The sequence below is a fragment of the Leuciscus leuciscus genome, assembly GCF_965113295.1.
Source record: "Leuciscus leuciscus genome assembly, chromosome: 23".
In the NCBI taxonomy this organism is placed as follows: domain Eukaryota; kingdom Metazoa; phylum Chordata; class Actinopteri; order Cypriniformes; family Leuciscidae; genus Leuciscus; species Leuciscus leuciscus.
In genome coordinates this window covers 11,081,634-11,152,579 of record NC_138747.1, presented here as the reverse complement: position 1 = coordinate 11,152,579, position 70,946 = coordinate 11,081,634, and the positions used below count along the sequence as shown (strand labels likewise).

The 70,946-nt window shown below is 37.0% G+C and overlaps 1 protein-coding gene across 2 annotated transcripts; it reads left to right on the top strand.

Annotated features, from left to right (window-relative positions):
* The first annotated feature begins 17,581 nt into the window (after positions 1–17,581).
* Positions 17,582–66,826, top strand: fbln2 (fibulin 2). Of its 2 annotated transcripts, XM_082154995.1 has the most exons (18): positions 17,582–17,722; positions 19,872–21,830; positions 37,133–37,235; positions 38,278–38,404; positions 38,970–39,159; positions 43,622–43,828; positions 45,087–45,197; positions 47,528–47,629; positions 49,886–50,026; positions 53,008–53,142; positions 56,408–56,545; positions 56,683–56,826; positions 57,810–57,938; positions 58,987–59,112; positions 61,271–61,387; positions 61,985–62,113; positions 63,777–63,900; positions 65,408–66,826. In XM_082154995.1, the coding sequence occupies exons 2-18, from the start codon at positions 19,991–19,993 to the stop codon at positions 65,763–65,765; spliced, it is 4,221 nt and encodes a 1,406-aa protein (XP_082011121.1). In that variant the 5' UTR covers positions 17,582–17,722; positions 19,872–19,990; the 3' UTR covers positions 65,766–66,826. The 2 variants fall into 2 exon arrangements, with proteins under 2 accessions (XP_082011121.1, XP_082011122.1); XM_082154996.1 differs by lacking the exon at positions 49,886–50,026.
* The last annotated feature ends 4,120 nt before the right edge of the window (positions 66,827–70,946 follow it).

Below are 70,946 nucleotides of genomic sequence, written 5' to 3'. Positions count from 1 at the left end.
CTAGGTGAAAAGTGACAGTTATGAGTGCTGTGTTTTACCCAAAGTTGAACGTTACTCAACTCTCGGCGACCGGTAAAAAAAACGCATAGCACTCAGCGTGACAAAGACGCTCAGTGCCTCGTTACGCTCCTTGCGTTTTAAAAACATGGCGCTCCCATTGAAAACAATTGGAAAAATACGCTAGCCGCAGGAAAAAATGCTTTGGTTGACACACAGTCTTAAGGTTCAAACATTAACCTGAATTATTCTATGCAAATTCAATTGCATGTGTCTTTGTGGGACGAAAGGTGGTTTTCTGGACTTAGATGGCTTTCAGAATAGTTCTTAATAGTCAGGCCAGGTCAGTGTAGCTTGATGGCTTTAAATGGGTTTTGGACACTTTTTAGTTGACAAGAAACGAGATGAACACCAGGTTAGCCATGCTGGGAGACCAAAAAACCAACCTACAGTATAGGCTGGTTTAAACTACTCTACTCTGCAGGGTAGAGTAGCGAGCAATGGCAGAATGGTATATTATGCCTCCGTTTATTAATTCAAAGAGGGATGGCAAAAGCAGCAGATCAGAGAGATCCTCTTGAAAGGAAACTCTGGTCCCTGTTTCTCAACGCCATCGGAGTGCTTTCCAGCAGTGACCATTTCCATTAGCAAGACGATGATGGTGAGATCTAACTCTGCTTCTGTCTTCATCCTGTCTCTTTCTCTCTCTTAAGCTCTGTATGTATCAACTTAGCTCTCAAAAAGTGAAGGGAATAGAACTGGCAAAGGAGAAAATCAGGATCAATTCATCATGTCACACATACACTCCTTTTTTTCTTTTTCTTTTTTTTTAAGCTTTAAGTCCCTGGCCTGCTCAGAATTGTAACTGGTGATTTGCATTCATGAGGCATAAGCAGCTACTGGAAAATGCCAAGGACTCCTGAAATTTCATTGCAACATTTTTTTTGTCAAGAGAAGCAGCACAATGTATTTACCCTTTGTGTGAGTGTGTAAATATGTGTGTGTCTTTCATAAACTAGTTCTAAATTATAAAAATAGTGTTTAAGTAAAATATGACTAGACCATGGAGGTCTATATTACAGTTAACATTCCAACCATTCATCTCAATAGCAGTTGCCCTTCTGGCGCAGGACCCTGTAAGATCTGAAATCTGCCATCTTCACTCAAAATGGGATGATACAGCTGTATTTTTACAGTGTACAGTATCAGTTTACTTGTTTTGCCTGTTTTGTTATTGTAGTTAGTTGTCTCCAGATGGACATGAATTATTCATCAGGACTGCAATATGAACAACGGAGCAGCAGGTGGCTGTAGGAGGCGTGTGTGTACTGTATGTGGACCACAGTCCCACACAGCACATGCTTCTGTGAGCAGTTCCTCCACACTGGCAGATTCAAGATCAGTTTATCTCCTCAGGCCAGTAATGCACTTGGAGGAGGACAGAGCTGAGGGACTCTTCTGAGACCAGAAATCACTTGCGTCATGGACATGAATGTGTTTATATGATGATATAAAAGATATGTGCGGAATTTCTGTAGATGTGGAACAGAGTTGGAAGCCGAGAAGCATTAAAAACTACCGGAACTGAATGTCAACCGAAGTTTGACATTTCAATAGTATTTACTTATTGTGACATATTTACTGTAAGTGAAACAGCTCCTCGAACAAGAAACAAATAGGGTGGGACTTGATTTTGTACATTGGGAATTGTGGTTTGCTATTGCTGTGATCTCATATGAGGGACAGGTCATCCCACCTTTGCACCAAAAAGACAAGTCATAAAAGAAGAAGGGGTGTGGGTTTTACGCTAAAAAACGTAAAGTTTTTACTTTGCATTTTTTGTGTACAGACAACTTTTTGAAAACGATCCCTATTCACACGAATCCGCGAAAACGATTTAAAATGCTGTATTATGCATGCCAGGCCAGTAGTTGGCGATGTCACTTTGTGAAGAAAAAATGTGAAAGAGAGTGTGCCTATAGACTGAACATGTAATACGCATGTGCATGACATCACCTTTTCCACAAATTCGTGTTTTTGTTGTAAACATGGAGAAAATAACTATCATTTTCAGACTTCCACTTTGAAGTCCCCCAAAATCGCTCTCTATCCCGGCTGTTTGTCAGCTCTCTAGGTTTTTAAAGAGTTGTGTTGTTTGAATGATGAACTCGCTCAATGAAAACAACAACTAGGCTCTCTCTGTCCTGGACTGCAATCCAAGTTATGACAGCAATCTTTGCAATTGCTCATGTGTCTTTGCAGCCAAATTTTTGCTTGCATCAGAGAGGGTTGTTCAGCTGTCAAATCACAGTGCAGTGTTGTATTATCAGCCTGAAAATTCACAATAACCCACTGTTTCCAACCTCTCAATGTTTCTTCTTCCCTGTATGGGGTCCGTTCACTGCATCCCAAAGGAGTACTACGGTAACATTGCCTCACAACTCACTGTGTATTCAGCATGTCATTGTGCATCTGGAGCTCAAATGACTATGTTCTTCTTTCCAGCTGCAGAAGAGGCGTTGGCTGTAGGATATTAGAGTGGCAGAATTCCACGGAGAAATATCTGAATGTTCCGTGATCTCCTATTGTGATGGTTGGCTCAGCTCGAGAGAGCTGCCTTTCTTTTTTGCCAGATAAACAAGCTCCACCATCACTATAAATTAATGAAAGGAGCCATTCCTGACGAAGACATTGAGTCTGTTTGGTCTGTGAACGCACCAAAGTCTGACATATTGTACATTGTTTTTGTTGCAGTCTGCCCCATTGGGTGGAGACGGCTTTCAGCGCCCCTTTTTGTAGCTGAAAAATACGATACTTCCAAAATGAAGGTATGACTGCGATGGAAAAAGCAACAGAGACTGCCGCGCTGCAGGCTCACAGACTCAGACTCACTGACCTTCAGACAGCTTTCATCATTAAAGACCCATCAGAGCTTGTGAAAGGCCCTTACCTCTGGATAAAACCCAAATAATAATCAATCAAAAGGCTGACCGGCCAAGACACACAAACACAAAGCTGCTGTTTTCCCACAGAGAGCGGAGAACTCGTGCCTTGAATGTATACAGCATGAAACCTCTATGAAACTGGCAATTATGTTTTACTTATTGTTCTCAGGCCCATTTTTGTTGTTTTTTGACAGAAAGATGTTTTAATTATATTTATAATCTGTCTACCTTTCATCAACATTTCAGCCTTTTTAGTGCAACTGTTGTGCATAGCAACTGTTTTAATGAAAGTTAATGAAAAGGTGAGAGAATGTGATGGATGATAGAGGTCAATTACTCAATCCGTTAAGACCTCCACCTGTTTGCTTCCACGAATAGACATCTAGACGACACAAAGGCCTCAACTTAAGCTCTGTGCAATGAGGTAGGTGTATAGTATTTTTATTCACTCCACCCTAAACCAGGGCTGGAGAATATACAGTTGTGAGCACACTGCACACAGTAAAATAGCCCACAATGCAGTGCACTAGACTTGTAGTGTGATGAGTGAAATGTGAGTAATATTGGCCAGCATCCTTTCAAAAACATTTTGATTTGTTTTTGAAAGTCTCTTATGTTCTCCAAGGCTGCATTTATTTGATCAAAAATACAGTCATATTTTGACAAAACTATTTCAAAAGTTTTCTATTTTATTGTATTTTTATTCCTCGCTGTAAATAAAGTTGCTGGCTTAAATTTTTAAGGACAATCAACTTGGATGTTTAAGTCATTTCAACTTAAATTACATTAAACTGACTTTAAAAAAAAGTTGAATCTTGTATAACTTATTAAAAAAAGATGAAAATTGCTTAACATTTTGATGAGTTAAAGCAATGTAAAATAGAAAGGTCACAGGAAGAACAGCATTTATTTGAAATATATTTTGTAACATTTTTATTGTTGAATAAAAGGTTACTGTATAAATAATTTTAAAGCCGTATGGACCCCAAACTTTTGAATGGTAGTGACCTCTTTCAAAAGTATTGTGTTCTCCAAAGAAACTTTGTGTTCACTCACAAAAACATTGAAATATAGTTTTTATTCCCATCTTATATTATTTCCATAACACACATTTTGCAACATTGCAACATTGTCACTAGCATACCACAATTTACAATGCTGTGCTTGTGCACTAGAAAAGTTACATCTATGCAGCACACATTTATTTGGTTACCAGTAATGTGCAGTTCATTATAGGAAGAGGAACAAATATCCTATATAAGTATAACATTCATGTATATCCTTTGCCTCAATAATGGCAGGATATAAAAGCAAGCCAAATGCATCCAGATGTTGGATGTTGGGAGGAATCAGGGCTTCACTTTGGGATCGTCTGAGTCCTCTTGTTTTTCTGCAGCTCCTCTAGTCTGTGGAGGAATTCCTGGCAAGACAAGACAGAAATCGAAACCTGCCGCTCGATGAATTGAAGGTATGTCAGGAATTATAAATGGACTGAACGGGGCTTGTGTGCATTGCAACATGTTTAATATTAAAGTTTGCATGTTAATTTAGGAAAATTAATTTAAAATAAAAGTACTCAAACACATTTACAATTATACACTAATTCACACATACACAAATGGATGAGATATAATTTTCATAAACTCTTTTTGACTTAAATGTGAAAAATATCAAAATATTTTCTTTTATCTTCCACAGAAGAAAGAAAGTCTTAGAGATTTGGAATGACATAATGGTGGGTAAACGATAGACAGAATCTGCATTTTTGATGAATTATATTCTCTTTACTGACAGTTATTGAAAATGCTTTTTGTTTAATTTTGATAATTATAATATTTATAATTGTAAAATGGATTGCTGTGGACTGTGATAAGCTTATGTTCACTGATGCAAAATAATACATTGACTTATAAAGACACATTTTGTATTATATATTCAATGCTTTATCATCTGCCACAATAATGTAATGTCTTTGAATCATCTTCATTTTCATAACTGCAATTAATTTAAATTAAAAAGCTTATTGTATAATTAGATTAAATATGCACATGCACAAACAACTCAATGTATTGTGCTTTCATGTGTAAAATGTGAAGATATGACTATAAAAAAGATGTTATACTTTGTCTCTCTGATTGATGACCTCCTTCAACCTGTTAAAGTATATTCCGGAAATTATAGCAAGAAAAATATCAGGCTTCAAATTTACATTTCTTTTTCATAAAGCCTAGCAATACACTGCATTGTTGTAGTGTAATCAAAATGAAAAATATGTTTACCTGGAACCTTTAAATTATAACTTGTTTTGTGTGCACAGTTGTGAGAGCATGTAAAGCTGTTTTTATTAGTTGAAAATACAGAGGAAGATAATCCCTCCAGACACACACAGCTCCCACTCGCGCAATATCTGGCAAAAGCAGGCGCAGTGAACAGATAGTCCTCCCGTCTAATGAAGGCAAGAGAGAAAAACACCTTCAGTGTCCAGATGGGAGTCTAACATCATTTTCCATCAAGACATTCATTCAGTTCATAATAACCATCGAAAATGTCTCCACAACAGTTTGATTACCTCACACAGATGCTGGATATTTCTTGGGGGGTTTAATGAGATCAAATCAAATTGCCCTTCAGTGCCTTTGAATAAAAGGCTATTTCAGGTCATGGTTTGTTTAAAATTATCTTAATGTGCAGCATTTAGTGAAGTGCTTGAGCTTGATCTTGAGCTTGAGATCAAGCAAATAAAGGATTTTCCACAGATTTGATAGTCTTACCTTGATTCTGAATCCTGGGAATTCATTTTAGGGGGCAAATTTGCCCTCTCACGGTACAAAATATCCTACAAAACTGTCCCATGCCAGAATTTCACATTCAGAATTACAGTTCATAAAGTATTGTATCATAAAACAACTTACTTGAACTATTAATATCTATGTTTTAATGTTTTCAAAATGTCTTCTTTTGTGGTTTGCAGAAGAAAGAATTCAGGTTTGGAACACATGAATGATGACAGAATTTTTATTTTTGGGTGAATCACTTTAATGAAGGAAAAAGTCTCATATATTGAAAATGACGGCACATCCATGATTTGTTCTATATTTAAACTCTGTTTGTCTGCACACATCAAATGGCACATTTTTATGTGGAGATTTTGTACTCTTTGGCCCAAAGACAAAACATCAGTGCCACATTAATGGAGTCGACCATTAGCCTCCTAGTGGCAGGCCTGATAACATCGGAAATGATTGCAACAATATTACGGTTAGAAATTATCCAGGGCTTGGGGCAAAAATGCCACAGAGTGATAAAATGCCCCAAATATTTCAGATATGGGAGCAAAAGTTCCATGGTTTGATATATTTCTTGCCATGGGTTAAGCAACCGAGTGTCTGTTTGAATTAACAGATTCAATTGAAGTGTTTGACATAAATCATTCAAAAGTTACAGGTCAGTATGTTTTTATTAAAGGAATTAATATTGTACTCCTATTAATCGGGATGCATTACATTAGGTCAAAAGTGAAGATTTCTGTTTAAAAAAAATGCTGTTCTTTTGAACTTTCTGTTCATCAAAGAACCCTGAAAAAAGAGACTTCTTTCAAAAACGTTAACAAATCTGACCACAAACTTTTGAAAGGTAGTGTATATGGATGACATGCTGAGTGTCACATAAAGGTAAAAGGAAAAAAAAACGATTTCAGCACCCTAAAATCGGCACGTCCATTTCTGACACTGTTTAATATATTCAGGATGACATCATTGCAGAGTATCACAAAAAATAAACCACAATAATGTTCTGAATTCATTGTAGCACAACAGATTCAGGAAAGCTGTTTCGGCTGATTGGAGCTTTCTGAAGCTCATCCAACTCCTTGATTTCATTTTCATTCTATTCTCAGAGGTTCAATATATAGAAATAAACAAGAACCCTTAATGGTTTGCCATCCCAAATTTTGCAAAAATTGTCTGAGCACAAAACTCCAGTGGAGTGTCAACATAAAGAGCTGGAGAATGAAAGAGGCAGGCAGAGCAACAGCCTCAAGCTATGTTCACTCCCACTGCTGCCCTTATGGCCAGAGAAATGCTTGTTCATTTCTCAGCAAACATATCTTCCCTTCTGTGTTTTAGATGCATACTGATCCTAAGCTTTTCCTGAGGCCTTTGTATGTGATTTTGGACCTATACTTATTCTTATACTTATCTTTATGTACAGTATTCAGTGTGTTGCCCCTTTTAAAGGTAACTTTAAATATTAAAATGTCACATCATAGTGTGTGCTGTTGACTGCATTATTATGGGAGAATTTTTGTTTATGTCTGTCATGATGTCAGTAATAGATCATATGTTGTGAGGAAGGAAACTCTGGCCTCTGGATTTGACATTTTAAACTATGGAAAGTTCTCCTGTTATGTTCTTTGTTATTTAGCAGGCACTTTCTTCTATCAGAATGATTATTTAGTTGGTACAGTTATAGTCAAAACAGCAGCTTTAGAAGAGAAACCTTTGAACTCTTCATAGCAATAAATAAATATGATATTTAAAGTTCTACCTGAACCATACCTTTTAAGATATACCTTTTGAAACTGATTTTGCGAAATTGGTTTGCACATGGATCTTTTCACTCACAGTTTAGACTGAAAGAATCCATGCATGAGATTGTATGGAGCAGCTGGGAAGAGAATTACCCCAGTGCAGAGTAGCCTATATGAAGCGTCACAGCAGAAAATGCATTACTTTAAGAAGAGCGAGCAGCTGTTGTCAAATAGAAACATATGAGAAAATATAAGATGATCATATGTGCTTAATCACAGGATGTTCATCAGGTTTCATAATTCAACTATAAAACCATAGCCAGAAGCATTCTTGGACTGTCTTTAATTAATGTTTTAATGCTTTATGCAAATGTTTAATTTCATTTTTGATTCATATTTTTTTATATGTTTTATTTTTATTTATAAAAGATAATATACCTGTATTATATTTATATTATTTCAAATTTTTTTTTTTTTTTTTTTTTTTTAAATACACTTATGGCTGACAAATTTTGTCACATTACGGTGGATTATTAGTCAGGAAGACACATTCTTCTTTGTATTGTGAATGAATCTGAAGTTCAAACTCGAGCAGATGGGATTTGCCTGTCGTTAGGGTAGTGATGGCAGGTTATCCTGACGCTGGATCTGAATGTTACTTGCTTTTATTAATTACTATTAGGAAACTTATATACATCGTTCAGTCATGAAACTCTTCCGAGTAGTTGATTGCTCTTAAAGCCGGCTACTTTGGCCAATTTATAGTTTTGTTCTTTCTACCTATTTTTATTTCCGTCCTGAACCCGCTCAATTCAGTTCAGCACGCCATGGGACTTGTCCTAGCCCCCCACCTTCCCCAGCACCACCTGCCTAGATCTGCTAGGGTTCTCCCTACTTTCCTCGCAGCAACTCGTATCCTATTATTTCTGTGCATGTTTTAGCAGAAGCCTTTACTCAAGCCTATGTACCATTCTTATCAATAAAAGTCAGTTTAATTCTATTCCGAGAGTTGTCATGATTGAAATTATTCTGAATTATTTTTTTCTTTTATTTATATATATATATATATTTATTTATTTATTTATATATTGGTAAATTAATACAAAGTCACATAAAACACGCAAAATCCAATCAGAGGAGTCATACACTTCATTTAGACTGTCAGTTCAAAATTTCATGTGATTTTTTTGCCATGCACTCTTGCTGAATCTGATTGGATTTCAATCGGATATGCACAAAAATCGGATTTGGACTGACAATCTGAATGTAGCCTTAGAGTTGTGTGTGTTAATATTATTCCAATTACTTTAAAGAACAAGAGTTTTATGTATACAACATAACATAAACAACAAACAATTAATATGCCTGACAAGCTGTCACTACAGTTTTTGGACGAAAAATCCCAACAATGGTAACATACCTTACAGCGAAATCTTTTACTACAGTACCATATGAATACTTCCTTAAAACTGTTTCCCACACTATAGCCCTAATTAGATCAAACTTGCCCTCAGCTGCAAAGCATGCTGGGTAACCAGCAGTGCCTCAATTCAATATGGTGTTGAATCAGATGCAAGGTACTACTGACACCGCATTGATTCATGGACAACAGACATTCCAACATGTCATCTGACATCACTCCCATGTTCTGGAGCACAAGAGAAGCTTACTTCAAGCCTTATATGATTTATACATGCCGTCTACATCTCACACCACTCTTCAACACACAGATCCAAAACAAAACAATTTGTGTGCTGAAAGCCCACAGGTAGAACATGAATATTTCATGAAATCAGGACTTGATTAAGTAGGGGCCACAACATTCCTACTAAGGAACCATTCCTCAGAAGCAAAAGTGGAATCTGTCCTTGCGAAATTTAGTCAAAACACGAACGAAAGATGTGACATTTGCTTCAGCCTGATGATCCATATGGCTTGCTGGTGTTAAAAACTGCACTTATTGTAATTATGATTCTTAAACCACCTCTGACTGTCATTGCAACATACCAGCATGTTTCATAGCTGCATTTAGAATGTGTTTCATAGCTGCACACATTATGGAAGTTAGGGGACTGCAGTGATAAGGTAACTTTATCAGGAGGAAATTAATGAGCTGTCATCTAGCCTAAAAGCAACAAACATCAAGATTTGCTAAATCATTTAAGAAACTGATCGTGTGGATACCGTAGCTCAATGTAGCTGCTTTTTGTCACTTAATTATTCAACCTCATTTGTCTTCAGTGAGTGAGAGAAAAACACATGCGCTAATGTTAAAAACAAAGGTGAAGTAGTTTCTTTGTCGGATAAAATAAGAAACTCTTGCTTGGTGAAAATTTTCATCTCAAAATGGCTGGAGGCAACAGTGTTTGCTTTTATATTTCGAGCACATTCCTGTCACTCGAGGTCAATGTAGGAGGGAACGTTCTTACGAAGACGTCAAAACCCCAAAACACATTTTGTGCACTCATGTGTAGTCACTGTTATTATGGAGGAAACACCAGAAGCTTATTGAAACATCTCTCCTGAGATTCTGACCCTCAGCTTGTAATGCCATTAACAGAGCAGAATGTGTAGTTTAATGAAGTTCCAGCAGTGAGTTGGACATGCTAGCTAACCAGTCTTACCCCTGATAATTATGAGGTTCTAGACATGAAATCAACATGAAATGAAAATTTGGGTTCTTAAAGGACAATTCCGGTATTTACAGTAACACTTTGAGTCTATTTTGTAGTTTGTTTTGGATGAACAAGAGTTGCGTAGCGAAATACAGTTTCTGTCGTGTTTTATTTGCCATTTTGTAAAATCCCATTGATTTCCGTTGGAGGACTCATTGCTCGTTGATATTACTGTGCTACCGGAGACGGAAAGGGGGCTGTTTACATTTGGTTGTAGTCTTTTAGGTCTTTTCGCTCGGTTCTCTGACTCTCAGAAGGCTAGCGTGAGCAGAGCAACGGAAGTTGCCGAAGAGCGGAAGTTTATACGCGGTTGTGAGGTATCTGAAAAACTAGTTGCACTATAGAAAAATAAACGGATTGAAATCATACATTGCGCCGATATATTTGTTTTTAATCATCAACGAACACCACTAACCACTCGGTGAGTTGAACAGTTTTGAAAACGAACGTTAAGGGTTGTTTTAAGGACATGTCTGTGCATGGCCATAGACTCCCATTCTAAAGCGGTCATGGGCAATTCTAAAATAGTAAAAAAGTCGAGACAGGAACCATTGTCAAAATTTCTTTGTCCGCCACTCTTGTTCATCCAAAACAAGCTACAAAATAGACTCAAAGGGCCCTATCTTGCACCCAGCGCAAGTGACTTTGTACACCGACGCATGTATCATTCCTATTTTGCACCCGCGCAAAGCGGACTTTTCCCTCCACAGAAGCACGTCGGTTAACTAAGAAATACACTTGCGCTCCCGGGGGCGGTTCAGCGCAAAGAGGAGGCGTGTTCCGGCGCAAACGTTCCTTCTTGCTATTTTGCAGGTTTAGAAAACAATTGTGCCACTAACCAGGAAAAAATAGTTTAAAGTCAGTGGCGCGTTGCGCATGTTATTCATATGCTATTTTAAGGGCGCATGCTTGGCCATAATCAATGTAGCGTGTGCACAACGCGCACTTTGATTCTCTCATCTACACAGAAGCAGCAGTTTTCATTTTTGCAAATCATACATTATTACGATAGATAGATAGATAGATAGATAGATAGATAGATAGATAGATAGATAGATAGATAGATAGATAGATGATAGATAGATAGATAGATAGATAGATAGATAGATAGATAGATAGATAGATAGATAGATAGATAGATAGATAGATAGATAGATAGATAGATAGATAGATAGATAGATAGATAGATAGATAGATAAACAATTTATTATAAAAGCATACATCTAGCTTACACATTTACTCCATTTCAATGTAGGTTTCTCCATTTCAATGTAACTTCTCTCTTTTACGGCCGTGACGAGAGCGTTGCTCTCCTTGGCTGTGAACCGCTGCTGGCGCGCGCCTGGCAAATCCGCCGTTACAATAGCAATCCGCTATGGAAAAAGCGCATCTGCTCTTAAAGGGAATGTGAGATGACGCTCTGATTGGTTTATTTCACGTTACGCCCAAACCACACCTATGAATAATGAAGCTACTTCAGACCAACCCATTTTAGATTTGCGCCTGGCGCAAGAGTCATTTATCCCGCCGGGAAAATAGCAACAGCGCCGAGACCCGCCCACAAAGTTACTTGCGCTTTGCGCTTTGACACTTGCGTTTCAGATCGTTAAAATAGGGCCCATTGTGTTAAATACCGGAATTGTCCTTTAACACACTTTTCTGGCCTTGTTCGTTGTCCTTTTTACAGTAATCCAAATGCAATGACTTTTTCTGCCTCCAACAATTTCTGACGGATATCAAGGGCTCAGGGTTTGGCTACTTGGTCGATGCCGTAAGTAACAACATCCTCTGTGATCACTGACTACCAAATTTAGCAGTGTATTCTGATCTGATTATGTACATTTCAAATATTTAATTAATATTTAATGGAAGATATTACATTTATTTTTCTACTTCCAAGGACTTCTTCCAGCTGAGCCAATGAGATGGGAATTCTTACAGATGACTTTCTTCAGGTATTTTAGTCATACTCAAAAGCCACAAAGCCTTGATTTTTCAACACCTTCATAGACAAAAGTGGATTGTCTATAGACTCTTCATGATCTAATCATTGGCTAAAATGAAGTACCGCCCTATATTTTTATTCTTCTGTTGAATATGCTGTTATATATACTGTATATATACGTATTTCAAATGAACATCTTTTTTTTTTTTTTTTTTAACAATGTGAAAGTCTTTACTTTCACTTTCGATCAATTTAATTCTAACTAAATAAAACGCTAAATAAAACGTAATACGTTTTCTGTATGGATGTATGGATGGATGCATGGATTGGATGGATGGATGGATGGATGGATGGATGGATGGATGGATGGATGGATGGATGGATGGATGGATGGATGGATGGATGGATGGATGGATGGAAGATAGATAGATAGATAGATAGATAGATAGATAGATAGATAGATAGATAGATAGATAGATAGATAGATAGATAGATAGATAGGCCACCTCATTGCATAGCTGTGTAGAAATCAAATAGTTGGACTGATTTGTACTGATTCCTGATTTTGTCCCGTGCTTTCTGTGTTTCTGAAAGACATAAAAGACTTATTAGCTCATTTGATCAAATCATCATAATTAGGAGCAAGAAGATCAGAGGTCTGGCTTGAATCCGCTCGACCCCATGAACATGCTGTACGTTCAACTCTGCAACCCAGTGTTGGCACGACAGGTGAGTTTTCTAAATTTGTCCTTCTTTCTTTTAGGTCTCTTTCTCCCTCTTTCATCATGTTTTGTCAAGCTGTGCTGCCCACCCAGGTCTCCCCCACCACTATGTTGACAGATGCCTAGCTGGAACAAGAAACTGGCTTCAAAGAACCTCAGAAGTAGGTTAATAATGCACTGCTTATTAGGCATGTACGAAGCTATTCAATTCTGCGGTATAGTGTTCAAATCACTCAACACACTTAATCAGAATACATTTCTGTTTATCAGGGGGTGGGGATAGTTGTGACATGTTTTGGTATTTGCTTATTTATTGTTCAGTCTGAAACATTTAGCCTCAAAAACATTTTCAGCAATTATTTGACATTATCATGCTAACATTTATTTAGCATTACATGTTAATGAATCATGGAATCTTCATGCAAGGAATTCACTATTTTCCCCAAGTTAAATGAGATTTAGTAAATGAGATAGGCATTATGCACTTGCAGTATATTGAATTTGTGTTTAAATATTTCATGAAATGGGATAAGTTACCAAACTTTCCACGTTTGCTAAAGTGTGCGGTTTCACAGGATGTCAGAGCCTACTTAATATCTTCCATAGTCATAATCGGCGAAGCATGTGCATGTGTGGAACATTTTTTATGCTTGTCTGAGCGGTTCCTGTCAATCTGTGTGCTTCAAACACAGGATATGTTTTCATGTTATTTTTACCCATCACCCCTGCTGTTGCTGTACATTGGGTTGCTTTTGTCAGGGCCATGGTTACCTGTCACATTGCTAAGAGAAGCACTCCAAAACACAGTGTTCGGGACAGATGGAGTATGCATGGCGCTGATGAAGATTCCAGAACCTCCTGCTACACCCACTTCCTTTCTCTCCCCCTTTCTATTTCTCTCTGGGCTTTCTCATTTTTCCCACAATTTACAAGCCCTTTAACACTAATGCATCACAAAGATAACCCACTTATTAGGCCACACCAACATGTTCGTCACTGCACTGGGTGGTCCCTTATATTATGGGACCTTTGGGTGACACTGCGTTTTTCCTGCAGGTTTTCATTAAAGAGATAAAGGGATTAATGAGAGATCAGATTGTTTAGGGCGGCAACATAAAACTTAACATTTATAATAAGTGTACAATATTTCATCTCTCTGCATTGAAAACAGGAATTATAAACGAAGAATTAAGCAAGGTCACCTTTATCCACTGATTGTCTCCCTTATAATTTAAATATTTTATTTGATATGCAGTAGGATCCAAACGTCTTGTATTAAAAATTTGGGATTTAACATACAGTAGAAATAAAGAGAAAGTTGTATTATTATTATTTTAATATTTTTGCAGCTTGGGTACGTGAGTTTTCATTGCAAAATGGGGACGTTGCAAATACTAGACAAGGCTAATTCATATTTCCAGTGCAAGCTTTGCAAAAATGCAAACTAGAAACATTTTGTTTGTTCTCCATTACTTGCAAAACTGCCATCCTACAGAATGGTATGATTGATTCTGTATCTGCAACCCATCCACTATAGGCTACTCACTAGGCTATATGAATATTCTTTCATTTATCAGGCTATAATAATATCAAAATAATGATAACTTGCGTGAGTCCGAAGTTGATTCAGTAGGCCTAACTGCTCTGATGGATAGTGGATTCACGTGATATATGACTATTATTTTCGGCATGAATAATTGTGATTCAATAATCGACTTAAAACAGTTGTTATTGAATCAGACTACACTATCTAGTAGCCTAGCCTAAGTTTTTGATTCACTAAAGAAACGCTGGTCATAAAAGTAGCCTAATAAGTTGTTGAATCGGACTCCACTGCATGGCTTTGTAGGACTATGCTTGTTTTCGCGTTCAGGCTGCGAGGGGGACAACTCAACAGAAAGATGTTTCTTTGGATAAAATATATTTTTTTTCATATATATATATATATATATATATATATATATATATATATATATATATATATATATTAAACACCGTACGTAGGCCTTTCAATACTAAATTTGTAACCTTTATTGTAAATATAGCCTACAAAAAATTATTTCTATTACAGTGGCTGCAGAATTGATTTGAGAACACTGTTTTGTTAATCCTCTTGTCTTCGGAGTTTTATGATCTGAAGAATAATTGAATAAATGGATAAATTCAGACTCAGAAGTATAGTTTACAGCAGCCCTAGTAGCCCTAGTAAAGAACAATTGGCTTTTATGCACACAATGCACATTGGAACGGCCCACCATATTCTGAACAGTTGTAAACGGCGCTGAAAGTTGTTTTTTTTCTTATTATTTTTTTAAAAAGTCAAGGAGACCGCATGATTCACATTCATCTCATATGGTCCTACTTCTAATGAAAGTACCATGTGACTCAGATTTACAGAAGCTCTCCATTTTCCAGCGGAACAAGTATGGTATATAACCCCCCCTAGGGTCATGCTATCTCTTCTTGTTGACTTGTCAAATGTGTGTCTGATCAATTTATTCTTGAGATCAAACCAACAAAACTCACTACTCCTGTAAGCAAGTCAGTTCTGTATCTCTTTCCTTCTTTTAACCATTATCAAAAAAAAAAAGAAAAAAGAAAAGAAATCTGAGTTCAGATTTATGCAACAGAAAAACAAACTTGCAAAATTTTTGATAAATGTCATTGCACTGAATGCCTCGAATTAACTGGCACACATTGACTTTGTGGATGTTCATTAGTGCTTTGGATTCTGGCACATTTTCTTCAAGAATTAATCCTGCGTTAATGCGCATTTAACGGTGGACCTTTTTTGCTCCAGTTGAGCAAATCAAAACAGAGCATCTAAATGCATTTGAAAGCGTGTTAATTTCACTGTCTCATCCGCCTGCTAGAGGAGTGTATAGTCCTGGAAAGAGAAGTATCAATTACAAGGATCAGAGTAAAACTCATTTATCTTTGCAGCAGACAGCCTGCATTGCTCTCCTAAAGCCTGGTCATTAGAGGGGCCTCATTTGAGCCCTGGGTCAGAATCCTGATCAGGTCAATGCCTGAGCAACATCATTTAGACCCATTAAAAGACAAAAACTCCACCGCTGAAATTCCTACCAAGTGACAAATTTATGATACCCTGCAGATAAAGGACGTGGCTGTTTGAGTTAACATTGAAGAAAATGCTTTACTTGGCCTCGGACAGTGGAAATAATTGTTTAAAAAAGTGTTTCCCAGACTTCCTATGTCTTGTGTACATCCCGAGAGTCTAGAGAAACACATCTAGATCACAAAGTTCTCCTGAGGAATTTTTAATCACTGAATAATTTCACATTACCCTTTTGATGATGTCATGCGATCTGATTGTTTTGGAAAGGTCTCAAATGAGTGCAATATACGCCAACTGAGTGACCTGATGAGGAGACAACTAATGGGAGTGTAGACAGTTGAATAAATCATTGGAGGTTGCTAGGTTTGCGCTGTGGTTTCTTCTCAACGGTTTCATCCAACTATATCACGTGGCAAATCACTGTCTTCAATTTCATTGGTTGTTTTCACATAGCATTACTGCTCAGTTGCAGAAAGATCTTCTCAACTATGTTGCATTGCTGTCTCTCATGTCATTGGAAATCCCAACTCCTTTTTGATAATGAATGACTTCAGATGGCTTTGTTGCTGCAAATTGCTGTCTGAGTGAATGCACCACTGATCAAACACACTGAATTAAAGACATGCATGGTGAGGGAATAATGCATGGTGTGCATGGTGAAAGAGCCTTTACATTAGCCAAAAATATTATTATAATTTATTTTTTTTGGCTATTAAAAATCAAGCAATCCCAGCCCAGCTGAGAAAAGGTAACACAAAAGTTTCCATAAAAAGTAATGCAATTAGTTATTTTTTTTAGAGAGCAATGCAATATTGTAATGCATTACTTTTAAAAGTAACGTTCCATTTTAACATTTAAGTAACATCCAAGTAACATTTTAAATGTAAATTAATCAAATTAGCAGGTGGAAGACACAAACTTGAGTGACGATGTAGGCACAATGTCTTTGTTTGAACAAGGATGACCCTTGCTCCTAAGAGGTACATGTAAGGTCCTTTAAAACAGCGTCGTAGACGTCTGACAAGCTCGTCATGGTGTTGATTTCCAGAAGCCCAAAGCATGCTCTGCTTTGAAGGGGGAAAACCTGAGTGCAAAAGCCACAATTTAACAAGGTAAACAAAACCAACTCCTATATGTAGTTAAGAAGTGAGTTAGGTTTGTTTGTTGTAAGGAATTTCACACAACACAAGTGTTTGGGAAACCCAGCTGAGCTTAACAGACGTGCCTACAGTTGAACGTGTGTCTTTTATCTAAGATTAGCTTGAGCTGCAGCCTGTATTTACTGTATTTAAGAGTAAAACTAAAATTGCACGTGCCTACTCTTTACTTAGACATAAAATAAAATGAAATTTTATTAATAATATATATATTTTTAAAAGACAAGATTATATAATGTCAAACTTTCTCAATAATTTGATTATTTATGAAGAATAATTATGAAGGAATTAATTTTTTGTTTACATTATCATTTGTTTTTATTTATTCACTTGCTTGTCTTTTTGTATTTTGGGAGTACATCATGCAAGGTACGGAAAATTAAATTCTCAAGATATGCATTATATAATTGACTAATGTATTTTCAAGCTAAATACTGTGGTGTTTTAAAAATACTAGCATCTGATTGCAAACACCGGGAATTGTTCTTATGCTAAGGTTGTAGCCAACTGTATGAATGGGCTGCTTCATAAAGTCACCGTACATATGGAGTTCTCCAACTTTGTCCCTCCCCTTTACAATTCTCAACGCACACTATGCTGCACTGTGTCAAAGGCAAGTTAGTTGGCTGTAACTTCTAACCTGTGGACGCACGGAACAACATGATTCCCGCAAGGTAATTTTTTTTAACCCTTTTTTCAGGAACGTCAACAAAAGAGCGCTCACTTGTGGTCTATTATAATAAAAGAAAAGAAATCGATGCTCTGAATAATAACCAAAAACAAGTTTTATGTTCCAATAGCAGGTTTGTAAAGTTAGACTATTGACAACTTTGGCTGCACATTGTTTTTAATGTTTTGACCTTTTTAGCAAATGAAAAGTTGAACTGAAGCAGAACTCGCACTGCTTCTGGTGCTTGAGCGCGCTTGAAGTGTCTATGCATTTGTTACTGACAGCTCTTACCATATGATATTGTGCTCACCGATTTTGCCGAAATAGACTAGCAGATAGTGATTGTTACTAAATAAAATGCTAATAGTTTAATATGGAAAGTATTTAAAACATTCAAAATATTCCTGTCAAGTCATTTTTATTATTTTGATGACAGTGTTGCGGCTATTGTTACCACTTTTTATCGAGTTTTGGCGGAAACTGTGGTTATAGTCATTTTTATAAGAGGCACATGCAGTCTTCTTTGTAGTTTTAATTCAATTTAATTTGCCCCATTCCATTTTTATATGCTTAAATTGACGCTTTAATGTTTAAAGTGCATGCATAATTGAAATGAATAGCTTTTGTTTTGATTTTTTATTGATATTTAAAGGATAGTTTACCCAAAAATAAAAATTCTGTCATCATTTATTCACCTACATGTTGTTCCAAACCTGACTTTCTTTTTACCTGTAGAACATAGAAGTTTTGAAGACTAAAATATACACTGTAAAGATTCAAAGTAGTCCAACTGTGCAATTTGGGTTAAATACAGACCATAATTTAAGTAGGTATTCATTCATCTTTCCATCCAATAAGCAGCTAACCACAGCATTGCAACAATAGTGAAATGACCTTGAGAACTGGATCAATCTGATTCGTAAACAAATCAGTCAGATTGGTTTGGTGAATTGGATTTATTTAAAAAGATTCAGACTCAAATCACCGATTCATGAATCAGACATCGCTAGCCAACTTCTCTAAATGTGATAAACAGCTATTAGATACCAAACTTTCATAAAGCTACCATATGCCTTCACAACACTTGGTATATAGCCTTGTGTAGTGTACAGACCACTGTAATTGGAGCTTTGCATTGAAATTGTCATCTTTTTTAAAGTCTCATTCATTGACATTCTTCAATATTTCACCTTTTGTGGTCTGCATAAGAAAGAAAGTCAAACAGATTTTAAAACAACCTGAGGCTGAGTAAATAAGGACTGAATAAATTTTTGGATGAACTGTCTCTTTAACGCTTCATACAGGTTATATACCCAGACCAGTTGTTTTAAATCATGTTGGCATGTGGCAGAGACAAATGTTTTGCCCAGACTTTTAGATATTAAGGTTAATTGTGCTTTTTGGCAACAATTAAAGCAGTTACTTTCATCTGCCATGAAATCTAAACGTTCAGGGCCTCGGGACTCCAAGGGTTTTCCAAAGTAAACAGAATGTGTTTCTCAGCCGTTGAATAGAAAGCAATTCAATACAAATGGCTTGCAATGCTAGAAACAAGTCTTGTACTGCTGTAGTCTGCTGTAGTCATCGCTACTACAGAAAAACACAGCTTTGCTGAATTATTTTAAATCCCCTCTATATGTTTAACCCACAAAACACCTCATCAAAAATGGCTTTGTGTCTGCACTGAATGCCTCAAATTGAGTCCTTTTAGTTGGCTTTGCCATTTGCAAATGAGAGTTTAGTATGACTTCCTTCATTATAGATCTGCACTAACTGAAGCAAATCACAGTTGTCCCATAAATGTCAAACAAATCAGAAAAAGCAATCAAAAATAATAGAGAAATCATATGGTGTGGTGTAGCTTTTAAGATCCCATCAAATGGAATATTACAAAATCTAATGTCCCTGAATACGCCATTCGTGTGGCGGCCCCATAATGGTAATGAGCTTGAATGCTGGTGCTTCATGATTAAGGGGAAATCATGAGATCAGGCTTGGACAACCCTGTGATTTTAAAATGTGGGATGGTCTTATAAGGGTGAGCTCAACTGTGAAGCCAGATGTTGGCTTTAACACACTGACTGGCTGGAAGAACTCCACAGGAAATTTTCAGAGTTCTCTCTAACTTACATCTCTCTCTCTCTTTGTTCAAGGTTTCTCTGACAGCTTACAGTTCACAAGAGGAGAGCTGACTGTTTGGGCTCTGGAGAGATTGGAGTGTACTGGACTGGAGACATTTATCAGCTGTTGACACACCAGGTACAAAGTCAAAATGGCCCGTGGCCTCTTGAACTTGGTGTTTTTATTGAGTATAAGCGGCGGCCTTTGTCAAAGGGATTGCACTGGTGTGGATTGCCCTGAATTGCACAACTGCATTGAAGAAGTCTTGGACACCGGAGCATGTTGCGCGACCTGCGTGCAAACGGGCTGCATGTGCGAGGGGTACCAGTATTATGACTGCATCAGCGCTGGCTTCAGAAACGGCAAGGTTAAAGAAGGCGAGTCGTACTTTGTGGACTTTGGGAGTACTGAATGCTCCTGTCCGCAAGGAGGTGGACGGATCAGCTGCCATTTTATTCCATGCCCTGAGATTCCGGCTAACTGCATTGAATTGTCGGAACCGGCGGACGGGTGCATTCAGTGCGAACGAGTTGGATGCATTCACTTGGAGCAGAAGTATGAAGCTGGACACACATTCCAGATTGACCCTTGCCAAGTATGCCACTGCCCGAAAGAAGGTGGGAACCTAATGTGCTATCCAATTCCAAACTGTGACCCGAGGAGTGCTTCAAATCCCATGCTAACCACAACAACTGAGGAAAGCACACCAGAGAGACACTACAGAGACCCTATACAACACATTTTTAACCATCAAGGATCTAGAGGTCCCTTTAACAAACACATTCCCTTGCACAGTGATAGCAATCGTCCTTTTAAGCTGCGTATGAGACACGCAGACGAGAAGGAAGAGGATGAAGAAGACTATGATTATCCACCCACTGATTCCTTAGCTTCATCTCTGCGTGATTTTGAAGCTCCTACGGAGTCATCCATCATCTCGGTATCTCGTTCAGATAATTTTACCCCCCGCCAGGGTGTGCAAAGGGGAGCCAAGCAAGAGCTGAGAGAGATGTTTGGTATTCATAAGTTGACAACAGATAGGCCACAGTTTCCTTTCTATAAGGACAGTACAGATAGAATGAGAGTCAGTTTTCATAATGACAAACCAAAAAATGAGCTATTCAGCCCTCTGAAATATAAAACAGACCGGGAACAATTCATCCTTCCTGTGGAAACTACAAACAGAGTGGGATTCTCCACTCACAAAGATACCACAGAGATCCAGAGCTTTAGTCTTTATAAAGACAACACCAATCAAGAGGACCTAACAGATGATGAACAGCTTGAATTTCCTGTAGAAACTACTTTTGGGGATACATATACCTCACAGGAGGACACCACATACAGCGAGATGGTTACTGACTCTCCGTTGACTATTGAGCAAACTACATCTCCGCTTTGGGAAACTGCAACTTCATTGCAGACGGCTTGGGAAGGCATATCAGATAGTCAGATTCATTCACTTCTCCCCAATTACGTGGAAACAGATGGCTCCAAACATGATGAAACTATCACAAGAGAGTCTCGTAAGGAAAAAGCAGCTGTATTGAATGAAACGACTAGCCTTGATGGCATTCAATCAGCTGTTGGTAATCAGAATGAACATATCCTGAGCAGTCCAGGTCCCGTTAAGCAAAGTGTGACCACCTCTACCGAAACTATACCAGAACATGGAAAATCAGAAGCAGAACTTAAAGAAGAACATGAAAGGCTTTCAGTGGACCCCAGAGAACCTTCTGTAGACCACAAACAACATCGTGATGAACGCATAAAACCCCTTGAGCACCAAAACCCAAGAGCAGAACATGTGCAAACCTTGGGAGAGCACAACACAGAGCTTGAGAGGAAACATCAGTGGCAGTTGTTCTCTCCAGTTAAGTTCAGTCCAACCAGCCCACCTTCAAACAAACAGTCCCACAGTCTGTTTAACTACAGAGAGGAGGAGGAAGATGCAGACAACACCCTCAGAACTCATTCTGGGATGGAAGAAGGTGAGTTAACAAGCAACTGCTTGTCATTTATTCAGTGTTTCAAGTGCTGAACTGTTATGCTGAAGAGTTTTAGTGCATAATTAATGCTAATGTGATTTATAATTGACATTCACCTGGTACCATAAACTCTCATTCTGAGTGCTTGGCAACTTGCCATAGACAATCACAGCTGTGTAAAGATGACGGTAATACATTACCGGGGAATACACCGGTCCTTGCACCCCGTGGTACGACAAGACAAAACAAACAGGCCTCTCTCGAGATGTCTACGGTGACTTGTTTTCACAGATTACATGGCAGGTTACCAATTAAAGTATTTCTGGTATCACACAGCGCTTAGGAAAACTGTTTGCTGTCATGTTTGATTTCGACATGTAAATGGTAAGGACTCTCACTAGTCCTAGGAATTGTGAGCTGGAGCATAAATATTCAACTCAGGGGGGCCGTCTGGATCGCAAAGTAAAACACTGCACCCGCTGGGAACATCCTCCTCGCTCAGTCATCATATCCACTCACACACCACCTAACACCCTTGTGTCGTTTAGCACGCTCCAAGCTTCAATTAGTGAAAAACATTGCTAGCTATAAACACACCATTGACTGGAAAATGGCTTGTGACTTTGAACCAAAAGGTGTTTATAGGTTTTGTCTGCATAATTCATCTTGACTTGCACTAGAACTGAAATATTTAATTGGGCTTTTGAATGAGGCACCAACGTAACTCAATACGTTCCCAGTGCCTACTAAATATCTCGTGACGAAATCACTGACTTCAGATATTTTATAAGTTCAGATGGCGAGGTTAGACTGTAATAGTCAACAGATTGAAATAAACTCAACAGTAAAACATCTGGAAACATTACAGAAATGTCATGAAAATAATGTCAGAATGCAAACAATCTTAATAACGGGCTTTATTTTCTTTAGGTAAAATTATTTATTTTATTTGATTGTGGAGTGAAATATGACCTAGACAGGATTTAATGAGATTCATCACTCATATAAAGGTTTCAGTTTTGTTCCAGAGGTTTAAAGAAATGACAGATCGTTCTTTTGCCAAATGTAAAACTGTTGTTTGCATAACATTCATAGATGTAATCTTTTGAATAGCATAGAATAACTCAATCCGTTATCATTTCTCATTGTTTAGTTTTGATTTGTCTTGTCTAGCTTTCATTGTTTAGGCACGGTCAGTATACAACTTAAGATTAGTGAACTGCTATTTTTGTTTTGCTATTTTTGACCAAGACAAGACAAGATACCCTAAAACAGTGCTGGTAAAGCTTACCCTCTCAGTCAAGTGGATTCCCTGAAAATAGTAAAGAGTTAAATCTCAGGCTGGAAGGGTCAGCTCAGATCATTGTGACAGAATACTTCAACCAAAAGGCAACATTGCACAATTAGTTAGATAAGGAGAGGAATTAGTTATCTTGCAGGATGCCAGTTGGCCATTGCTCAAAATAAGCAGCTCTCACCGGATAGAAACACTTGGAGCTCTCAACAGTTTGCATCTCTGTATTGCATGAGTATGATAATCAGGGAAAGTAGAGGCATACTGCACTGATAATATGTTTGGCAGGAAAGCAGTTTATCGTTTTGCACATACCGGCATTACCAACATGTGCATTGAATTAAAAGTCAAAGGTAGCAGCCTAGACTGTTTGTGTTGCATGATTCATCTCACCCACCGATCATGAATATCTGTAATGGAGATATGCAATGTCCTATGGGAAACTTGTTATTTGAAATCAAATGAGGACATGTTTTTTGTGACCAAAAAAAGATGGAAAAAAACTGATTTAGTCCCATAAAGCCTAGGCAAAATCCAGGGTATGGCTATATAGGAGTTTTTAAAGGATGGGGTAGTTAAACTCATGGACTGTCTATCGTGAAGTTTTATTGATCAGTTTCTCCTTGAACCAAGGAAGTTATCAAAGGTATGTGATGTAATTCCAGCTATAAAATGTGAACCATTTTTATTTTGAAAGTTCTCCAAGTGCTCTACGATTGAGCTCCATTATAAGCATAAAATGTTAATTATGTGAATACACCATTTTAAATAGACTATTAGCAGGTAACATGGAGGAAATCAGGAATATGCGTCAAAAACAACCTACATTTGGTCTCCTATTTGCTTGGGATGAAAAGGTGCTTGTGCTAATATGTATGTATGTGCATGTGGTGTCTTGCTTTAGTGGGAACCTTAGCACTTTGTTGATATCCTCTTTTACGTCTGAATGTTTACTGCCAGCAGTAATGCAGCGATTTGTGATCCTGTCTTCCCCTATTTCAAATGCATCTAGGCTCTGTTCGCATTTAAGAATTAAAGAGACTCAGAGCCATACAGAGATAATGATATAGACAGGGCTCTGGAGATTAATTTTTTCCCTTAAGGCTAACACTTACTGCAGGAAGTCGGGTTTAAATTTAAGTTTGTATTCAGATTTGTTAGTTCCTGTAACTGATTCTCATAAGGAAATGTCACTTTAGTGCCTTTTATCCTGCTCCACCAAAATTTCACTCATGTTCTGCATTTGAAACATCACCATGGTACCATATTCAGCTTGTTTAGGAGGAATTGATTACTTTAACATAATTTTCAATAACACAAGGAACATATTTTTGAATGAATAAATATTAATAATATGTGTAGCCTCAAAATCCTATCACTCTCTAACTTTTCATCAGTTTATGCCTGAAGGAATCTGGTTTATGATTTGCTGAGTTCCATACTTATTTGGTCTTTTAAAGTGTCTAATAAAGTCAAGATGAATTTCTTTGCCGTGAGATTTATAAATATAATGCACATGCACAAACTGCTAATGTGGTGTGATGCCTCAAATGCCCATATGGCAACACAATGTAACTCATCACCACTAATAATGTATTACTTTAGAATTCAAATTCGTGTAATTGGATTTTATCAAATCAGGCCAGTTTAATCTAAAAAGATGGATACTTCATTTTAATCATGTTGGCAGCTTTTTCCAAGAGCTGATGCCAGAAAGATTTTGTGGAGATACAGAGTATGTGTGAGACGTCAGTAGATTTGAATTCTGAGATGAATTGCCCCTGTGTCCAAAACATATGGTATCAAACAAACAGATCATTGTGGCTAATGTATGCTCTCAGCATACTTGAAAATATGAGTTTGTGCTATGATAAATCCTCATGCATAGTGGATATGGTGTTAAAATGCACATTCATTTGAATCTTGCCTGTCAGCCTCAAAGTCTGTATTCTGCCCAATGAAAACTGCTGATGATTGACTTTTACACTCATTCATGAATAAGATATCTACTGTTTGTTTTTTCTGTCCATAATACATTAAGATTCAGATTCAGAATATGATAAGTCTTCATAATATAAAAGATATTTCAGCAATTTTGTGTTTTGCGGCCAAAGTTTTTGAGTACAAGAATGTGCACGAAGCAACATAAGCAAATTACATTTCATTCATGATTTGAGGATCATGTGACACTGAAGGCTGGAGTAAAGGCTGCTGATAAAAGCTTTGCCATAAAAGGAATAAATTACATTTTAAAATCTATTAAAATAGAAAATATTAAATTGTAATAATATGGCACATGACTGTTTTTACTATAATAAATGCAGCCTTGGTGAGAATAAAAGACTTTTGAATACATTGAAAAATCTATCGACCCCAAACTTTTGCTCTCCGTTGGGAAAGCATATCTTCCTTATATTTTAACATCTACAGTAAGTAACAATGCTCCTACCATGTTGCTGAATACTGAGCCTTACTCTTACTCTTAACTGTGACACCTTATGAATGACCCATGTTTGCATCTTAGTTTCCATGGAAAAACCATAGAAATTCATGTTTTTATCAGCTTACAGCGCTGTGCTGTTTGATGCATATCCATAGCTGAGGTAAACAGTATGTCCACAGACAATCATGTGTCTGTGATCAATCATCTTACATCAGAGAAACACACAAGGCCGTATACAGGCAGTGTTGTCTGTCCAAAAGGCTCTGATGGAGGAGAGCTTGGAGATTAAATGTCCAACAGAGACTCCAACAGCATCATTTGAAACACCAGCACAGCCCAAAATCACGCAAAAGAAATCACTGCGAGAGTCTGGATGTCAGTCACAGGTTTAGTGTGATCACACTTTCTCGTTTGTGATAAATATTACAGGAGTGTCAGAGTCTGTTGTGGAGTAGGTTTCTCTCTCTCTGGGTTTTTTTTTTATGTGAAAGATTGAACTGAATATGAGCTTGCTTCTTGATTCTTGTATTTTTTGTTCATGTTGGATAGGACTGGGACCAGATTGGCATGCGTGTTACAGCTGAAAGAGCTGAATTATACAATTTGATCAAGGGTGTGTCACGTCCCCTGACTAAGTCTGTGTTCTTGACAGTGTATCAGTACATAAGAAAGAGTTGGGACATATGGATTTGAATTTGCACTTCCCGGATCTGTTTTGTTCGTTCACATGTTACAATGTATTTTACTTGACTTCTGGGAGAATGCACTGTTAAAAACATTAAAAACTTAGAAATTTAAAGGCATCATGACAGGCAAAGTTTGCTTTCCTTTGTTTAAAAGGGTTCATCACTGTTTTTTAAGCTGATAGTTGTTAGTTTACGTCACAGCACTTGTATTGCTAGTCGAAGTCAAGTGGTTTTAGTGGGAGGGACATTCTAGAGAGCATTTGTTTGGGGGGAATTTTTTTTTTTATTTGACAGGATGCAGAGAGAGTCATCAATATTGTTCGCATATTTTGACAGAAGAGAACGACTGTCAATTTCACAAGTTTGGGGTTGGTAAAATTTTTCAATGTTTTTGAAACTAGACTTTTATGCTCACAAGGCTGCATTTATTTGTTCAAAAATACAGTAAAAACTGTAATATTGTGAAATATTTAAATAAACTTTTCTATTTTTATATATTTTAATTTAAAATGTAATTTATTCCTGTGATGGCAAAGCTGAATTTTCAGCATCATGCGTCACATGATCCTTCAGAAATTCTAATATGATGATTTCTTATTATTATCAATGTTGAAAACAGTTGCGCTACTTAAATTCACAATGAAATCAAAATTGAAGTCACTATGTGAATGTGAAGTGACACGTGACGGCCAAGTATGGTAACCCATACTTCGAATTTGACCTCTGCATTTAACCCATCCAAGTTAATGCACACACATTAGGAGCAGAGTAGTGAGTAGTTAACAAACACACACACTGCAAACGTGGATACACACACCCAGAGCAGCGGGCAGCCTTTGTGTGGCGCCCGGGGAGCGATCAGGGGTTAGGTGCCTTGCTCAAGGGCACATCAGTCATTTCCCACCGGTTCTGGAAACGAACCAGCAACCTTTGGGTTACCAGTTCAACTCCCTAACCACTAGGCCATGACTGCCCCCTTGAGAATGTGCCATATGAGATATCATGTGCCATATCCCCATATGAGAATGTGCCATTCTCATATGGGGATAGGGAACAATTCAGACAGTGTAAATACGGTATGCTTATGGGGTGAATGAAGACTGGTTTCATGTAAGTGTCACTGGAACTGCCGCAGCACACACACAGTCCGGTCCAGAGACACAATAGCACAGAGCGGATCATGCGCGAGTTGGCACAGACCACAAAACGTATCAGACCAATTTGAATTCTGCACTGAATGCTATATTTTAAAGCGATATGGAGGAGATTAGGAGGAGAAACGGTTAGATATTAGGAGGAAACTGCGGCTTTACCGAGTTCAGCGGCTCTGGCCGAGCTCTAAACTAAACGCTATTGGCTTTTTTTTTTTTAAAGGGGAGGGGCTGTTCGATATGTCTTCCTGTTTCAGTGGAAAATACGTTAACGTTAATTACGTTGAATGATGCTGCGCAATTCAAGGCACTTCAGTGGGCCTTTAATATTTTTGTGTAAACTGTGATGCCCTTTTTTCAGGAATCTTTGATGAATGGAGTTCAAAAGAACGGCATCTATTTGAAATAGAAATCTTTTCTAGCGTTATAAATGTCTTGACTTTCACTTTTGATCAATTTCATGCATCCTTGCTGAATAAAAGTATTAATTTAGTTTTAATAAAACTTACTTTTGAATGATTTTGTATATCTGCTAAAAGTTAATTTTGTCAAGTACACAATTGCATATAGCCTCAATGCTACCAGACATGAACTAAAAGCCACAAAACTCAATTTGAAGCCATTGGAAAACTGTCTGGCATGCAGGAATCAGCGAATGACATTACAGCACATAGATTTTATCACACCAGACAATTACAAGCTGCATAGTCTTTGTAATTGGCATGGATTTTCTATATCAGTATGGTATGAAATGAAGAAAACCGAAAGTTCAGGCCCTTTTGAGTTAGGAGAAATATGAGTCGCCCTATTAAACTCTGTCCTTATGCCTAGCGTGACAGGATGATTTGAAGTCACCGTGAGAATACATCATTTCACAGAACGGTTGAAAAGGTCCAGTTATTGCCTCTTGGAGCCAGGCGACTGGGTGCTGCTCTCAGCAGAAGTGATTTCTCAATTCCCATAGGCCCACAATGCTGCAGAAAAAACTGCAATTACCAAGGACCTTCTCGTTTCAAATCCACGCTCATGCACCAGCATAAGAAAACTGACCAATCGTGTTCTTCAGCTCATATAGCCCTTACTATAGGAAATATGAGTAGGCCTATGCGTTTGGGCTTTTGCCAATGTGTCTTACTGTTTTACTGTCCTTGAGAAATTGCCCTGTATTCTGACTGCACCTCTGGTTCTTTTAGTTCCCCCTGAAATATGTGAGTTGGAGCAGTAATTCTCTATTCTGAGCTGTCAGACAGTGTAGAAAAGCTACCATGACTCTTTCTGAAAGAAAAATATTCAACAAAGTCTCTGAAGCAGGGCATTTAAAATACGAACCCCATATGAGATTTTGGGGAGGAGGGGCAGTCACATTTTTCTGATGTCAATTTCACGCACATTCACACTAAAGTTTGACTTGTTGGTCAGTGCCGCCAAATAATAACAAAAAATACCCCGCTTTATTGAAGTTTTTTTTGGCTTATCTGGGAATGCAGTTGGACAACCAGGAATGCTTGGGGCTTTCCTTCTTTTGTTTGTTTCTTTTTTTCTTTTTTAGACCTGCATTATTTGTTCTATTTCACCTTATGCCTGTTGTGCATATTGCTCGTAAAAAAACAGTGCATCATGCGTATACAATGTAAAAAATATATATTTCAAAGTTTCAAATGAAGATAATTTTTACAAGAAAAACTGTTAATTTTTCTTAGTTTCTTTGTAATTTTTGGTAAAAATGTAGGGCCCATTTACACAACACACCGTTTTCAACTTAAAACGGAAAACTTTTTTATGCATTTTGGCCATTCATTTACACAACAATATTGTGGGCCATATGGGGGCCTATTAACGCAAACTTTTGAAAACGGGTTTCGATGTGCAAGTTTTTGAAAACAATACTGTTATCGTCCCCGTGCAAACTACAAAAACGCAAATTTGTGAAAACGGTAACATCATGCACATGCGCTTTACAAAGTGACATCGCCAACTACTGGCCTGGCATGAGTAATACATCGTTATTAGTTGTTTTCACGGATCCGTGTGAACGGGGATCATTTTAACAATATTGTCGTCTGTACTCAAAGCGGAAAGGAAAAACGTTTCTGTTTTTAGTACATTGTTTTTTAGTGTACTGTATTAGTGAGTGAAAGGTCTGTTTTGGAAAATCACTCATCAGCTGCTTTAAATGCCATAAGAATTCAACGTAGGGAGTTGATTGTATTGTGAAGAGCAATTAAGATTGGGATCTCTCTCAACAATGTGGAACAATGGCGCTCTTAGCAAGGACTTATCTTCCACAATCAACAAACTAACAAAGGGTTTATAAGAGTTTAGACAAAAGTGGTTGATATTATGGCCTCAACATCTCAAAATAATGATGGAGTCACTAGTTCTTTACAAGTAGCTAGTCTGCCCTAGAAAATAAGAACAGTAAGCCAACACTACACTCAAAAAGGGGATTTCCAAAAGAGGGTTTTCACAGTGATGCCATAGAAGAACCATTTTTGGTTCCCCAAATAACCTTTCAGTCAGCAGTTCCTAAAAGAACCATTTGTTTCTTAGTGTAAAGACCATTGTAATAATCTGAAGTATTTTTCCACTAAAAACAACAACTTTATTTGAGTGTAGACCAAAGAAAAACTTTTTTTCTGTTACATTTTTCTTTGTTTATGTCTATGAGAAGAACTAATTTTGGTATTTTTTTATTTTCACAAAAGTTACTGACACAATGCAATGGTAGTGCAGATTTTTTGGGGGAGGTTTCATGGTTCTGAAATTATTTAGGCTGGTGATTTGTCCAGATCCAATCATTTTATAGGATGTTACATCTGTGACAGGTGCATCCCTGTGGCAGACAGTAATCATTCCCAGGAAATGAAGAGATTATTGGTTAAAGATTCTGATTATGACAGTAATGTTAATCCATCTGCAGAGTCATACCAATGGTGTTGATGAGTTTCTCTGCTGTTATTATGAAACTCATTTTGGCTGCTACTTTCTATTATGTGCTTACATTTTTAAAATGTATATTACATATTAATATTTTAAATAATATCTATTATATTTTTAAATTATTTATTAAATAAAAATTACAATTACATATATAATTTATAATAACATTTATAAAATTGTTATGAATATAAATAATAATTATATATTTATTTTATTTTATTATATAATTATTTTATTATTATGTTATTATTTTATTACCTGACAATAAAAAACTAAAATAGGTGAAACATTCTTTGTTTATGTTTTAAATTATATGTAATGACTTTTTTATACTATGTTATTATATATTTAAATGATTTTTTTATCTTACTTTGAAGGGGGACCCTTCAGGGATTTTTTTACTTTGACCAGTAAGACTTGGTTGGACCGGCAAAGCTCACAAAATTATCAGCAGTTCTGTATTAGGGTTTTATATCTTGAATTTTTGTCATTCTTTAAATCATTTCGTGTGATGTTAGCAATGACATCGGTTAGCAGAAAAGGAAATTACTTGACCTGGAATGCAAGTGTTGGAATGCAGGACTCCAGACTAATTCCTCTTTGTGCTACTTCATATTAGCAGAAACGCACAATTCACTGACACATGCCGGCTACGCCTCAGCTTCTTTCCTGGATGTTCCTTTGTATGCAAAAGTGTGTTGACGTGTTCCTGAAAGTGATAGATTACCAGACGCGAACAATTTGATGGAGTACGGAAGGCCGGATGGGGATGCAGGTCACTGCAAGAGATTAGACTCATTAAACAAAGAGACTTTATGTAGAGTTGAAACAACAAAGCCTGGGAGTTCATTGTCCTGGGAAATGCATTATGCATCTGAAGGCTTTTCGTACAGTTATCAAAGGAAGTCTTGAGTATTGTGTCAGTTACAGAATAATGACAGGAGGAGGAGATGCTGAATGCAATAATGCTGATTCCTGTTTAACATAAGTGTACACATAGGAGTGAACATGAACAAATGGCTAATGATGCTCATGTAATAAGTTGAAGAAAATAATGCTTTTGATTGCATAAAAAGTACTTGATTTAATAACTGATGAATTAGGTTGAATTATTTTAGTGGTAACACTACAATAAGGTCTTATTTGTTTACATTAGTTAATGCAGTTTACATTAAGTTATTATGAGCAATGCATGTTAGTTAATAAAAATACAATTGTTTATTGTTTGGTCATACAGTTCACAGTGCATTAACTAATGTTAACAAACACAACTCTTGATTTTAATAATGTATTAAATGTAGAAATTAATCTATCTAAGATGAATTAATGCTGTAGAAGTATTGTTTATTGTTAGTTCATATTAACTATGTAGTTAACTTAAGTTTCCAAATGAAGACTTATTGTAAAGTTACCCTCTCTCTCTCTCTCTCTCTCTCTCTCTCTCTCTCTATATATATATATATATATATATATATATATATATATATATGTATGTGTGTGTGTGTGTTTAACAGATTTTAAATTTTTTATGCTTAGAGAGCAATTTAGATTGGGAATATTGCTTTTCATATGATAGCATAATGAGAACAACAAGGAATTAGAGAGTTAGAGAGTGGCTCAGAGGTAAGATAAAGAATGAAGCGTGCACCAATTATTATAATGATGGCGAAGAAAGGGATGTCCAGAAAATGTCAGGGTTTTGGTTTTGCATTATGTCCATGTCAAATTTCCATGGCAAGCCATTCCTTGTCACTGTTATTTTTTTCACATAAACCTATTTGTGTAGCACTTTTTACATTAGTAAAAAAAAAAAAAAAAATGGAGACCACTCAACAGGGGTAATGTGAAAATAAGTCTACTAATTTAGAAGAAATCGACTTTCATTCATGAGCGGAGCGTGCTCGGTATGCTCACTTAAAATTGAAAAGCTTCAGGCACTTGTTCTAAGCGCTGACTTTGTAGATATTGTTTATTAAAAAGCGACTTTGATGTTGCACATTTAGAAGTACATTGGACAATATACATTTGGGGCGCTGAAATGCAGCCAGAAATAAAAAACAATGTTTAACGCCCCTCCAGTGCTCATGTCAAGTAGATGTACTTTGCAAGCTAGTGGCCCTACGCCATTGTTTGAGTGTATTTGTCACTGTTAAAACTGTCTGAGATGTTGCAACAACGCAGAGTGCTCCGATTTTAAATTGTGTCACCTGTGTGAAGTGACATTTACCATAAATCTAAGAGTATGCAGTGAATCATTTTGAATAGCCATCATTATTAGGAAGTATAAGGAAGTCCTCAGATTGTATATGCATCCCCTATTGGTTTGTTTATTAAATATATTGGCAAATATATTTAATTTATTTTACCCTCTTTAAATTCATTCCACAAAACCTCCACCAATTTCCCTTAAAAGCATCTGCAGATTGCATCTGGTTCCAGTTAGAAGTGTTTAGTTCCACAATATCTTGTTTAAAGTCCAAACTACAGGAACAATGTCCATTTTCTCAAAACACCGTCTTGCTGATGATACAGTCTTTGTTTGTATATGGAATATATCACAATGATGCATGCACAGTGTTTATGTTTCTTCCGTATTTTGTCCTTTCTAATTAACATAGACGTTCACATCAAACTTCCTGATTCAAACTGGGAAGGAAGGATTCGATTTGTGCCGTTCGATAAAACAGTTTAAAACAAAACATAATAAATATTTTGGTTGTTTAACATCTGTTTTTCTGTGGGAATGAACAATGGATCTCTCATTGTCTGCTTTGGGAGTAAATAACCAAAGTCAAGAGCTCTTCAACGTGGTTGCCCAGAAAGATCAGACAATTGCCGCTTTGAGGTCAAAATGTGACTTTATGACTAGTGAAAGGGGTGTATGGTTAACTGAAGTTCAACTTATGAACTCAAGTTCGTCATCACAGATATGTCAATGAACGCCAATGGGCCATGAACGCTTTTAAGAAGATTAAAAATGAGATCATTAGAGTGACTGAATCTGCAGTTTGTGGCTGATTATGGCATTTGTGTGACCCAACAGAGCTGTTCAGTCTTGACGTCAATTTGTAGGTCGACCTAGGCTAATTTGCCATGAGTTCTCTTGGGAAACTTGAATGGATTTTTTTTAGAACAGCAGTTTTGAATTTGAGTAACATGCGGTGTGTGGTTGACATTACTCGAAGAGCCGCTGTTCAACAAATGTGAACAAAATGTAGAGCAAAAGATTAAAGTCTCTTCAAATCATGTTAACCACATACTTTGTTTTACTTATAAATATAAAAAGCTGCTATTCCAAGCCAAATCGCTCTAAAAATGGCAACATTTTAAATGTTTCTTCTGGATTTACAAACCGAACAGCTCTATTTCATAAATGTTGGTTGCTATACCTTTCATTTACTTTCCAGAAAACTGATGAAGCAGACATTTTTCTTTATGTTACTGTATTTTCTGGTTAGTTGTTACCGACATGCTGTTCACTGATTCAATCCATGCTTTCACAAATCTCCCTGGTTTTGATCCTGCAGATGTTCTGTTACTAAATCTGTCGAGCTCGGAGAGGACCTGTTTTGAAGAGCGCTTTGTATTGTAACCATCTGCTTTACAGATGACCTAATGATGATCTAACAGAGCAATGGCAACAGCCTTCATTTTAGCGCCCACCCCTTCGTGTGAATCTATGGGATGTTTTACAGACCTCAACAACAATGTGATCAATACTGCAATTTAACAGGCTCTTAATATACAGGCCTTTGTAAGCACATTGAAGAAAATCCTTGAGAAGTCAAAGCCTAAACATTAGCTTTGCTTAACTCAATGCGCAAGGCCTTCATTGCGAAATAAGTCTGGGCTTAATGAAAGACTCATGCTACATATTCTGAGCTTTTATCAAAAAGTACATTTACAGATTTCATCATTAATTACGAGATACCGTACATAGTCCTAACAGTTGTTGCACTTGAGCAAAATGAGCAGAAACTCAAAGCCATTATGAATCATCGCTTGAGCTTTCCTGCTTTCACGGTGTCATAAAAATGACATGCACTGAATAACGTGAACACAACATATGCCCTTGTACAAATAAACAAACCCCAATACAATTCAAGGCTCAAAAAATGGGCATCACTCATGTTTTATGGCTGTGAAAGTTAAACAGGAAAGCGGAGAAGTTTTTTTTAGCTGATTGCTAAGCGACTGTTGTTTTGTCTTGCGGTCAGTTTTTGTGTTCTTTAATAGAGTACCGGTCACTCTTCGTCTCTGGAGACACTTTGCTAATGAGTTTTTCCTCTGCTGTATTTGAAAGATTATATTTATAGACAAACCTTAAACTCTTTTAAGCATTACAGAACGTTTTAATAAAAATTGTAGTATATAAACCAGGTGCGGCATGACAAGATTCCAGCGCCACACCATTTTTTTTTGTCTACAATGTCTACATGAAAGTTAAATGCACTGAACTTCGCTGCACTCGCAACACAAAGAAAACTAAGAACACATGGTGCTTCCACATCCTTTTTCTGGTTTTACTTGCGGAACTTGAGGGATTTGTCATAGCATCCTATATCTCTCAACTTCTATAATCAATCTCTTCCCAATCATGCTGTTTAAGAGGAGCGGGATTTTGGTTCAATGCATTTTCTGAGACATTAGTGCAAAACAATGGAAACCAAACAACCAACACCATGGAAGAGATAACTTTTCCCCCCTTGTCGTTGGGTTTTGGAAACCGTGTTAATTTTTTGTTGTTGTTGATTATGCCTTGACTTAATCAGAACAATGAGTATTAGAGATGTTTAATCAATTCCAGAACTTCTGCTGTTTACATGTATGTCACATGAAGTAAGTGAAATCCCAGGCAAAATCTGCAGACTTTTTTTTTATATTTTATTTTTTTAGATAAAATTAAAATGTATTATGCGGTTATTGGCAGCTACGATCATAATCGAATTAGCCCAAATATTTAATAAACGAACACTCAAGGGGTGTGAAGAACTGTGAATGACAAGCGTTCCAGTTCTGCAAGCTTTTTTTCTTTGAGTTCAGCAAGAACAGATTCGAAATTTGACTGAATTAGTGTGTTTTAGTTGTTGCATGAAAGCCAATAAGACGTTCCACTCTGTTTACTTCTATGTCTGTCCACTGATTAGCTATAAATAGCTTAGAGGCCCTATTGTTTCTGAGATATTTAGTACAGATGGAAGTTTATCACAAAGTTCAAAAAGTCACCTGGAACAGCAGCTAGTGACCCCTGTCAAGCATTCCAGGAATCCCAGAGCGCTCCGGGCCTCATGTCACTGCTTAAGCAATTTTACAATCAGATCCTCTCCAAGTAAATTCACAGATCATGGATGTGTCTGGTTATAGAGGAGATGCGGGCTAGTTATCATCATTTTAACAGTGAGTATTTTTCAGGGTGGAGTTGTTGTTCAAAGTCAGTTTCTGTATAAACGCATAAATCTCAAAGGGTCAAAACCTCAAAAAGGATCACAGGTCTGTTCTGATTGGGTTGTAGACAGCACAGAAAGATGAAAATAATAAATCTTTTATTGTTATGATTTTTATAATAAAAACCACATGAAATTACATATAGGCTAGATAAATATTTATAATTTTATGGTATAATATATAATGACATCTATATATTTTTTATTGATTATAATGATTATTATTAATAATAATAATAATTCATTTTAATTTAGTTAATAATAATAATAATAATTTTGTTTACTTTTCTAAGATAAGTACTGGATCAGGTCATTTGTCCAATGTAAAATCTAAGTTCTGAAGCAGAGCCAGTTGAGAACCAAGTATTGGCTACAAAAAAAGATATTTAACGTTTTCCCTATTGCAATTTATAAATTAGCAAAAATAACCTTAATGACTTCCTAGTGTGAACTAGCCCTGTTTTGCCTATTTTCTTCTTTTGCAGGCAAATGTTCACTCCCAGAATGAATAACTCAATGGGAATCCATTTTTTCAATTCAAAGTATTGTTCACACCAAACATTTGCACTGACTTTTAGCGTTTGGCATGAAAGAGCCGTAAGACTCACACCTAAGCAGTCTTTATTATTACCCTCTTATGGTCTGATTGAAAATTACTCTTGTCAGACTTATACTTAATGTTATCAAGTCCTCATTTCTATACTCTCTACACTCATTGAAGTAATGGGATTTAATCATATAAAATTCATTTAACTGCTGTTTCACAGCATGTTTGAATAGAAAAGCCATATGATTTTTGACTATATTTTTATGGTTTTCATCCATCATTTCCACAAACTGATTTAGTTCAATTTGAATTTAATTCAGGCCTTCATTCGCACTGAGGGATGAGTAATTCAAAATGTCAAGTGTTTGAAATGAGTCATTACTCTTGTTTCTTTGTATCACGATTTGTTGAAAAGATCAGCCGGATATGCTCCTCAAATTCGTCTTCAATAGACGGCTTATCGAAATTGGTGCTTTTTAAAGACAAATATTTGAAGGCTGAGTTATTTTGTGCTAATGACGCCTATGATGATGCACATACCATGACTGTGTCTGAGTCTTTGAGTCAGTCTCTCTGTTTCCCTCTATACAAAGGCTGCAGATTACATCTTTTATGCTTCTTCTATGGATCCGAGTTGGGCTTCGCCTCTGGGGCTCTATCAATGCTGAGTTTCTTGTCTGCCTGTCTGCCCTTTTCATGTCAGAAAAGCGTTCACTGTAAACTCTCTATTCTTTTGTCTGGTTTATGTAAGATAAAACTGATCTGTGAGATGGTTGTCCTCTCGGCACTTTCACCTCCAGGATTGGTGGAGAGCTGTTGTGTGGCCGGGCAGAAGTGGGCCGAGGAGAACCAGCACTGCAACCGTATGCCTGTCAAAACAGAAGACCTCAGCTCTGTGTGTGGGTAAGCTGGATGACGTTTCAGATCCTTGGTTATGCTGCTCAGTACAACTTCCTTGAGGAATCAGTCAAGTAGGAAGCAGAGTGAGAATAATCCATACTAATTTTCTCTGGATGCAAATGAATTCTAAAATGCTGCTGCTGATTGGTCAGTTGCAGCCAGTTGTTTCCAAAGCATCCAGAGGTTTTCAACCTTTTGGGTGCCATGGACTTGTAAATGTGATGAGGATGTAACACCTTTCCTTAAATGTAAAAGACAGCTATATATTTTCATGTATAAACAGACAATTTTTACTATCATTTTTATAATTAAATTTTTTTCTGGAAATATGACGTTTCTATAAAGTTGGCACTGCATTTTTTTTCTACCCACAATTAAATATATAAACCTGATGAGAAACTTAAAATTACGGCTGTCAAAATAAAATAAAGAAGAGGTTAGTTATATAATATAATAATATAGAGTATATATTATATATATATATATATTATTATTATTATATATTGTATTATAATTATATAATATAATATACTGTACACTACTGTTCAAAAGTTTGGGGTCTATACGAATATATGCTTTTGAAAAACCTTTTATACTCACAAAGGCTGCATTTATCTGATCAAAAATACAATAAAAACATACATATGATTTGACACAACAAATTGTGAATTTTCAGTGTCATTACTCCAGTCTTCAGTGTCACATGATCCTTCAAAAATTATTCTAATATGCTGATTTGGTGCACAAGAAAAAAAAAATGTCTTAAGTATTAATAAAAAAATACAAAATAAACATACAGGTCCCAAATTTTTAACAGTGGTGCATTTCTTTTTCTCTTTTTCTCTTCTTCTTTTTTTTTCTGAAATCCTTTCCATGGACCCCCTAGCACTCTTTCCCCTAGTCCTCTGGGACTCCTTAGACCCCAGTTTGAAAACCTCTGCTCTAAACAAACAAGTAAATCTGATGAGAAAGGTGTTGAAAGGCTTGATTTTAGAAACGGGTATTAAATTATGTTAAAAACATATTTTTTTCTGCTTTGTTGAAGTGTTGTCCAGAAGCAGTGCTGTTCAGGTTCTCTGAGAGAGAGCAGGTGTCAGGCTGGCATGAATGCTGCAAAGGCCGGACATGCCTGTGAGGGAAACAGCCCGCTCTGCGGAGAAGATTCCCAAATGGTAAGATATTAACTAGTGGCATCAAACAGACTAAAAAATAATGACTGTTTTCAAACAGTCTACAGAGTTAATGAAAGAAAAATACAAATGATGCATGATCTCTGGGGTATTCAGTATGTTTGGAAACAGTCATTATTTTGGCCAATTCAGAATTATTTACTGAATACGGTCTGGTCATGTGAAAGGCTGGCGATAACAACATGTCCTAATCAGTCCCAACATGACAAAATCTAAAAAAAATTGTCTTAACAAGCTGTGAACACAACAAGCAGTAGGACATTTTTAAAAATGTGTTTGGTTTCTTTTTCTGCTGGTTCAAGCTGGGTAACCCCGCCCACAGTGAAATTCCCTTGGTCCAAATACACTTCTGTTCAAAAAGTTTGGGGTCGGTAATTTATTCGATAAAAAATACAGTAAAAACAGTAAAATTGTGAAATAATAATACATTTTAAAACATGTTTTCTATTTTATTTTGAATTTTTTCCTGTGATGGCAAAGCTGAATTTTCAGCAGTGTCACATGATTCTTCAGAAATCATTCATCTCTTTCTTGCTATTTAATGTAGGACTGCTGTAACTGCTGTGCACTGGGTCTGCGTTTACGAAATGAAGGTAAAGGCTGTGAAGTGCATGAGCATCTGAGTTACCCATGTGGACACGTCTTCCTCACGTGCTGCGAGGAGGGCGAGGAAGGTCTTGCTCCGCCCACGATCAAGAAAAAACATAGACCTCAACCGACTGCTCTTCCTAAGAGAGGTGAAATACTTTTCTTTTACACAACCTGGAGTTTTGTTTTTACAGCAGAGTTTACTCATGCTTTGCAATGTGTAACCTAGTGTAGTGTATGGCTGATTTCCAGTGGTTGGGTCCGGGGTGAGTGAGAGTTCATATTTTATTTTGACGAACAGATCTAGACAGGCTGTCATGCCAAGAAAGGGCTGTGATGGAGACACACTATATGATGTGAAACCACACGAGGACCTGGAATGTCTCAGTTTTGAGTTGCATTTTTTTTTTTACCACAATGTCCCAGTTATCTCTTCATCCCAGTGACTTCTGAGTTTATGTCTTCTTATTAACATCAGTGCCTTAGTCGTGATTTTGCTTGTTTGTTTTTAAAGCCTGAATCATATTTGGAAGCGTCTGAAAATCTGGCTTTGTCTTGGCATTCAGTTTCACGTTCAAGTTCGTCACACTTCTGGCCGAGAGGTTGACATTGATGGATCAGAGGAAAGAAAGATGCCCAGAGCTGATTGGTCAGGTGTCACGTTACCGTTCAGAATAACGCACAAAGATGCTGGCAAGCTGGGCTGAATCAGAAGCAGATGGCAAAGCAGGCTGTTGCCTTTCTGCCCGTGCCAGCAAACTTTCCTTCTGTCTCAAATGTTTCAGCTGACTAATTTCACTCATTTTGGCAGGATTTGCATGGAAACATTGTTCTCTTTTTTGGAATTATGCTATATGTTTACACTGGGATAAGACCTGATATTAGTTTAGAAATAGTGTACACTCCAAAAATGGATTTTGTTGTTTTTTAAATTGAATTTATTAAAATGAGGTAATGCCACATAATTCTTTTGTCTTAACCTGATTTCATTGTGTGAAATCAATTTAAATTTGGAAAATGGATGTTTACTTAATCCTTTTGTATTCGGAATACATTAATAATGTTCACTGGAGAAAATACAGCAGAAATTCTAATCCAGACCCACACATTGCCTGACTGTGTAGTAAAATTAAAGTTAAATTTTTTTTTCTTTGTTAAATGCTATCTAATATAAAAAAAATATTAAATATTTATATAAAAATATAACCTAAAGCTTTCAAGTTCCAAGAATCCCAAGAATTTGCATTAAAATGTTTAATAATTTTTAAATAGATTTCAAATTTATCAGAGACACATAAGCAATGAATCGTGTCTAATACATTGTGAGTGCGTGTTTGTGTGAGGAACATTTTCCTCAATTGAATTAAGTGCCTTAAACCTGTATGTGGCTTATAGCTAAATAAAGTTGTTCAACACCTCACATCCTGGCTTTTATTCTATCACCCTGAGAGCCATAGTGTCACATCAGTGTAATGGCAGATGTCCATTACCCAACTAGAACTCCCTCAGTTATCAGCAAAACCTTAGTCAATAGACCCAGGTCAATATTCCTTTGAATGAGACTTAAAACCCAGACTTTACCTCTTGCTATGTCTCAAATGGCACATTCCTTTGGCCCAGTGCCTTGCTTCCCCTTAAGAGCCAACCTGATATCTTGAGGCAAGGTGAGATGAGCTGTAGCCGTGTCAGTAGCTACTGGTTTATTTCCTTTTCGTGTTGCACATACAGATGATGGAATGCTAAAATAGATCCAATTAAATTGCCTCCATAGAGGTATCCAAAGAAATGCATTTTCTTTCTCTTTTTAAGGAGAATATTGCTAACTATGTAATCCCTTTCGGTTGCATCAAAGGTTTAAGCGATACAAAAACGGTTGAGAGGTAATTATTTCCATGAGGGATGCTTTCTCAGGCCCCCTGCCACCTCACACCCGTAACGTGATTAATTATAGCGGAAATGTTTAATCTCCTTCTCCCTCCATTGCATTTACATTCAGTTAATGACTGTGAGAAATATTTACTTTACACCAGTGCGCTGTGTAAGGTGAAGCCGAGTCTGTTTATAATGTTTAGCCAGACGCTAATTGCCAAGTCAGTCGAACACCTTGCCAAATTGGTGTGCGATGTTGGAAAGCCTGTTGATTAACTCCGTAGAATTCGTTGACTGTGGATTTGGGATTGATAGGATGTGATTGGCAGATGGAGGACACAGAGAGCATGGCAAGAACAGCTGGCAGTGGTGGAATGACAGATGTTGACTGGAGTGTTGCTTTATGTATTATGTTTACGTAAAAGATATTTCCACACAAAAAAAACTTCTGCCTAATCACTTTCGCGAAAGGATGTGGGTTCCATCTTGTGACAAACAACCTCCCATAAAACAGGAAATAATATCATAGAGAGGACCCCTGTAGACCCCTATGACTGTCAGGACATTTCAGATTGTATTATCTCAGGGCACTTTGAAGGGAAAACAATCATAGCATATGTTGTTGTAGTGTCTTTCCAGACAGAAATGCTAAAAAAAATAACTGCTTCAAAGGGCTCTTCAAATCAAACGCTTTCTGTGAGTCAAAGCCAGAAAGTCTCTCAAAATAACAGTTCATTTATGACATGGGAAGTTTATAGGTTTACACCAAATGGTATGCATCCCAATAAAAATGATAAAAGTATTATTATTTTGAAATGTTTTAGATGTGCATATGTATTTATATTGTCATGTTATGTTATATCATTAAATCAAAACCTTTGTTGAAAACTGCCAATATTGTAATTCACTTAAAATAATGAAGCTTCCATTTTGTCAGATGCATTTAAAAGGTTGATTGAACAATTCAATGTAGAAAAAGTTGACTATCAATAATTAGCATGAACAACTTAAAGGTACACTCTGTAACCTCTCTAGTGGTTAATAAATAGAACTGCACGTGTTTTGTGGAAGAACATTGTAGCTAAAGCTACTTCTCTCTGTTTATGTAGTCACGCATGTACTGGGCTACTCCACAGCGATTGTCATTATAAACACTTATTATAAACGTACCATTGTGAGTCAGGATAAGACAAAAACACGGTTTGGAAAATGGATTCATGATATACTCGCTCATTATATTCACTGTAATTTTTGAATAAATAAAAAAGTTACATAGTGTACCTTTAAAATATGAAAGAACTTAAAATATTAAATGAAGAACTTAGAACTGAGAATCTTTTTTAATGACATTTGTTAATCAGAATTAACTTGTTTTAGCTCTACGTAGTGTTTTTGATAATATTTTGATCATTTATGAATATACATTTTACTTAAAGGTATTTATAAAGTACGTTATAATGCATAATATACACTACCGTTCAAAAGTTTGGGGTCAGTAAGATTTTTTAATGTTTTTAAAAGAAGTCTCTTCTGCTCACCAAGGCTGCATTTATTTGATAAAAAAAACAAAAAAACATTAATATTGTGAAATATTATGACAATTTAAAATGACTGTTTTCTATTTTAATATATTTTAAACTGTAATTTATTCCTGTGATCAAAGCTGAATTTTCAGCATCATTACTCCAGTCTTCAGTGTCACATGATCCTTCAGAAATCATTCTAATATGCTGATTTGATGCTCAAGAAACATTCATTATTATTATCAATGTTGAAAACAGTTGTGTACAAATTGTTGTCAAAATTCTTTGATGAATAGAAAGTTCAAAAGAACAGCATGTATTTAAAATATAATATTTTCTAACATTATAAATGTCTTTACTGTAACTTTTGATCAGTTTAAATCATCCTTGAGGAATAAAAGTATTGATTTATTTAATTTCTTTCCCCCAAAAATACAATTCTTACTGACCCCAAACTTTTGAACGGTAGTTTTTGTTACAAAAGCTTTAGATTTCAGATAAATGCTGTTCTTTTAAACTTTCTATTCATCATAGCATCATGAAATAAAAATGTAAATAACTGTTTTCAACATTGAGCATCAAATCATCATATTAGAATGATCTCTGAAGGATCATGTGACACTGAAGACTGGAGTAATGATGCTGAAAATTCAGCTTTGATCACAGGAATAAATTACACTTTACTGTATATTCACATAGAAAACAGCTGTTTTAAATTGGAATAATATTTCACAATATTACTGTTTTTGTTTGTATTTTTAATCAAATAAATGCAGCCTTGGTGAGGAGAAGATACTTCTTTTAAAAACATTAAAAATCTTACTGACCCCAAACTTTTGAACAGTAGTGTATATTATGCATTATAACGTACTTTATGAATACCTTTAAGTAAAGTGTTACCTAAATGCTTCATACTGTACATTTGTAATGTCGTGATGACTAAATTCACTTGCAGCATTTACATGATTGATTTAATTTTTCAGTGTTTAATTTATAGTTTGTTTCTTTAATTTTTAAACCGTTTATCATTTATTGGCCATAACATGAACATTTATATAGGCTTATCAGGCTTATCTATAATATTAGAATTCTGGCTTATCAACCAGAATTCTGATATTGTTGCATCCCCAGTGACAGTGTATATGCATTGATGTCAATAATGTAAATAGAGTCACATGCAAGAGATCTTACTAATCTTACTATCTCTCCCCTTCCTCAGTATCAGACAGTCAGTTTTCGAAGCAAGCGCTGTCGGTTGGGGATGTGGATCCTGCGGCTAATTCACTGGAGGATTTGGAGCATGATGACAGGTGCCAGAGATTTGCGCTTCTCTGCCATCACACCTGCATCAACACTCGCGACTCCTACCTGTGCGCCTGCCACCCTGGATACACACTCCTGCAGGATGCCCGCACATGTGTGCCAGGTAAGATCAGCCCCTCCTTGAGTTCTGATGACTCAGGAACAACCTGTTTGCTTGTGTTATAATGCATGTAGATTCAGTTTTGTGTGTGAACCATTTTAGATTAAGCAGGTGTAGCTCAACAAATATTCTATTTGGATATGCATAAAGGCTGTTGAGAACCAGTGAGGGTTTATGTTATTCCTAAACTTTCAGAGCAGAGATATACTTCTGTATACAACCTAGCATAATGAAGTCTAATCTTTATGCACTCAAAACACACTCTATCAGCCCTGCATTAAATAGAGGAATTAATCTTAATACCTTCTCAATATCCTGTCTGCAGTGCGTGTGCATTACTTAGAACTTATTTGGATTTAAAATGACCTTAAATAACACTGTGTGTACTGTGACTTTGCATTTAGGTGCGTGCCTGCACATATAGCAATCTAGAGAAGGTTTTTTATGATGAGTCAGTGAATTAGACATCCTGATATTATTTTTGAACTCTAAAGAACATGAATATTAATTCTTTATATAACATAACACGTTGAAGCACAGGCAAACAACACTGCATGTTATTTCATAACTCTATGAGATTTTTGTTTTTAAACACATTCATTTTGATCAATCTCCATCAATATCAATATCCTGTACAGTTTTTCTTAATATTATAAAATCAATAACTGGGTCGGTCTAGCTCCAAAATGACAATATATAAATATATAAAAAAATATATAAATGAAAACATATGACAGAGTTCATTTTTGGGTGAATTATCCCTTTAAGTAGATAGCACAGTGATGGGACTATCTTTGCTTTGCCTGATTCACTGCAGTTTGTAATTATTTGTCCTGTTTCCTTGGTTATACAGCCAAACAACAACGCCACTGCATGATGGGATTGTCATCATGTGTCAATATTGTTTTTGTGTTTCTGATGACATGGACGTGTTGATAGAGATAGTGTTGTGCTTCTCCGCAGTTTGAAACTTGACTCATGATCTCATGTCTGGACTGAACTAATGATACGACCACAAATAACTTCCCTCCAGCATTCTTCAGCTGACTTTTGGAATGAAAGAAATTCTGAGCATAAGATATACGTTTGCAAACGTTACAAATCAAATAGGGCTTTCCATATTTCGCATCTGGTCATGATTAAATGTTGGAAAAACTATTGTTTGGTAGTTCCTCTACCAAAAACCATCTGACAGGGTGTAAAATGAAAAAGAATGACTCATCCCTGTGACATTTCACTCTTTTCTCTCTCTTTCTGACAGAGAAGCTGGAGGAAGACAACAGGGTTGGTGAAGAAGACAGGCTGCTAACTGTAGCTCCAGCAAGACAACAAACCACCACTCAACCCCCAGTCTTTCATAACCCATGTGCAGGTACGTAATCGTTGTGGGTTTTGGTTATTTTGCTGTTAAAGGCTGTAAGGACCTTTGAAATAACTGAAAACATTTGGCGACGTAATGCGGTCAAGACCTGACTGGAACTACTTTAGCCGTGCGTTTCCCTGAAAATAATTGCACACCTTAGAACATTCGTCAACCAATCAGATTCAAGCATTCAACAGCCACGTAGTATAAAGTTCACATAACATACTATTGTTCAAAGGTTTGGGGTTAGTACGATTTTTTTCATGTTTTTGAAAGAAGTTTCTTATACTCACCAAGGCTACATTTATTGAATCAAAAATAAAGTAAAAACGGTAATATGGTAAAATAAAATATAAATATCATATATATTGATTATAAAATTTTACATTTTGGATTTTTTTTTACCTTTTAAAGTTATATATATGTGTCCGACGTTAGAGGCCTAAGAATGTTTAGACATTTTTAGTACTTTTTTTTCTTAGCTTCATTCATGATGAATCATTATGCATTATGTTTTGTGGTTGAAAGAACTCAGAATCCTTTATTTTATTTATTTATTATTTATTTATTTATCAGCAGCCGGCCTCTCAGTCAAATCTTAACATAATTGGTTGTTTTGGTGTGCACATAACATTGTTCTTTCAAATGTCATGAGATTGACACAATATTTCAATGATTTGTAACATTCTGGCACCATAACAGAGAACTAAATTCCAGACCATGTAGCCTCACAGGTACTGTATGGTCATTCTAATGCTCTGCACAACATATGTTATTTTAATTGAAACACGCTGAACAGAGGAGCAAAAAATCACCACTTCCTCCTCATCCAGCAGGCCATCCAGAAGATAAAGCACTTCACAAGAGAAGTCCAAATGCCACAACGTTTTATATATATCTGGTTTGGGGTTGATGGTAGATGTTTAAGGACTTAAACATTTACTGGAAGTCTGTTACTTGTCTGGGGCACTGTCGTGTTTCTGGAGGATCAATCAGTGTGGAAATGATCTGGATGTATCTGGGTGACTCGTTAAGTCATGCTGATCATAGTTCAATTTTGAACGAAATCTGTTATGGTCATCCATGAGCACAGCAGCTCCATTCTGGCATTAATGAGAGTGGAATCATGGGAGTTGTCGTCTACACCTCCACAGCCGATGGAAAGCAATCCGACGGGAATCAGGCAGAAATCGTGTTCATGGATGAGATGCACTGTGGTATGAAGCAGGGTGGGGCAGAAAGCCTGGGAGCGGACCGAGTCCCATGGAGGAGCCCCGGAGCTTTTATTATCCTTATATTTCGCAGTTTGTTTATTTTAATTTTTTTCCTTCTTCCTTGAACTTGAATTTTGTTACAGTTAGTGCTGAATTACTACTCATACAGGTCACTTTTTAATTTTGGGATTTTAAATAAAAATTGTGGGGTAATGCAGCGCTGTTTTACTTGGTAGAAATACTAAATATACATTTGAGTGTGTTGAAAGTTATGTTATAACGTTACTCTGCGTTCGCTCTGTGGCTGATTTGAGATGCTTGTTAACTATATCGATATTTGAATATCATATTAATGAAATATGGATGACTTGTGTTGCTAAATGGCATGTAATTAATTTTTAAATACATCGTATGGCAGAGTAAATGCTGTATTATACTGTTACTACAAATAAAGCTCTTTCTGATTATGCTATGTTAGCCACTTGACAAAACAGTGTCTCTAAGGCATGGTACAAACATGTTACTTGCTGTAAACCAAGAAAACAAGAGAATCAAACAATAAGATCGATAATTAACCGTCTTTAGTGTTTCCATGGTAAATCAAGGGATTTACAGACCGACTGCGCATTGACACGGCGGAAACACGCATTAAACTTGTAGATTTCTCTGGATTTAAACATTGTTGGAAACATTTTGGATAGTGTAAGTTCATAAGTAAACAATATATATAACTTTGCACTAGTGGTTTTGGGATATTTTAATAAAAAAATATTACATATTGTGCCTACATAAGTTATTCTGTCAAGAGCAGTGAGTGATTTTCTCTTTGTCTTTTATGACAAATGATTAATGACACAGATGGCTGTAGATATATTAGGCTCCTTTCACTTTAAGACCAAATGTGTTGATCTAAAATACTCACACACATCCAGTTTTCACCTTTACATAAGACATAACCGACTGTGTTTACATGAATGCTCCACGATGGGCATTTTGACATAATTGTGTGTATTTGATCATTCAAGCGCAACAATAATAACAGTGATCCTTGCCATTGTAATTATAATGTAATGTATAAAAAGAAGTGTGATAGATGTATTAACTGAGTTTTACTATTGTCTGCAGGTAATGGGCCCTGCTCTCAGCAGTGTACTGTGGTAAGAGGACTGGCCCAATGTTCCTGTTTCCCAGGATTCTCTCTGATGGCAGACATACACACCTGTGAAGGTAAATTACTCTAAATTGGTCTAAAACTACAAATAAACACCCTCTTTTCAACAGAGCTGTCACAAAACACTGATAAAACTCTCATACCGCACTAACCAATCCCTTAGTGGACTGAATCACTCATGTACAGTATAGCAGTTATACCCAAAGGATTATGACAAGAGATTTGAACATCACATTCTTACCTGAGGATCTGCTTCCTTCAGCTTCACTGATCCATGACCAATTACTCTCCTTCAGCCCTGACTACAATAATAAACAGTGACCTCAGCCCTGGGTTCGACAGCTCTGCTGTCTCACAATACATCTTCCTGTCTGATCTGACACTTTTACCACATGTTTATTTACTGTACTGATAGTGTTGCAGACTATATTTTTCAAGGTCTTTTCATTCCATATCCTAAACTTGTCCTGGAAGGTGCTAATAAAATTGCCATGCAGAGATGTTGCTATAAACTTATCCAAAAACAATATTTTGCTGGCTCTTTATGTAATTTACAGTATAACACCTGACAGTGAGCTGATAAAAGTCTAGACAAAATTATAGTTAAAACAAGAATATATATTTTTTTTCATTTGAAATTTACAGAATAACATCTGACTGTAATTTGATTAAAGTCTAAATAAAATTATGGATAAAACAAGAAAATATACATTTGCCAATTATGTTAAGAATGATAAGTCTAAAAACAATTATTGTTAAAACAAGAAAATATATATTTGCCAATGTGGTACAGTAAAAGAAACAATGGTAATAATATGTAGTTCATTAATTTAATATAATATAATACATAATTAAATACAAATTAGAAACATTCACTAAAATTTAAATAAATGTTTCTTATTTTTTACACATTGTAATAACATTTTTAGCTTATCAAATACATTTTTCTTGCTTTAAGGATGCTTAGAACTATACTGAACATTTTAGGAAAATTATTTTGCAGTGTATACATTTTTCAAGAATTTAGTCGATTAAAACAAATGTCTGAGATTATTTTATCATTAGGCAAAATGGTGATGCAAGATTGTTGATTTTGCCTTATGCGAGCTCACCAATGGCAAATTATTTACATTCATCTTACTACTTCTTCTCCTTCTAAAACTCCTACTTTTTCCCATTTTTCTATGTTAAACATTTTTCTATGCAAAACACTCAAAGGACTTGGGTTTATGTTGTACCATTTCAAATGCCAAAGAATATATTAAACGGAACGTTAAATGGCCTATCAATTGTGACCAAACTTTTAGCTGTATATCATACAGTATAACATAAAATACTGTTGATGTTGCAAAGTCTGCCTTGGCCTTTACCCAAAATCTCACTGGGATCATATTGTACAATATGACAAGCAAAGGCCGTAAAGGAAAGAAAACAATTGTCCAGTGTAAACCGGCTTTTAACTTCTACACAAATGTTTTAGTTCAGCTTATGTAGAATTTATTTCTATGACATTCAACAACGATTAATAGTGTTTGTTTGACTGAAATGCAAATTGCCTAAGGCTCAACATGAATGTCAGATTTTACTTCATGTTCACATTGATTCAGGAGACAGGAACTGTAAATCAGTGCAATTTTTGCATGTGAGGACAGTTTAAGGGAGGATATAATCGCAATGGCTTCAGCTGAGAGGGCAGTTTTCACTGTTGAATTATCTCTGTACTTAAAGAGTTTATTTCACTCTCTCTTTCTGCTTCTCTCCGTCAAAGCATTCCCATATGCTGAATGCGGGTGGGCAGAGACCTTGATTTCGTTTGGCAGAAACAAAATGAAGCTTGACTGGCTTTGCTGTGAAGCCAAGGACTTAAGTCACACTCTGCAGGAAACTAGATTGTTTTTTTTAATGAAATGTTTTAGTATTCAATTTCATTCCATTTATGATCGACATTTACACTTCCAAATGCAAGCTCAAAATACGAGACTGTGCATGTATATCCTCCCTGGAGTTTCTCTGGCATCTGTTTCTCTTCATAAGCTGTATTCACGTGGTAAACATTAAGTGTTATAGATTCATAAAGCCACACATGCATGCGATTTCCCCACAAAGAAAACCCACTTCGAACAACAATAAAATGGTTGAATAATTGAGAGCAAACCTCACTATTAGAAACAAAACCTGATCTGATCTTGCACCTCGTAAAATGCTAGCACGGCTCTATGATGGTGGAGGTGTCTGTGTTACAGTGTGTGTGTTTGCATCTCAGCATGTGCCTCATACTTTTCTCTTTAACTAAAGTTTTATGTGTACCGTAGATGTTAATGAGTGCACGAGCGGCAGACACAATTGCTCCCTGGACGAGGTGTGTGTGAACCGGGAGGGCTCCTACCAGTGTGTGCGGCTGAATGAGATGTGCGATGAGGGCTTTATTCACAACCAGAATAGAGATTGTGTGGGTAAGAGCTTTCAACTGGTACCGTGGGACCGCCTCAGCTCATTGCACACTGTTGGGGCATGTTGGCCCATCGCTTGCCCAGATCAACACTCACTAACACACTAGAAGGAAACCCAAAAGCTCACCGGCATGCTCTTATAACCAGTTCATATACATGCGGTTGCATAATGGGTGTCTAGTTTGCTCAGACTTCTCGCCAGAGGCTGTGGGGACGTGTTGAATTGTTTTGCCTTCCTCCAGACATAACCAAAACATAGAAGGCATTAGTGGTTAGCATACACAAATGTCTCAGTCTATTACAGTAGTTTGATTCTTGAGGTGGTTAATGGGCGTCTTAGATCTGCCTCTAAACCAAATAGCAGTGATGTTTTGGAGTAGCTATAGACGGGAAAGTTTAGGCTTTGAAGATTATTGCTCGGTTTTCATGTTTTTAGAGGTTTGTATGGCATTGTTTGGTTCAAAATTAATGAAGTAAATGATAATGTGCATGCATGACATACTGTGCACTAAAAATTAAAGTTCATCAATTGATTGTTCATCAATAAATCTTGCCTCCCTCATATTTAAACTAGCATGCTGTGTTTGATGATACACGTGAGAACCTGTGGCATTTATTATTATTATTTATATATTTTTATTAATATAATTATTTGATTGTTTAATACTTTAATGCATTTTTTATTAATTTACTTGTGACTTCCTAGTTCTCTCATAGAAGTACAAAAGTGAACGTGCAAATGTGCGTGTTCAGTAGTCAACTCATGGCAATGTCTGATACACAATGATGAAGTGACGTTTCACTCATAGTTACGGCAGGCAGAAAACAAAAGTATAGGAATTATCATCAGCAAAACTTGAAATGGCTCAGCGATTTACTGCAGAGCAAGTACTGAATCAAATACTAGTGTCCCTGTCACTTGATGGTGGGTCTTGTGAAGAAGCTGTCAGCGATCAAAATATTGATTTTGCAGATGTTGAAAATGATAGTTTTGAGAATATGTTTGAGATGGCGAATATGATGTTGAATGTACTGGGAAATGAGCTCTGACGAGGACAGTGATGATGGTATAAAACATTTGCTCAAACTGAACCCTTCCAAGCTCCAAAAGGTAACAAAATATGCTTTATTTTATTCTTTTGTAATTTAGGAGATATTCTCTAATATCAGGAGAGTTTTATATTATCGTGACAGGTAGAGGTCCATCCATGTTAGATGTAGATCCGGGTCGCTAAAGACCCGAATATGTAATAAAGACTGGCGAAACATTCATGCATTAAACTTTATTAAGGGCTTAACAAGGGTTAAACTTGTTTATTTCAGTTAGTTACCAAGGCAACATTTAGGTTTTTCATCTAATATTTATATTTTATTTTATGCTCTATTTTAAATAGTTTTAGTAACAATAACAAAACTGACTCATAAGAAAACAAAGACAGGAATTGAGACAAAAAGGTGAACCCAAGCTTGCAACCATCTTGGACGGTCATCATCACCCTCTCATCTTAACCCTTATCGATCACAACAGCACATCTGATATAGACATAATGTTGACAGACCATAATCCTGATGCACCGCAGTCACATCCACCACTAACCCTCTCACTTTTGCCGGCAGTCTGCAAAAATGCATTATTCATCCCATGCATATCCTCTAATGCATTTCAGAGTACCACATTTTGAAGGCAATTCACTATATTGTTATAATGAAGCAAATTTTTGGAATAAGTGCCACTGCTCATGTATGTTGATGAGGCAGCTTGTTGACACTTCCGCGCTGGATCTGCGACAGAGTACAAGAGGGTGTCAGAGCTGCTTTCTATGTGCCTTTTGGGGCTAAATAATGTGCACTTGAATGCAGGAACCTTTTAAAAAAGACAGAGATAGAGAGTGATCTCGGTTCCCTGGTAACTAAAGCATGACCCTTCAAAGGGCTGGTCCACTCAAAAATGAAAATTCTATCACCATTTACTTATGCTTATGTCATTCAAAACCTGTATGACTTTACATAAAACAAGATATTTTGAAGAATGTTGGTGACAAAACAGTTTTGGTATAAATGACTATAAAATGTACTGTTTAAATATATTTAATAATGAACTACTTTTGTAGAAAATACTTTTACTTATAAATCAAACCTATTTGAAAATTAAGTTTGTTCTTGAGATGTTTGTTAAGAAGGTAATTGCTATTTTTTTGTGAGCCATCTCTCCTCTTTTTCGTTAACCTTCTCCCTATTTCTCTCAAAACCACTCAATAGACAATTATTCACGTATTTAACGCATATTCAAATATTTTTCATATTTCGAGTTGTTCTACATTACGTCAACCCGAAGCACTTATATATTTGTATAATTAGTGATTGGTCTTGTCTTCCTTATATATATTCTGGAATTGCAATTCTGTTATTATCCAATGCTTTAGCATCCCAAAAACTTTGAAACATTCAAATTCATTGTTTTCTCTATGGTGTTACCAGCTGTTGTGTGGAACAGATAATGTACCATGGGCTCTTCTCTCTTTTGTCCTAATGTGGCCAGAGGAAAGCACAAACATTTCCACCCAGTTCCCTGAAATTATTTCCTCTGGCAATAACATGACAGATTGAATCCTTTTTTTTGGGCCACAAATCAGCCATTGTCTAAGCTTCAAGTAATTATTTTTCTCCTCTCTCTGGGTATCTTGTTTTTCAACATAGTCCAGAGTTATTGCCTTTAATAAATCTGGCCAACCGAAGATCTTGACAGTTCGCCACAGTGCCAGAACTCAAGACATGAAGCAAATTGCCTGATGTGTGCCTCGGTTTATGGAAACACACAATGGGATGTTTTTTACACTGCCGTCTCACCTGCTTGCCTCTCCACCAGCTTCAGCTTCTCCATTCCAGGCTTTTGTGGATGTAACTCCCCATTTATGTCCCTGGCACTGTGTGAGGATGTTATAATTTGGAGCCCAGCAAAATAATGCTGTACTTTTGCTTCGCAGATGTGAACGAGTGTGTGACGAACACACACACCTGCCAGGCAGACGAGCGCTGCGTGAACACGGTAGGAGGGTTTGTGTGCGAGAGGCAGATCTCATGTTCGAGCGGTTACCAGCTGAGGAGCGGAGTGTGTGAAGGTGGGTTGGGGCTATGGTATCAGCAAATGTTTACACACACACACAAAACATCATTTTGGTTTCCTAATTTAAAGCTTAAAGGGGTAGTTCACCCAAAATTGAAAATTCTGTCATCATTTACTCACCCTCATGTTGTTCCAAACCTGTATGAATTTCATTTTCCTGTTGAAAACAAAAGAAGATATTTTGTAGAATATGGGTAAACAAACAGTATGGAAAAAATCTATTGAAGTCAGTGGGGCCCATGATCTACTGTTTGTTACCGACATTCTTCAAAATATCTTCTCTAATTAGAATTTTGAGTCAGACATAAAGGGAATAACTTTTGTTTCTGAATAAGAACTGGCTCACCAACCCTACTTTGCATAATTTAAGCTATGGTGTGAATTTGGGGGTGGCATTATCAGTTTGTCTGACCAATGACAAATGGAGGTCTTCTTGAAAACAAACATTATTTGTAAATTTGGTGATGCTAGTGGCACAAAAATGATGCGCTAGATGGACGTGTTTGACCATTGCGCTCACGTCTTGCATCTTTCACAGCGTCACACACATGGCACGGTGTTATAAAAACGTGGCACTCAAGTTAAAAGAACTTTTAAAAAAACACATATTTTTTGTTCCACTGACCTGCGTCTTACCTTTTTAACTGCAAAAATGCGTTCTATGTGAATGGCCCTCAAGCTTTAATTTCACTAAAAGTCCACAGAGAGCATTGATGTATTAATTAAAATACATTGAAAGTTATGTCTACGTGAACTTTGCTTCTATGTGAGATCAAATCAGCAGAAACATGGCAGCAGTCCAACTCTTCCCCGGCTATCAGAGCTGCCCAGTGATGCATATGGACAGAATCAATAACAAACGGTCTTCTATCCTTGTCATAGTCCTCTAGCCCACATTACTCCACAGATCTCAGACCAGTGTCTTCATCATCTAAACACCACCATCACCGCTGCAAAGAAGAACCAGAAACCATGCATCAATCTGTGCAGTAAAATGTGATTTTTTTTTTATTTGCAGGCCTTCGCAGTTCGAAAGAGGCCACAGCTGATTGCCTCTGGCTCTTGCTTGCTAACATCTAAAGCATCCCGCACTCTGTTTTTACACAAAGCAGATGCTTAGACACATCTAACCACTGCCTTTGAACAGAGAAAACTTAGCAAGAGTCTCTGATTCTTGTCAGGACTTGCCCCAGCGCATTTTAATAAGTGTGGAGGGATAATTATCATTATAAGTGATGGAATAGCAATAATGGATTTTAACTAATTGCAGGCTTTGGACAGTTGAAAATTCATACTCTGTTACTACAGTGCAACTGTAGGATTTTGAAAGACCACCTTAACTTGAAATTAAAGGCTCACCAATATCCATATATGGGTTCCCAGGTAACAGGAATGTTCTCAGAACTTCCCTAATGTTCTGGCAAGATTCTCTCAAAGTTATGAGCAAACATTCTTTCAGTAACATTAATAACACTTTCATTCAAAGACTGGTCTTTAACAATGTTCTAAAAGCGAACAGTATTTTTTTCTGAAACGTTTTAATTGGATGTTTGTCTAACATTTTTAAATGTTACTACTTCAGAATGTTCAGAGAACATTCAAGAGTAAAAATCCCATAATGTTTGAAGGATGATAAAATGGAATGTTCCCTTAACATTCGCATAATTAAGAAAAAACGTTAAAAAAAATTATTACAAAAAGTAGACATTTTAAACGTTAAGAGAACATTCAGAAATAATGTAGTTGTTGATCAGCGAACTTCAACAGAAGCTCAACCGAACCTGCTTGACACGCGAGAACAAACCCTCAAGCGAACATGCTTGAGCTTCCGTGTGTGAGACTGATGTGTGAGAGTTGATGAATGTTTATATGTGAATAAAAGCCTAAATTCAATCTGTTCATCATTTAAAGCGATTGAGTCTCTTCAGAAAATTTGGACTAAACCACTCAATTCATATAGATTTGTTTATTCAAATACACTTTTTGAAGCGGCAATGTGGTAGTTGTGTAGCTGTCAATGAAGGGAGGGACAGAAATGTCTCAGATTTCATCAAAAAAATCTTCATTTGTGTTCTGAAGATGAACGAAAGGGTTTGGAACGACATGAGGGTGAGTATTAATCACAGAATTTTCATTATTGGGTGAACTATCCCCTTAATGGGAACTTTAACAATGTTCTCAGAACATATTTTTGTTAGCTAGGTCTCATATTGCTTAGGTAATGGTGCTATATTTACCTGCATTTTGAATGCGAGTTTGCAATCTGTATTGAATGTAATGCAATTAAAAATGGTGTACTGTGAAATAATGTCAAAAAAATCTTTCTGTCCTTGGGCTGCATGCAAAAATAACTTGCAACATGACTGTAGTCCGATTAACCAACAATTTAACCTTATGATCTGTTTCTTTTTAGTGTTTCAAAAAGATACAACATGACCAGAGCGGTCCGATTCATAACAAATTACTCATTATGAGCCAGTTCTTCTAGTGAGTCAAAAACACACAGCGTGATGTGACCAGTGCAGTCCAGTTCATTAATAAATGCCTCATTATGAGCCAGATCTTTTAGTGAATCAGAAACATACAGCATGATCAGTGCAGTCTAATTCATTAACAAATGACTCAATGGGCTGATTCTATTTTGTGAATCAAAACATCAGCACGACTATGGTAATCTGATTCCCGAATGGATCACTCTTATGATTCTTTTAATGAATTTGAGTTCAATACTGGTTTGAATCCTTCTCTGAACTGAATCCATCAGAGTGGATACTGAATCAAAGTCTGACTCATTTGACGAACTGCAGGTTATCATTAACAAAATACAAAATTGTTTGTAAAATACAAAATGGTTTTGTTTTTTTCTTTAATTCCATGCAAGTGTTGACTGTGGAGAAACTGGGGTTTGATTTTGTGAGACCAGCTGTCTTGAAATGTGTGAGCATGCTTTCCCAGCCTGTTATTGAGCCACAGTGCCACCTACTGTGAAGTTCTGACTTGTAATTGAGGACTGTTGTGATCTCTGTCCAAACCCATCTCCTCCAACAAATGTCTCAGATGACGCCAGTCTATTCATTATGCTTCTATTCTTGCCAAATTTGCAGATTTTCTTGAAGTCTTTATGAGAGATAACTTCATTTGTTTAGATCTTCTAACAGCATCAGTCTCAAAAGCTAAACAAATCTGGAACCCGACTGGGTGGCGTCTAGCTGTCCGAACCACTGGCCTGTTTGACATTTGCTGCACTCTTTCTCTTCTAGACATCGATGAGTGTGTTGTGCGAACTCATAACTGTGGAATGGGCTTCCAGTGTCAGAATACTGATGGTTCGTTCACGTGTAACCCGAAGCAACGCTGTCTCACAGGATTCACTCAAGACTCACACGGCAACTGCATCGGTAAGACAAGGCAGAGACACCTTTAGAGTCTCTCGGTGCCACCTAGAGGACAGATGCATGAAGAATACCAAACTGTCACTGTTTGTTTCATTTGCCTTTGTTTTATCACTTTCATGCTCTCTCTCACTTTATTGTAGACATTGATGAATGCAGCAGTGTGAGAGAACCATGTACGACTGGCTTTAATTGCATAAATACTGTGGGCTCTTACACCTGTCAGCACAAGATTATCATGTGCAGTCAGGGTTACCATTCCAGCCCTGATGGAGGACGATGTATTGGTAAGGACACATACAAATATACATGCTTATTATACCCTGACCTTACTTACACCTAACCCTTTCAGAAAACTTTTTGTGTTTTTAGATTTATAGATTGTTATAACATTAGGCCTATTATTATTTATATTAAAACATAGTTTTTTTTAAGGAATTAATACTTTTATTCACCAATGATTCATTAAACTGATCAAAAGTGACAGTAAAGACTATTTTATGTTTCAAAATATTTCTATTTCAAATTAATGCTGTTTTCTTGAACTTTGAATCCATCAAAAAATCCTGATTTTTTTCTTTTCTTTTTTTTTCTTTTACAAGTTTCTACAATATTAAGCAGTGCAACTCTTTTCAAAATTGATCATAGCAATGTTTCTTGAGAAGAAAATCAGCATAATAGAATGATTTCTGAAGGATCATGTGACACTGAAGACTGGAATAAAGAAGCTGAAATTTAACTTTGACATCAGGAATATATTACATTTTAAAATATATTAAAATAAAAAAACAGGTATTTTAAATTGTAATAATATCGCATATATATATATATATATATATATATATATATATATATATATAAGTATTATGTATAAAAATCTTACTTTATTTCAAATATCATTTTCCTTGTTTGGACTGTTGGGGTTGGTTCCCGTAAACATTTCTTAGTTCTGAAATTTCTTTTTGAAGTGAGGCTTGGTGAAAGCTAATTCCACTTGTTTAAAGAGCATTTCTCAAATGTACTGGGGCAATACCACAGTATACCACATAATGGTGTGAGATGATAATATCATGAAATTGAATCATTATTCATGCACCATTCAAGTACAACGGACCATTAAAAAAAAATAAAAAAACAAGCATTACTGCGATTCAACTTTAAAAAAAAACATGTCAGTAGCATTACTTTTTGTTACCATTTCTGTTGGTATAAACTAACTGGTCTTGTAAAGTCTACAAGAACTAGTAAGACTGCTGAATGTGATCTGCAGATGTGGATGAATGTCAGATGGGCACCCACCGCTGTGGAGAGGGCCAAATCTGTCACAACCTACCCGGCAGCTACCGCTGTGACTGCCAAACCGGCTACCAGTACGACACCATTCGCCAGCTCTGTGTGGGTGCGTATCAACACATACACTGACAAACACAACAAGTACACAGCCAAAACACATCTTTGTTCAGATTAGCAAGTGCACACAGTAGGCTTGCTGAACAAAACTTCACTTTCAGACCTTACAATATGCTATGCAGTAAGTCACAATGAAATCAGTCATATTTTTTGGAATATTAATGGAAGGTGGGCACGCTAACGGTCTCAGTCGCTAGTGCGCCTCTTAAGGCCAGGGGAGTGAGGCTTGAGCCCAAAGTATACTTTGGCCATCCGCGTTCCGCAACGGTCTGCGCACTGTCCGTGTGACGCGTCTTTCCGCGCTCATGGCCAAAGGAGTATACTTTGAAAGGCTTGCACGCTCAACTGTGCACGACTCAGAGTGGAACGCGGAAACTTACACTTGCACATCATTCTTTTTTTTTATTATTCAGGTGCCCTCAAAAAAACATCCCCTCCCTCTTGCAGCAGCTTGCGAGGGTGGGACAACCTGTCACTCACATGAGATCACAGCAATAGCAAGCCACAACGATCCAATCAAATCCCAATGGACAAAATCAAGTCTCACCCTACATTTTTTTCTTGTTTGAGAAGCCACTTCACTCAGATATACGTCACAATGCGGACAGAAAGTAGATGATGAAGTATAGAATATAGGAGGAAGAATTGTAGCATTTTAAAAATGACACTTTCGACTTCTGACCTCAAACACATTCAAGTTTCTCCCTTTTTTCAAAGTATCTTAAACCACAGCTGCAAAATAAAGCACTTGAAGGATTTAAAAACAGTTTGGATACTGTGACTGAATTACCCAAAGGATGTCATTTTCTCTGTGGTTAGCCAGACTAATAGCATGCATATAGATGAAGCTGACAGCAGCTCATGCTCCAGAGAGCATGCAGATTATCCTAATCTTGTATCCCTTCTGCTCATATTGAGGAGTGAAAGAGGACAGCAAGGCAAGGAGAAAGACGGATGGAGAAAGAGAGAGAGATGCTCCTCAGACTACAGTATGTTTGTAAAGTAATGCAGTTCTCTGCATCTTTTTGTGCTGGCAGATGTAAATGAGTGTTGGCGGTACCCAGGCCGCCTGTGCGCCCAGACCTGTGATAACACGCCGGGATCCTACCAGTGCTCCTGTACCACAGGCTTCTCCCTGGCCTTTGATGGCAAGAACTGCGAAGGTACATCCATTTGCACTTGCAGAATAGAACACGGATCAGTCTACCTACAAAGAATGTGTTGTGCTCTGACAGTATGAATGTTTTCTCTTTCCAATTAAAATGAGGCAGAGAGCTATAAACAAAAAAAGATGAGTGAGCCGTCAGTCGGTGTGTTTGCCACTTCTTTTATTTACTAATCTCAATATATGGAGAGATCCATATAGATATTCAGAGTTTATTTCAAGGACTTGGCGGGTGACAGCCTGAGGAACAATTCATGAGGTGACTTTTAGTTTGGTTTCAAAGGGGCAACAGTATTAAAATAAATAATACACTCCATGTGTCATTTCGCAGAATTAGGGCCGGATTTAGTAACAGCTCAAACAGCACAAACCCTCTTTTGGCATTAAAAAAAACTGTCAGGATTTACTAAAGACACGCAGTGAGAAATTAGCAATGAACTGGTGTGGAGACAGTTATTTTTGTGGCTGACCTTATTGCATCTGGATTTGCTGGAGGACAGTGTAGCTCCAACTAGCTCCTAAACACCTGTCTGAACGTTTCTAGTAATCCTGAAGACTAGGGTTGCATCCGAAATCACATTCTTCCCTACTATATAGTAGGAGAAAAACAGTATGCGACAAAAGAAGTATGTCTGAGCAAAAAGTAGGCAAAAAGTTCCCGGATGACCTACTACCTCTGGTGAGATTCTGAAGTGTGCGTATGATGGACACTTCACTTTACTCTGCAGGACAGTGACCCTCCAGGAGCTGAGTTTGATACCCCTGTCTTAGGCCTTGTCCTCACTTATACGTTTTCGTTTGACAGCGCATCTTTTTCTCTCCGTTTTGGCCTTCCGTTCACACCGAGACACCGTTTTTGTCAACGAAAATTGAGCTTTTTGAAAAAGCTCTCCCAACTGGATAAATTTGAAAACACTGTTTTCGCACTGTAGTGTGGACTGTTAGATATTCGAAAAAGATGATGCGTGTTAATTCATGTGACACAATGTACCCATAATATCTCTGTTTTTGTGCCTGCTATTCACTTTCATAATCTTGCTAAAGATAAATGTTCCTTTGTAGAATCTTCATATTACATTCCTGCAAAGATGACAGAAAATGTACTCGCAATTGCTGTCCTGTGGCCAAAAAAAATATGACAATTGGGTTTTAGACCATACTATTTTGATTAGATTATTAGATTGCAGCCGCACGCTAATTTGCCCTATTTAGTAGTTGCGGCCTGTAGTGATTTAATACAATAATATAATGCAATACAATTTTATAACATTTAATTTGAAAACTGAAAAAGCTGAAATCTGATTTGAATATGAAACAAGTTTGATCAAGTTCTCAAGCATTACCGATGTATACTGTTGTATTTTAGAACATCAGACCGTTTGTAGATAGAGTTTACATCACAAATTTATTTGATTAGTGACCTAGACTGGGTAAACCCAGCCTGATCTGCCGGCGATTTGATTTCACACTGCAGCTCAGGCTGGAAACCTGTACATTCTTCTATCCTGCTCCCATTACAAATATGCGGGGACCAATCACAAACTGGCTTATCCACCTGGCGCGCTAGTGGCGGGGTTAATCCAGTCCAATTCCTTTTAACCTCTCGACGATGCTCAATGGCTTCTTTAGTTTAGCAAACAAATCGCTCAAGTGGGTGTAAATACCACTCACTTTCATGTTTTTTTTTTTTTGCACAACCTGCAAAAATCGTTAGATGTTTCTGCAAACATTTCAGTTTCGCTGCAAAGTATGTCACCCCCAATCGTTGGTCTGATTGGTTGAAGGACTATCCAATTGCGTACAGAGTAATTTGAACTATGCCCATTGATCACAGCTCTTGTGCAGTAGAAAATACCGAGCAGAATCCCCAGACTAATGTTCAATCTTAAAAGATTGAGCTTGGTCTGGTGATAGCCAGACTATTAGTGACCTAGAAATAGTGCAGAATTATATTTTACATCTGCCTACAAATTATTTCCAGGTTTTAATTAGATTTACCAGATTTTCAATGGGGTCTCAGATTTTTGGACTCCACTGCACATTTGCGTTGATATGAGCACACTGCCAATATGCACAAGACTGTTATGATTTATGCAAATGTGTACACACAAAAATATTTTTGAATCCAAAAACTTGTTTTCTGTGTTCTCTCATAGATGTTAATGAATGTGACAACAATCCATGCAGTCAGGAGTGTGCAAATATCTATGGCTCTTACCAGTGTTACTGCCGAATAGGCTACTACCTGAAAGAGGACGGGCACACGTGTGAAGGTGAGGTGTTATCAATGTCCTCAATGTAGGAAATGGATTCAAGTGCCCTATTATGATATTTTAAAGGTTCTCCTACAGTAGGCCTACATGCATCCAAGGTCAAAAACACAACATTACATTGCACCATTACATTGCACTACATACTGGCACACAACACTACATTGCACCATGACCTCTTTCCTCACATTGTCTAAAACGGTTTGATCAAGGATCCGATCTCCCTAAACCCCTCCTTTCTGAGAGCCTACTCTGTTCTGATTGGTCGGATGGCCCAGTCTGTTGTGATCGTCTACCGCTTACCTGCTTGCCATCCATTTCATACCCATTAAGGGTTAAACAGTCACATTATACAGTATGTTGATTAAAGAGATGATGTGATGTTTTCCTCTGATAGGGATATTGGATCGATAATGTCTTGAATCTTTTAATAAGGATGCTTTTTTTCCAGAATTATTCCACAATTAGTGTGTTCTTGGCACATTTTCTTAAACACAAATCTTCCTGGGTAAAAGACAAATCTTCTCACTGTGGTTTGTTGTGGTGTTCTTTATAAATGGCTAGTTTTCTCACTGATAAAGATTCTTGTTTGTTCTCTAGATATCGACGAGTGCTCACAGAGCATTGGAAACCTCTGTGCATTCCAGTGTGTGAATGTCCCTGGTAGCTACAAATGTGCCTGTCCTCCCCATGGTTACTCCATGTCACCTAATGGACGCACCTGTCAAGGTAACACTAAAGAGATATATAAGTTTATCATATTACATTTAAGTCTTTGATTTAATTAAATAAAAGCATAAAGCATGAGACCAAATGTTCAGAATTTATCTTAACATGTTATGTTTTATGTTTTGTTGTTTTATTTTATGTTATGTCATGGTATGCTGTGTTATTTTATTGTTTTATCTTATGTTGTTTTATATTATGTTATGTTCAGTGTCGGGGAAAGTTACTTTTAAAAGTAATGCATTAGATAGATTGTTACAGTATTGCAGGTATATATATATATATATATATATATGTATATGTGTATATATACAGTAATCAACATTTGAAGTGGCTGCAACGCATTCTCATCCCAAGTCGTCATACACTGACGCTTTTGACATTTCGTCTACATCGAACGCACATGGCACCCTTTAGCGTCAATATGAGACGCACAGAGCTTTGTTCGGTTATGGGTAGGTTTAGGTCTGGGGTAGGGTTAGGGTTAGGGTTAGACCGCTAGGAGGCGCCTTCTGGCCCAAATCTATCTGCGTCTCATATTGACGCTAAAGGGTGCCATGTGCGTTCGATGTAGACAAAATGTCAAAAGCGTCAGTATATGACGACTTGGGATGAGATCGGGCTGGTGTATCAAAACCTTTCAACCTTTTCATATATATTTACATTTACATTTACATTTATTCATTTAGCTGACGCTTATATCCGAAGCGACTTACAATTGCTATATATGTCAGAGGTCGCACGCCTCTGGAGCAACTAGGGGTTAAGTGTCTTGCTCAGGGACACATTGGTGTCTCACAGTGGATTCGAACCCGGGTCTCTCACACCAAAGGCATGTGTCTTATCCATTGCGCCATCACCACCCCTATATATATATATATATTTGGTGGATTCAGGGTAATTTGGACACTTTTTTGCCATTGAGATGACTTGGCCCAATCAATACATATATACCTATATACATTTTTGGGTGAACAATCCCTTTAAACTCTGGTTCATATTCTACCCAACACCTTTCCAAAGCCAAATGGTACAAACTCAATTTCAAGCTTTAATTTCTCTAATTGGCACATTGAGTTGCGAGGCGCCAACCTCAGGTTCAGCACAGCACTGCTTGGTGTCCTCCATCACTCTCTGAAAGATCACGAAATTGACGAAACTCCCTCAGGCTCTCAAGATAGGAAAGTAGATGAGAGGTGAAGAAGAGCCTGTACATGCTCCCGGAGGTTAGCGCTAGCCTGCACCAAACGAATTACTCTGCGAATTGGAGCCGGCGAGCTGTAACGAGGACTTTGCTTTTGTAAAATGAGATGCATAATTAATTACTTCTGGAGGGGCCAAAATTGACTCCTAGCAGAATGAAGCCTGGCGGTTAGTCACCGCAGACGTCAGTCGCCCCCTGACAACCCTGCTAGTATTGATTGAGACCGGGTAAAATTTAATGTGTGCTGCCATTTAGATATTTATGTAATCAAAATCTTACAAAGTCTAATAGTTTGATTCTCTTTTGATTCACTATTGAATTTCCATTTACTCTTTTTTTATGTAAGAAGAAAGAACGATAATTCAGGAAAGGAACTATGGAATGAAAGTTTTAAGCAGTCTCAGAGGCCTCAATTTTTACTGACTCAATCTATTTGGCTGTTGTCTTCCCTTTCGTTCTCAGATATCGATGAATGTGCCATTGGATCGCACAATTGCTCTTCTTCCCAGACCTGTTTCAACATCCAGGGAGGCTTCCGTTGCCTGTCATTTGCATGTCCAGACAACTACAGGAGAGTGTCGGACACGTAAGTATGACCCGCTGATTTTCTTTACCAATCACATCTATCATGCAGATCACATGTTGGCTCAATCAGTGAACCTGCTAGCGTGGCTAGACCATATCCAACTTAGCATAGTAATCAGAAGTTTCACTGCTTGATGCAGGAAAAATAAAGGATCCGTCAGCATTTATCAAGAAATAAACTGCATAATGGTGAAACTAGAAATCATACAGATGCACATGCACATATACTGGATCAGTACATTTGCACTGCTTAGAGCATAAATACATTCAATGTAGCATCCTTGTGCCATACGAATTGATGCTGGCACTTTACAGAGCATGGTTTCTGCTAAGCAAATGGAATGAAGCCAGATTGCTTTGATTAGGCAGTAGTTCAAACACACACGTCTGGCCAGTGTCAGCAAGAACCCTGATTGGTGGGAACTCCCACTGCTCACCATCAGCCCTCCTGAGATTCACTGCTGTATCAGAGAGGAGTCAGCAGGGGCAAAAACACCTACGGAGAAACTGTGCATATGGGTTGTTCAGGGTTATTTTAGAAGACAGTAGTATCACTGTATTACTCTGTTATTTTTGTATGTCTTGCTTTACAACATATTTAGTTAATCTGTGGAACAAGACGTTCATGTTATCAGGTGTTTTATGTTGTTTATCGGTTGCTTGATGGTTCTTATTGATCCAAATAAAAAAAGTCAGCCACTAAGTGTCTATATGGCTCCTTTCAAAGCCTGTTTTATCACTGGCCAGCTGAAAATCACAAATCTGGTCATTTAGAAAAGTAACAGCACAGCTCTCCACAATCATCCACACAGTTTGAAGTATCATTCAGCGTTCAAGCTAAAGGGATAATTAACTCAAAAATGAAAATTCTGTCACCATTTACTTACCCCTATGTCCTTCCAATGATTTTCTTTGTTTTGTTCCATGTTTTATGTTGCTGTTTTGATACATTATGTTGTTGTTTTATATTGTGCTAAATTGTTTTGTTTTGCTTTGTTTTGTGTTTCGTTTTTGATTTGTTTTGTTTTGTTTTGTTTGGTTCTGTAGCAGTAATCTTATTTTGTAAACATGTCTATTCTTCTCACCATTGTGTCACTCCAATGTCTTTCTTTCTTCTGTGAAACACAAAAGAAAATATTTTGAAGAATGTTTACTGTTTTGTCCATACAATAAAACTCAATGAGGTTTACGAATTCAGGTCGCTGTTACTACAAAACAAAACAAAACAAAACAACATTAACCAAAACAACATTGGACCCCATTGACTTTGCACACATTTTTCAAAATATCATCTTTTATGTTCCACAGAAGAAAGTATAAGTCTAACAGATTTGAACCAACATGAGAATTTTCATTATTAGTTAAACAATCCCTTTATAAGTGTCTGTTAATGTCATAAGAGCCATTTTAGATATTTGAGTTTAAAACACAATTTCGGCCAGGGTCTTTGCAGAACAAATTCTTGCACATTCTATGGACCAAAACTCTCACCTCTCCCATGTTTTTAGACGCTGCGAGAGAACGAGTTGCCCCAACTTCCAGCAATGCCAGACTATGCCATTACGCATCACATACTACCAACTGAGCTTCCAGACCAACATCGTCATCCCAGCACAGATCTTCCGCATCGGACCCTCGCCCGCCTACTCGGGCGACAACATCATCATCGGCATCCCTCGCGGAAACGAGGAAGGCTACTTCATCACGCGGAAGCTCAACAGCTTCACGGGCGCCGTGTACCTGAACCGGCAGGTGCGGGAGACACGGGACTTCCTCATCGACGTGGAAATGAAGCTGCTGCGTCAAGGAACTTTCACAACTTTCCTGGCCCGCATCTACGTGTTCATCACAACAAACTCCATGTGATGCTAGCGCTCGTCTAGTGACGCCTTTGATTTCGCATGGTGCTAAACTCAAGCTTCAAGCCTCTGCCTTGAAATTGTTTGTCATCTGGCAAAGTCATCTTGTCTTGTCTGTGATCTTTAGGCTTCTGTTTGCCTAACGGATTTTGCTTAGAGAGACTTTGATGGGACTCTCCCACTGGGATCCAGCCGCTTGTTTTGAGTAGAGTGAGAACAAACAGGATGGAGTACATAAAGAGACTGACAGAAACATTTGGCTTTTAAAAGTCCTAGTTTTTCCTCTTCAAAGTATTGAAAGTACTCTACACGGAATGCTATTTATACTGTACCAATTTATCTTGATTGCCTTAAACTGCTTTTTATAGCACTTCATTACTTTTCGAACAACACAATGTTTCTCCTCGGGGGTTGGCAGAATAGAGCTGAGGTAGAGTTACACATTTGTAATGGCTGTCACAATTCCTCCGTCGGCCATTCAAGTGCCGTGCCAATTAAACGTCTAATAATTTCACAGCTCATTCGAAACAACTGATAACTGTATTTGAAAACGTATCCGTGATAATTCACATGAGTAGGCCTACCTCAGTTCAGAGCCCACCAGCCTGCGAAAGATAACATCGTGCGATCATGTCTGTAATCATTGTTAAACACTAGAAATTAAAAAGTTGTATGGTAAGGTATTATTATTTCAAAAGTTTGTTTGGTGCTAATTTACCGCTTTGGAAATGTTTGACACGCATGAAGAGTGTGTGAGCTCCAAAGCAGCACTGAGAATGTTTCATTATTATACATCATTTTGTATGTCTTTACTTTGTAATACTGTACTTATTTTGATGTATTACTGTCTTGAAAATTCATCTCAGGGTAAAAGCATAAAATCATCTCGATTTTCCATGCACAGCATATCTGAAATTATAACACAATTAACAAACATTCGGTATCAATGTAAAAGTGTTTCATGCTCGTTCAAATCATGGAAACAACCAAATGCATCAGTATATTAATGCAGTGCATATTATCTGCCTTAGTGGATTCGATTCTTCAATAAAGCAACACCAATCCTTTTATTAGTATTTTAGTGATTGCTTGAAATGTTTTGTCACTTCTGTTTATTTCATGAAAAGTTAGAGATTGCCTCCTAGTGGTGAGAAGAGGAACTATAGCTTGTGGCCTGAGGCTCCCTTTGCTTTCAGCAGCTACAAACCATCATCGGATTTTATGATGAAATGATTGCTCTACTAATGAAGCATTTTATTGTTCAATCACTTGCATTTAAACTGAACATGAAATCAAATCTGGCCCTATTTACGGTATTAATCCATGTAATACGAAAAAAAACATGCTTGTAATCTTTAATCAAAGAGTAATAACTTGCTATTCCTCTGAAAGGACCTTTCTTCGTTGGCTTTTGAGAATGTTAATCAAGAGCCAATCTTAGCCATTGTTTTAGCAGATTCTCATTCGGTTTGGTTTCATTCTGTTAAAAGCCGCTTTGCACAATCCAATCAATTCCCAATGGATGAAATTAAGTTCCACCCCATACATTTTTCTCATGAAATATCCTGTTTCACTCAGAAATATGTCACATAACAGTGTAAATGAGTTGCAAACAGCATTTAACATAAGGAAATGACCTAAAGACCAAAACAACTCTGGATGTGTTGGCACTTATATTGAAAAGGTGGGCTGTTTTTGGCTTTTGGAACAGCCGAGTCGAGGTGCTTTGCTCTTTACTCCTCTCATTGTGCTTTCCATCACAATTCTCATCAGACCTCAGTGCTATCATTTTCTGTCGCACCCTGGAGGCCTCTCAACCCTGCCTTTCATTGTGTAGGAATCGGAAAAGGGCGTGCGTTGTTCAAAGCCGGCAGCACGGTCCTGTATGTAGTACATCCCTTCAGATAACCTCTGGCTGCAAGTGGGATGAATGATACGATTCATCAGCTCAACAGCACAGCGTAAATCACTTACTCTAACCTGTTTTTTTTTTTTTTTTTATATCACCCTTTTTCACAGACAAGGCTTAGGCCTAGTCCCAGACCAAAATGCATGTTTGAGCTATTTTAACTGAAAGCAACATGCACTTACATATCTTAAAATATGTCAGTGCCATTGTTTTGTCTGAAGATGCACATCAGTAATATATATATATATTTTTTTCTAAGGCACGTTTATAAAAGCTACCTAAATGTCCTGATTGAACTATGGCCTAATCCTGGCTTAAGCCCTGTCTGTGAAACCAGGATGATTGTAGAAGTTAGTCAGGAATAGTAATTGCTAGTAGTATATTTATACATCATATTCACTGGCATGTCTAATTAACCTGTTAAAGGGATAGTTCACCCAAAAATGTAAATTTATATTTTTGGGTGAACCATCACTTTAAATGTCACCCCCTTTAAATGGCCTTTAAATGGCATAGATTTATGGCATCAATTATGAAAGCTTTGGAATGCAGGCCTAAGGTTGGTCTTTTTTTAAAAGAAACACTCAGAAGATTATTGCAGAAGTGAAAGCAGTTTCAAAAATGAAAGTGTAAAATGTTTTAGAAGTTTAAATTTGCTGTAAAGTAAATGCACTGAACTAAACATTTTTTTATTTTACACAAAATTAATTTTTTGAAAATAATGTGGACTCTGTAATTGATAGAATAGCAAAACCATATGTCTAAGCAAGTTGTGTTTCAAATTTAAAATTAATATCACAAGAAAATGAGCCTGCTATAAATATTGAAAGTACCATTTCCATAGTAATGCAATGTCCAATTTCAACAGTTTTCAGAGGATGAATTTAAGGTGTTTAAGCTTTAATGATTCTTATTCTAATATATCTGATAGGGAATAAAAAAGGGACACACAGTTAACAGGCTATATGGCTTTAACAAAAGTGACTAAATAACACAATTCTGTCCCAGATAACAAAAATACTGTATGTTCTCTGAATGTTCAAAATGTCCAGCTTTTAAAATGTTTTAAAAACTTTTTCTTGGTTATTGCAAACATTAGAGAACACATTAAGGGAACGTTCATTTTATAATTTGCAAACAATGTGGGAATGTTACTTTTGAATGTACTCTGGAAATTTTTAAAACAAGTAGTTAGTAACATTTAAATAAGTTAGTTAGATGAACATCCAACTAAAACAATTCAGAAAAACACTTTAACATTATTAAAAAACAGATAACTTTGAACAATGATCTTTTAATGTTACTGGAAAGTGTTCGTTCATAACTTTAAGAGAACCTCGACAGAATGTTCTGAGAACTTTCCCTGTTAGCTGGACTATTATTGATGTATTTCAATAAGATAAATGTATCACTCTGACACTTATAGAGCAGTTGCAACAAGCTCCATTTGATGGTGTTGCGCGGGTGGCCCATGTCCTCCCTGTCGACAGTCGAGGCTCAAACACTTCCGCCCATTGAGATGCCGTCCTACACACACTTAGGAGTGTGCATGCTGCTCCTTGCAGATTATCGTCTTCCCTCTTCATGCTTATCAGTGAGGCTAAATATACATTATTGTGTTGTTGGAAAGCAAGTGTTCAGCCCAAGGTGGGGAAGCCACTGAGAGACACATTGGCTATTCCTATGATAAAGATGCTCACAGGAAGTTATGAACCTTGTGATAATATTCACACAAAGTCTTGATGATTCACCTAGTCACTGATTTCACTTTGGGCAGTAAAAAGTATTTCGATAAAAAAAATTAAAAAAGTTAACGCATGTCACTGTAAACCAGTGTAATTTTTTAATTATTTCATTAATTTAATTATTTTTAATTTTAAATATTTATTTATTTATAATATATTATATTCTATTTAATAAGTTTAGTGCTTCAACATATTTCAGTTAGTTGTCAATGTAGTATTTCTAATTTTTGTTTACTGTAAGGTTTTCATTCTTTGTTTTTTTTTTAGCTTTATTTTAGTAACAACATTTTTATAGTTTTAGTTAACAATAATAACTGTTGTAAACCAAGCGAAATACAAATGTATTTTGTTTGAGCTTTTCTCAAAGCTAACATCACTTTCCAAGCCTGTGTGTGTGTGTGTGTGTGTGTGTGTGTGTGTGTGTGTGTGTGTGTGTGTGTGTGTGTGTGTGTGTGTGTGTGTGTGTGTGTGTGTGTGTGTGTGTGTGTGTGTGTGTGTGTGTGTGTGTGTGTGTGTGTGTGTGTGTGTGTGTGTGTGTGTGTGGTGTGTTTGTGTGTGTGTACAACTTGTACAACTTGTACAACTATCTTTGTGAGAACCAGTTTGAGTTTTAGACCACTGGAGTGAGGACAAAGAGAGTAAAGTGAGGACATTTTGGCCGGTCCTCACTTTCTGAGACCCCTTTAAAGGCCTGTTTGAGGGTCAAGACTTGGTTTTAGGGATAAGGTTATAATTAGGTTATAATTAGGTTTAGGGTATGGGTTCGGGCTAGGCATTTAGATGTGATGGGTAAGGTTAGGGTAAGCGGCTAGAGATTGCATTGTGTCATATAGATATATATGTATATATATATATATATTACACACGTTGTTACTCATCTAAATCCAAAAAAAGACTGACAATCTGTCAAGAATGTATAAACACACACAAGTTGAAAATACACTGAAAAGTCCCAGTGCTGCACAAATGCTTTGCTCCTCTGAAATCGTAGAACTGTCAGCTCCAAGATTTGGTATAGGCTAATCAATTTTGTTATCCATTGAAAACGAACGTCAAACCTCCCTACCAAAAAAAGAAAACTGTTATGTAAATGCATAGGCTAACCGAGATCTGCAAGTGATGTCGTTCTTGTGCCAAAAATGCAAGTTAATTACTGAAGTGGATAATTTACTGTGCTATTCAAATGCCCTTCAGCAGCATCTGTTTTGATTCTTTGATGCCAATCATCCAAATTTACATCTTTAATCTGCGTGCTTTCAGCTTCACAATTTAGTTCTTTTCACCCTTGAAGCTTACTGTTCTCCATCCTTGCCTTCAATCAATTGAAACTAGTAAACCATCTGAGCTCAGTCAATAAGAACTTAAAGAGGTAGTAATTAAATGAAATTGAATTGCACTTGCACAGAGGCGGTTTCTGTGTCCGAGTGTGTAGGAAGCTGGTACTCACACCGAGCCGCCCTATAATCCAAAACGGGTATCTGAAGATAAAAGACGGGATCATTACCTGTGCGTGGCGAGCTGGGTCAAATAGAAG

Excerpts from the sequence above, each read along its gene's own strand:
- fbln2 (XM_082154995.1), top strand. The coding sequence starts at position 19,991 with ATGGCCCGTGGCCTCTTGAACTTGGTGTTTTTATTGAGTATAAGCGGC. Across the intron at positions 43,829-45,086 it reads TGCCCGCACATGTGTGCCAG|AGAAGCTGGAGGAAGACAAC; the intron begins GTAAGATCAGCC and ends TCTTTCTGACAG. Across the intron at positions 50,027-53,007 it reads CCAGAATAGAGATTGTGTGG|ATGTGAACGAGTGTGTGACG; the intron begins GTAAGAGCTTTC and ends TTTGCTTCGCAG.